This window comes from Phyllostomus hastatus, unplaced genomic scaffold (genome assembly GCF_019186645.2).
Source record: "Phyllostomus hastatus isolate PE091 unplaced genomic scaffold, TTU_PhHast_1.1 phas_contig_17, whole genome shotgun sequence".
Lineage (NCBI taxonomy): Eukaryota > Metazoa > Chordata > Mammalia > Chiroptera > Phyllostomidae > Phyllostomus > Phyllostomus hastatus.
In genome coordinates, this window is record NW_025333664.1 from 43,642,371 (window position 1) to 43,714,459 (window position 72,089).

The window sequence follows — 72,089 nt, forward strand, 5'->3', positions numbered from 1 at the left end:
TTTACATTTCATGAAATTTTAATATCAAACATTTTTCTACTGCATGAATTTTCCATAACAGCATTTAAACTGGCATACATTTATGTACTCCTTATTTTATAAACTATTAGTGATAAGCAGATATTTGTTACTACATAATGATTTATATTGCAATGATGGTAATTTTTGGTTTAAACTGGAGACAGCAATTTCATCCTTGTACCTTAAAAAACAAGTGATATGAATGTCAATAGAATATTAAATATTAGCTCTATGACATTAATAACAAGGTTTTAATTTTTTTCTACATTTAAAGGTCCCTGCTCATGAGTTCATTACTCACAGAATCCTTACTTAGTTTCATTGATTTATATGTCTGTTTTTATGCCAGTACCATGTTGTTTTTATTATTATGGCTTTGTAGTATAGTTTAATATTAGGTCAGGATATTATTCCCAGTGTTCTTTCTCAAGATTGCTATGGCTATTTAGGGTCTTTTTGGTTCCATATAAATTTTTGGAATATTTGTTCTAGATCTGTAAAATATGCCATTGATCTCTTGATAAGAATTATATTGAATCTGTAGAATGCTTTGGCTAGTATGGGCATTTTAATGATGTTAATTCTTTCTATTCATGAATATGATATATGCTTCCATTTATTTGTATCTTCTTCATTTTTTTATAATTTTCCAAGTACAGATTTTTCACATTCTTGGTTAAATCTTTCCTAGGTATTTTATTCTTTTTGAAGCAATTGTGAATGGGATGGTTTTCTTCAGAATCTTTATTTAGGAACATGAATTATTTTGCATGTTAGATGAACACAATCATTTGATTATTGTGCTAATTCCTTAAGTTAAGAAGGAGAGTTACTTCATTAGAACATGACATCCTATTGCCAGCAGCAGGAAATTTTTCATTAGAAACAAATCATTCTCCTGCCCTGAGAGTCAACAATGTTATGATAAAAAATAGGAAAAAGTGAAAATGAAAAAATGCCAGTGATATGAAGCAATGTCCCAATCCCATGGATTGGCCTGTTTTGTTTGTGTCACAGTTTTGCATGATGCCTGGGACATGATAGCTTCTTACTAGCACTAATATCATCACTTATCAAGTTATGATAGTGTTCTTTTTTCACCTGTAGAATGTGACAATATTTGCCAGACTGTGTAGCATGGAGTAAATACTCAATATAGGCTATTTTCTTTGACTTTTCATTTGATATGGAAATCCCCCTTCTAAATTTGCAAAATTGTAAACATTTTAAACAGAGTTTTATATATATATACAACAATATTTGCTTGATATACCCTAATATGTGGGTAGAAAAGAAGTGGTTAACAGGAAAAATTTGATTTTTATTAACTTTTTTAATAACTTAAAAACATAAGCACTTGCAACTTCAGTATCCATTAATGGAGGAATGAATAAATAAAATGTGGTATACATTGAATGTATACATATAATATATGCACACAAAGAAACATTATTCAACCTTAAAAATGAAGGAAGTTCTGACACATGCTACAACATATATGAATCTTGAAGACATTATGCTGAGTGAAAGAAGCCAGACAAAAAAAGATCAAGTACTGTCCTGGCTGGTATGGCTCAGTTGGTTGGAGTATCATCTTCTGCACCAAAAAGTCATGGGTTTGATTCCCAGTCAGGATCCACACCTAAGCTGTGAGTTCAGTTCCCAGTTAGGGCACCTATGGAAGGCACCAGATCAATATTTCTCTCCCTCATTGATGTTTCTCTCTATCCCTCACTATCTAGAATCAATAAATAAATTCTCAGGCAAAGATTAAAAATAATAATAAAATAAAATGTTTATAAAGGACAAATACTGTATAATTTCACTAGTATGAGGTACCTAGTATAGTTAAAGTCAGAGATAGAAAGTAGAATAGTGGTTGCCAGATGCTGGGGGAAGGGGAAAAGAGGAGTTGGGGACAGAGGTTCACTTTTGCAAGATGAAAAATTTCTGAAGATTCATTGCACAACAATGTGAGTTTATTAAACATTGCTGAATTGCGCACTTAAAAATGGTTATGATGATAAATTTTATGTTATCAGTATTTTACCACAGTTAAAATTTGTTAAACAGTGATTGGAAAGTTATGGAATCTTCCCAGGATGTTATTAAGATGATGGGAAGGGCCATCAAATGGAGCACAGTTGGAAGCAGGGATTAAACATAAAAAAACTCCATATTTTTAAAAAAGTAAAAAAAATACAAGAACTTACTGAGTACCCTCTATATTCTAGTCACTGAGGACACAGCACACTGTCAGGTGGGCAAGACAAACGTGAATGAACAGTCATTATGGAAGAACAATGGTAACTGCTCTAATCACAGTATCAAGGAAGAGCTTTGAAAATGAGGAGGCTGGAGTGAGGTAGATGGGGGTGAGGTAGGAGGGAGCAGATTCCACTGCCCCCTACACATGGGAGAAAAACCTAGCTGATCTACAGAGGAACAGAGCAAACAGTCAACAGTACCTCAGCATATATGAAAATAGGAAACCAAAAATTGTAGCAGACATTGAAACACCAGATGGTAAGGAGAATGCTTCAGGACAATAAGGTCCCAGGGGCCAGCATGGGAACCAGGGCAACTGCAGCCCTAGGCCCAGCACCCACTGGGTCTGCCACAGGGTTCTTGGAAGAGAGCTGAATCAACTGCTCCCTCCCCAGCCAAACAAAGTTTGAGCAGCAGCAGGAGAGACCTGACTGCTTGAAGTCACAGAGAGGGGAATAAGGGCTAAGTTGCAAAAATGCAGGGGCAGTGAGCACCCACAGAGTCTGTGGACACCAGCTGCAGAGAGGTGCAAGTTGGGCCTTGATGGGCCCTGACCCTGATAGTCCTCAGTCTGGCTGGAGAATTGGGCTGTGTGAGATGCCAGGCCATTGTAAGGAGTGGGAGGCTTGAGTGGAAGGAATTCCTCAAAAAGAAAAAGTGAAAGAAGAGACACTCTTTGGGGATTTCTTCAGCAGCAATTGCTCCGGCATCCTCCCCTCCCAGCCTCACAGCACTCCTGAGGTGGTGCAGAAAGCCCTGCACACCCCCATAGGCCTAGAAAGAGTGTACACCTGAACCAGTGGGACTGTAGACAGCCTGGCTGAGTGCACGCACCTGCAACCCGGGGAGAGTGCTCTCTGTAAAAGGCATGGATGCCACACCCAAGGACCAAGGGAGAGGCACCAGGCTAGCTCTAGGGAGAGTACAAGGCTAGCAATGGAGAGTGTGCACGAGGCTGACTGACTGCAGATGGGGAAAGGAGAAAAGCCATAACAATCACCTCTCAGCCAGCTGCAGCCAGCAGGACCAGAAAAAACAGTTTGGCCAGTTTAAAACCAGCAAGAGACTTTTTAAAAAAATATTATTTTAAATTTTTTTATTACTTTTATCTCTCAATTCCTTTTTCTTCTCTTTCCTTCTTTCTTGTTTTATTCCTTCTTCCTTTCTTTTCAATTTTATCTCTTCTTCTGATTTTCTTTTTCTTTTCAAATACCCACAAGTGAGACAAAAAAAAAACAAAACCTGGAACTGTGAAAAGACCAGAGTTGGACCCAAAGAGGGGGCATCCCAACAGCTGAGATAATGAGACAAATTTCACTTTGCTATAACAGAGAACCTGAAAGTTATTGCATTCTTGCATTATTATTTTTTCATTATTTTTACATCTTTTATTTTAATGATATTCTTGTACTCCTTTCTGTTTAGTCTTCTTTCCTTGGCTGGTTATATTGCATCATTTAACAGGTTTCCCTGTTCTCTTCTTTGCTTGGATGGTTATATGGTATCAATTGACAGGTTTCCCCTGTTCTCTCATAGTATTGTTAATGTGCTGTCCTTAACTTCACTTGTGTTCCATTACCATACTACTCAAGGTCCTATACTCCCTATTCTTGTTATCCAGGTCACATAGATTCTACCATATAATTGTTGCTCTAATATTACTTTAAATAATAGCTGTTCCATACAATTGCAAATACTACACAAGACTCCTCCTGGATCTTAGCCCACTTAATGGTTTATTGAACTCTATTACTGTAGTGGTTAACTCTATTCCCTCACATACTACACCTTTTGACTATCCTTTACTCTCACCTTACCTCAAAATCTGACTTTCCACAAGCTCACTAGTTTCTAGATCCAACTCAAAACCCTTCCCTCCCCCAAAAGAGTCTTATCTTCTTTCTATCCTTTCTAAAAATTGGCTAGTTGGGTGGAAGATCATGGTTAACAATATGCATAGCCAAAGGATCTCCTTTCTCTTCTCTATTGGCTGCTACTCTAAATATCATAGAACACTCTCTTGCTGTCAAACCATTTTGCCTTCCCCCTCCAACTGATCACAAAAAAAAAAGATTAGGTGGAAGCTGTGAACACCAGGATACCCACTGGAAGAGGAAACCCACCAACAAAAGAACAATCAACAGATAAAAACAGAAGCAAGTGAAGCAGGGAGTGGAAACCACACTAACCTCAATCCAGGACTGATCTGGAAATAGAACTAAATAGCGGAAAAATTACCAAGAACAAACAACTGAACAAGAGCAAGAGAGAATTGTCAAAACTTTGTACACATGGAAGAACCAGCTTCAACACCACCTGCCCTCACCAGCACAACAAAATACAAGAGGTGGTGGACAGAATGAACCTCAGTTAACCAGCTGGTGGGAAGGACCCACTAAATAAAGATCCAGAAACAATTGAAACCCAAAGACAAACACAGAGTCAACTTAAATGATAGCCCAAGACCAGTGAGCTTGGGAGACCAAGAAGACAGCACCACTGAATCTCACAGGTATCCTACAACAGAAGATCACACCATAAACTCAAGGAGCCAAAACAGACCAATGTAAGAATCTGAGGCTAACAAGAAGACCCTCAAAAACAATGTGAAGACAAAGAAACAATCCCCAAATGAAAGGAAAGGAGGAAGCCTCAGAAAGAATGCTAAATGAAATATAGGCAACTCAACTATCCGATACTGAGTTCAAAGTAATAGTTATCAGGAAGCTCAATGACCTCACAGTGAATTACCAAAAACTATAGGGAATCTACAATGAACTCACTGCAAACAATATCAACATGAAAAAGGAAATAGAAACTATAAGCAAGGTCCAAAAGGAAAAAAAGAATACAATTTTTGAACTGAAGAACACAGTTAGAAGGAATTAAAAGCAGGCTCAATGAAGCAGAAGATCTCATCAGTGAGCTGGAGGACAAGGTTGAAAAAAAAAAAAAAACACCCAGAAAGAGCAAGAAAAAAAAGAGGCTCAGAAAAAATAAAGAGGAATTAGAAGAAATACAAGACAATATAAAATGTAATAGTATCTGTATAATAGGGATACCAGAAGAAGAAGAAGAAAGAAGAAGAAAAAAGGAAGAAGAAGAAGAGGAGGAGGAGGAGGAGGAAGAAGAAGAAGAAAGAAGGAGGAGGAAGAAGAGGAGGAGGAAGAAGAAGAGGAGGAGGAAGAAGAAAAGGAGGAGGAGAGCAAAGTATATAAAACTTATTTGAAAAAGCAATAATGGAAAACTTCCCTAATTTGATGAGAGAAAAAGTCACACAAATCCAGGAAACACAGAGAGTCCTAATCAAGAGGAACCCAAAGAGGCCTACTTCAAGACACATCATAATTAAAATGGCAAAATTCAAAGACAAAGAGAGAATCTTAGTGGAAGCAAGAGAGAAACAAGAAGAAACATCAAAGGGAGCCCCAATAGGGTTAGCAGCTGACTTCTCAATGGAAAAGCTCCAAGTCAGAAGAGAATGGCAAGAAATATCCCAAGTAATGAGAGCCAGAGGCCTTCAACCAAGGCTACTTTATCCAGCAAGGTTCTCAATTAAGATAGAAGGCCAAATAAGGAGCATTCCACGCAAAAGAAGTCAAAATAACACACCTCCACTAAACCAGCTCTGCAAGAGATGCTAAAGAGACTGCTTTAAGGAAAGGAAGAAAAAGAGAGAGGAACATAGTATGAAAAGAGCAATAAATAAGTAACTATGAATAATAACCTTAAATGTAAATGGATTAAATGCTCCAATCAAAAGACATAAAATAGCTGAATGGGTAAGAAAGAATGACCTACATATATGCTGCCTACAAGAGACCCACCTTAGGACAAAAGACCTACACAGACTGAAAGTGAAGGTCTGGAAACAATTTTTCCAAGCAAATGGACAGGAAAAAAGAAAATCGTGGGTAGCAGTACTCATATGAGAAAAAATAGAGTTCAAAAAAAGCACAATAAAAAGAGACCCAGAAGGTCACTTCTTAATACTCAAGGGATGAATCCACCAAGAAGACATAAATATTGTAAATATATATATACCCAACATAGGAGCACCCAAATACATAAAGAAAATCTAAGAGGACTTCAAGAAAGATATTGACAGCAATACAATTACAGTGGGGGATTTTAACACCCCACTATCAAAAATGGACAGATCTTCCAAACAAAATATCAATATCAAAGATATTGTGACATTGAACAATACCCTTGATGAAATGGACTTTACTGATATATACAGAGCCCTCCATCCCAAAGAAGATAAATACACATTCTTTTCAAATGTACACGGAATATTTTCAAATATTGACCACATGATGGGACACAAAACAAGCCTCAACAAATTCAACAAAATTGAAATCATACCAAGCATTTTCTCGGATCACAAGGGACTGAAGCTAGAAACCAACCCGAAGGAAAAAAACCCCAAAATACTCAAACTCATGGAGATTAACTAGTATGCTATTAAACAATGAATGGGTCAAAATGATATTAGGGAAGAAATCAAAAGGTTTCTGGAAACAAATGAAAATGAACTCACAACAACCCAAAACTTATGGGACATAGCAAAGGCAGTCCTGAGAGGGAAGTTCATAGCGATACAGGCTCACCCCTAAAAGACACAAACATTTCAAACAAACAACCTAACCCTACGTCTACAAGACCTCGAGGAACAACAACAAAGAGCCCAGAGCAAGCAGAAGGGAGGAAATAACCAAGATCAGAGCAGAATTAAATGGCATAGAGACTAAAAGCACAATTCCAAGGATCAATGAATCCAAGAGCTGGTTCTTTGAAAAGATAAACAAAATCGACAAGCCTTTAAGCAGACTCATCGAGAAAAAAAGAGAGAAGACACAAATAAACACAATCAGAAATGAAAAAGGAGAGATTACAACAGATACCACAGAAATACAAAAGATTGTAAGAAATTACTATGAAAAACTGTATGCCAAGAAATTCGAAAACCTAGGTGAAATGGACAAATTTCTAAAAAAATATGCTCTTCCAAAACTCAATGAAAAAGAAGCAGAAAGCCTGAACAGACCAATAACAGCAAAAGAAATTGAAACAGTAATCAAAATACTCCCAACACACTAAAGCCCAGGACCAGATGGTTTCACAGGAGAATTCTACAAAGCATTTAAGGAAGAGCTAACCCCTATCCTTCACAGAGTATTCCAAAAAATCCAAAAAGATGGGAGATGCCCAAACTCTTTTTATGAGGCCAACATCATCCTAATTCCAAAACCAGATAAAGACACAGCAAAGAAAGAAAACTTTAGGTCAATATCACTGATGAATATTGACGCTAAAATCCTCAACAAAATACTGCCAAACCGCATCCAACAATACATTAAAAAGATCATACACCATGACCAAGAGGGATTCTTTCCAGGGATGCAAAGATGGTACAATATTCACAAATCAGTAAATGTAATACATCACATAAACAAAAGCAAAGACAAAAAAAAACACATGATCATATCAATAGATGCAGAAAAAGTATTTGATAAGGTACAGCACCCATTTATGATAAAAACACTCAGTAAAGTGGGAATAGAGGGAGCATTCATCAACATAATAAAGGCCATATATGAGAGGCCTACAGCCAACATCATACTCAATGGGCAAAAATTAAAATCTTCTCCACTAAGATCAGGAACAAGACAAGGCTGTCCACTTTCACAACTTCTATTCAGTATAGTACTGGAATATTTAGCCACAGCAATCAGACAAGAAAAAGAAATAAAAGGCATCCAAATTGGAAAGGAGGAAACAAAACTGTCACTGTTTGCAGATGACAGGATCGTGTACATAGAAAATCCTATAGACTCCACCAAAAAACTGCTTGACCTAGTAAATGAGTTTGGCAAAACAGCGGGATACACAGTCAATATCCAAAAATCAAAGGTATTTCTGTACACCAACAATAAAACAGCAGAAGTAGAAATTGAGGAAAAAATCCAATTTGAAACAGCAAAAAGAAAAATAAAATATCTAGGAATAAACCTAACCAAAGAGGTAAAAGACCTGTATTCAGAAAACTACATAACACTCAGGAAAGAAATCAAGGAAGACACAAACAAATGGAAACATATACGGTGTTCATGGATTGGAAGAATTAATATAATCAAAATATCCATATTGCCCAAAGCAATGTACACATTCAATGCAATTCCTATTAAAGTACCAATGGCTTATTTCACAGACATAGAACAAACACTTCAAAAATTTATACGGAATCATAAACAACCCCAAATAGCTACTGCAATTTTGAGAAAGAAGAGCAAAATAGGAGAGATCACAATACCTGATACCAAACTGTATTATAAGTCCTCTGTAATCAAAACAGCCTGGCACTGGCATAACAACAGGCACATGGGCCAATGGAACAGAACAGAGAGCCCAGAAATAAACCCAAGTCTCTATGGTGAATTAATATTTGACAAAGGAGGTAGCGACATAAAATGAAGGAAAAATAGCCTCTTCAAAAAATGGTGTTGGAAGAACTGCACAGATATGTGCAGAAAAATGAAATTTAAGCACCAACTTACACCTTACACAAAAATAAATTCAAAGTGAACAAAAGATTTAAATATAAGCCATAACACCATCAAAGTTCTAGAGGAGAACATAGACATGAAAATCTCAGATATTTAATACAGCATTTTTACTGTCATGTCCTCTAGAGCAAGGGGCATAAAGGAAAGAATAAACAAGTGGGATCTCATCAAAATAAAAAGCTTCTGCATGGCTAAAGAAAACACTATTAAAATAAAAAGAGAACAAACTCTATGGGAAAACATATTTGCCAATGATACCTGAGACAAAGTTTTAATCTCCAAAATATATAAAGAACTTACACAACTCCACTCTAAGAAGACAAACAACCCAATTAAAAAATGGGCAAAGGACTTGAACAGATTCTCCTCCAAGGAAGACATACAGAGGGTCCATAGACACATGAAAAGATGCTCAGTATCACTAGGTCTCAGAGAGATGCAAATGAAAACCACAATGAGTTACTACTTCACACTGGTCAGAAGGGCCATCATAAACAATGTATCAAAAAATAAGTGTTGGAGAGGTTGTGGAGAAAAGGGAACCCTAGTGCACTGTTGGTGTCATTGCAGACTGGTACAAACACTATGGAAAACAATATGAAATTTCCTCAGAAAACTAAAAATGGATCTGCCTTTTGACCCAGCAATGCCACTGCTAGGATTATATCCTAGGAACCCTGAAACACCAATCCAAAAGAACCTATGCACCCCAATGTTTATAGCAGCACAATTTACAATAGAGAAGTGTTGGAAGCAAGCTAGGTGCCCATCAGTAAATAAATGGACCAAAAACTATAGTACATTTACACAATGGAATTCTATGCAGCAGAAAGAAAGAAGGAGCTCCTCCCCTTTGTGATAGCATGGATGGAACTGGAAAGCATTATGCTATGTAAAATAAGTCAGGTGGTGAAAGACAAATACCATATGATCTCACCTTTAACAGAAACCTAAACAACAAAGCAAACAAACAAGTGAAATATAACCAAAGACACTAAAATAGAGAACAGGCTGACAGTGACCAGAGGGGAGAGAAAAGGGAATTCAGGGGAAAAGGGGAAGGGTTTACAGGTATAAATATAAAGGACACATGGACAAAAACTAGAGGGACATGGAAATGGAAGGGCTAGGGGGTGGGCTTGGATGGAAGTAAAGAAAACTGTACTTGATCAACACGTAAAACAAAACAAAACAAAAAGTAGATAAAATATTTCAAAAATAAGAATAAAATCAGGAGAGCTATTTGAAAATGCAAGGAGGATATCTATGAATACTAGTCAATAATCCCTTCCCACTCTGCATCACCCTAGCCTGAGTGACTTTGTCTTTGCCAATGCCACCATTTTTAGTGTGGAACTTACAGAAAGTCTGAGCCAGAAGAGAATTAAGAGAGTGTCAAAGCCTGCAGTGCAACCTTCTTCCCCTTATGGGTGAGAAGGTGGTGGACAGCTCACATGGCTCTTTATTCACTGTCCAGTGTAATTCCTTCTACTTTATTTCCAGCCCTTTCCCAGTTTTTCACACTTCTGCACAGATCAAGTATCCTTATCTTTCTCTCTGCCTGAAGGAGCTTATTTTTTAAAGTTTTCTAAATGGTCAGAGGGTTCATTAAATGAGAGATGGATGATTTAAATTGATTAGTTGAAACAGGTGACTCTCACAGGTTTGGGCATAAAAATTTCAAGGATGAAAAATCTGTAAGTGCGCTGGCTGGAGTAGCTCAGTGGATTGAGCATGGGCTGTGAACCAAAGTGTTGCAGGTTCGATTCCCAGCCAGGGTACATGCCTGGGTTGCAGGCCATGGCCCCCAGCAACCGCACATTGATGTTTCTTTCTCTCTCTCTTTCTCCTTCCCTTTGCTCTCTAAAAATAAGTAAATAAATAAAGTAAATAAAATCTCTTTAAAAAATCTATAAGCACCAACTATTTTTTCTATCATTTTCCAAATGATAAAAATTAGTTTGAATGGGAAAAAAGGCCATATGTTATTATTGACAGTCCCATAATCCTTGTTTTTGTATATTGGCCTGACTTCATAGATGCTCCTATGTCATCCTGAGTGAGGTCTTTTCCTGGCAATGGAACCCTTTTGGTCATCTTGGCATAGCAGACCTGAATCCATGGTTTAGCAGCTACTTCCAGCAGTTCTCAGCCAATGACTGACAGGAGCTGGTGGTAAATACCCCAACTACTTCACTCCTCAGTTGGATTAATCAGAAACATATATTCCATGCTATCCCAAGAAGTACCCAGTGGCATGAGGCTTCATTGGCTATGGTGGTATTTTGTATTTGAACACTCCCTGCATTGGTTATCTTTCCTCCCTCTCAACTCCCAGGGTTTCATGGAGCCATCTGCCAAATGAATGACTTACCTGGAATTCTCATCTTAGGACATTCTCTCCTCCATCATACTCTGACACCCTTACGAATTATTTTCATAATGCTTATAAATTTCTCTTGTTTAAAACAAAATCATACAAAAAATGGAAGCCACATATAGAAACAATGGAAGCAGACCATCTCGATCTTGACCTTTCCAGATGTTTTCATTCAAATAGCCAGTCAAAGTTCCAGTGTTTCCTTATTAGAACATGTTTACTCAACCTAGATATAGACATAGAAATTTCTGCCAACTCAGTATGCATGACAATTTCAGGTCTGTAGACACTCCATAGCTTCACTGCTTTATAAATTTTCACAGGAAAATCAATGTCTACCTGTATATTTGTGTGTTTTGTTTGTTTGTTTGTTTGTTTTGAGGTCAGGTGGGCTATCTGCATTTATTAACTCAGTCTGGCTTGCATTTATGTTGAAGATAAGGAGAAATCAGGATGCTATTCACAATGCTTTCTGTTTTTTGCTTTTGTTTTTTGTTTTTGTTTTTTTTTTTGCTTTTCCTATTTTTTAATATTTCCACAACTCGAGGAAAACAGAGAAGAGAGACAACGGAGAGGAAAAATGCCACTTACATTTTTAAAAGCAGATATAATTACCTTTACAAGGAAGCTATTATGTAAAAAGAATAATATGATTTGTCTTGTTTAAAAAGAGTGAAGCATCCCTGACTCTTTTTCAAATAACAACAATGGAATGGAAGAGAAGAGAAAAGACATAGAGTTGAACTGTACACTCAAAATGAAGTGATCAGTTCCCATGATGTCAGATTATAAAGCAGTCTCCAAGATGGAGCTACTAGTGCCACTAGGAAAAAACTGCTGCTCCCTTATTCCAGAGTGGGCAATAGGAATAGAAAGGGTCAAATCCTTCAGATTTAGATTCAATAAATACATGTTGAATATACCCCTCTGATCTAGATATTCTGTGAATATAAAGAGAACAACAATATTTTTATTCAAGAATTACAAAATTTGGTAGGGAAAATAAATCAAATATATGCAAAAATAAATGCAAATAATAGAACATTTAAAAATAAATATATATATTTAATTGCATATATGTGTGTGTACATAAGCAAGGTAGCAAGATTATATATATATATATGTGTGTGTGTGTGTGTGTATGTATATATGTATATATATTATCATATATATATATGATAGCAGAGTTGAGAAGTTTAATCCAACTGGAGATTAGGAAAGTTTTTCTAGACAGTCTGTCTTGGGATAGATTTTGGAGGATGAAAGGAATTGGCAAAGTGAAGAAGGTTGGGAAGGGCATTTTCAGCTGAGGGAGCAGCATGTATCAAAGAGCAGTGCAATGCAGGTGCTACATCAAGACTGCTGAAAAACAACAATGACAGCATCCAAGCCCTACCTTCAAATCTAAAAATGATGGCATAAATAGTGTTTTAGAAAATTTGTAATAGTGCTGGGAAATAAGAGGTAAAATCTTGGGGGAATGGTGGGGAGAAAATGCAGACAACTATAATTGAACAACAATAAAGCAATTTAAAAAATAAAATAAAAAATAAGACGTAAAATCTCAGTGAAACTGAAATGTTAAGGAATCTTAATAAGATGGAATAGCAATAAAATCAGTTTAAAAGGCAGAAAGGGTCTTTTGTAAGACAGGGACCAGATCTTTTTTTAGGATTCCAACCTCTGAGGAAGCTGACAGAAGTGATCAAAGAAGTTCAGGGTCACCCAAAGTGGTGAGACTAAGAGCAGCCCTACCCCTAGAGGTCTGACTTGTGTTGCACAGAAGCCAGCACTCAGAACTGGAAACAGTGAGAGCAGAGGCCCAGCTCAAGATGTGGGTAAAGCCTGTGGAATTGCTGATGCACATGAAGAGCCCAATACACTCAGCCTCATGGAAGCTCTGGCCCACATTCCAGTCAGTAGAATGTTCCACCCACCCTTCTCCAACAGTGGAAGCAGATGGGACAGTTAGGCTTATTCAAACATGGGCTAATAAGGAATAGCACATATGAGAAAAACATACAACTAAGAGTCGTCTAACATTTATGCTTAAGTAATGGTGTAAATGTAAAGACTCCATGAAGAAAACTTCCAGGAAAATGTGTTGACTCAAAACTTTTTACTGCCTAAAATTTTTCCGCATGGTATAAAAGGGAGCGGTTAAGGAAAGAGACTTAGTGGGGATCCAGAGATTAGTATTAGTCATGGTGTAGACTCCACATAGATTTGTCAGAATTTGTAGACTAGATGAGTTGCCAAGAGTAAGTTGTCTTATCTTTGGTGAAAAAAATTTCAAACATATGTGCAAATGAATGTATTAAGATAGGATGGAATAGGATTGGTTCTGACAAAGATGAAGGTGTAGGTAGAAACCCTTCACTTCCTCAGACAACCAAAAGGAGGATGACAACCAATCTAAAATCAATAAACAACCAGAAGTGTCAGAAAATCAAACTGCATGGAACTCTGACAACCAAGTAATTAAAAAAAGAGTCAACCAGCCCAAACAGACTGGTATGACCCAGACAGAGAGAAACCACAGTGAGGTGGCAGACTGCATGGGTAGATCTGGCTGAACAAGAAAAGTGGGACTCAAAGCTGACTGTGGACTATGGTGTGGGTTGCCACAGTGGGAGAAACTCCCAGTCTCACACAAGGGATCCTTAGAAAGTGGGCCAGAGCAGAGCAAGCCAGCTTCATTGTTTCCTCTCTGGCCCGTCTCTGGCCTTGTTGCAGCATCCACTGCAACAAGGAGGGTTGCCTTGGCCTGGTGAAACCTAAGGCCCCACACCCTTACAACTAACAGGGCCCCAAGACAAAGAAACAGAGCCAAAATGAAAGAACAGAGCAAAACTTCAGAAGGAGAGCTAAGCAATGAGGAGATAGCCAACCTATTTGATGGTGAATTTAAAGCCCTGCTAATCAAAATATTCACAGAACAGATTGAATTCAGTCGAAAAATGAAAAAACAAATAAAAGATATCCAAAATGAAATAAAGCAAAATATTCAGAGAACCAACAGTGACAGGAAGGAAATCATGACTCAAATTAACAATTTGGAACCAAATAAATAATCATGCACCTGGAACAGAATGAAGAAACAAGAATTCAAAAAACAATGAAGTGAAACTTTTGAACATCTTGGAGAACTTGGAATGTTCTAATATCTGAATTATAGGGGTGCCAGAAGGAGAAGAACAACAGCAAGAAATTAAAAACTGATTCAAACAAATAATGAAGGAACACTTCCCCAATCTGGCAAAGGAAATAGATTTCCAGGAAGTCTGGGAAGCCCAGAGAGTCCCAAAGAAGTTGGACCCAAAGAAGAACACACCAAGACACATCATCATTGAGTTACCCACTATTAAAGATAAAGAGAGAATCTTGAAAGCAGCAAGAGAAAAGGAGACAGTTACCTACAAAAGATTTCCCATTAGACTATCAACTGATTTCTCAAAAGAAACCTTGCAGGCAAGAAGGAGTTGGAAAGAAGTATTTCAAGTCATGAAAGGCAAGGACCTACATCCAAGAATACTCTGTCCAGCAAAGCTATCATTTAAAAAGGAAGGGCAGATAAAGTGCTTCCCAGATAAGGCCAAGTTAAAGGAGTTCATCTTCACCAAGTCCTTATTATACAAAATGTTAAAGGGAATTATCTGAGAAAAAGGAGATGATCAAAAATATGAACAGTAAAATGACAACAAACTCAAAACTATCAACAAATGAACCTTAAAAAAGGAAAAACAACAAAAACAAAAACTAAGCAAACAACTAGAACAGGAACAGAATTAGAGAAATGGACATTATATAGAGAGTCTTCAGTGAGGAGGGGAAATGGAGGAATGGGGGTAAAAGTTACAGGGAAGAAGAAGCATAATTGTTAGGCATAAAATAGATGGGAAGAGGTAAAAAATGCTATAGGAAAGAGAGAACTCAGAGAATTTATAAGTACAATCCATGGACATGAAGTAAATGGGGGAATGCTGGAGGGTTGTGGGGTACAGGGTGGAGGGGGGTAAAAGGGGAAATTTGGAAAAATCTAATAGTATAATCAATAAAATATAATTTAAAAATGAAAAAAATAAACATATAAAAAAGATAGGATGTAATGTTCTCAATGGTGTTATGAATAAAAATGACTTGCCTCTGGTCTTACCATGAGTATATGCACCTAGGGTCCTGGCTGATATGGCTCAATGGGTTGAGTACTGGCCTGTGGATCAAAAGGTTGCCAGTTCAATTCCCGGTCAGGGCGCATGCCTGGGTTGCAGGTCAGGTTGGGGATGTTGTGAGAGGCAACTGATAGATCAATGTTTATCACTCACATAAATATTTCTTCCCCTTTCTTTCCTCTTCCTTTTCCCTCTCTCTAAACATAAATAAATACAATGTAAAAAAAAAGAGTTTTGTGTTGTGGGACATGACATGGCACACTTTTCATTTTCAGAATCATTGTTTCAGTCTTATTTTTCAGAAGCAAGACACAAAATTCAGCATAGAAAATCCGTAACTGAAAGCTGGTTCACATCCAAGAAGCAAGATTAAAATTATGGAACAAGAGAAAAGATAATTTCTGTGACACCAAGTGGGCTGTTACAGAAAAGAGCCAAACAGAAACCTTTGAAATGAGAATCCAGTTCTTTGACAGAGTGTATAAGCTAAATCAAGGAATAAATGTGTGTGCGCACACACACACACATATACAAATTAATGAGTTAAAGGCAGAATTGAAAAAACAGATGTTGTGGAAGGCACAAGGTAGGCAAAGATATAGTTAAGAAGTTTTTTCAGAACTAAAAAGACAAAAAAAGTTTTTGTTTCATGAACTTAAAACACAAGGAGAAAGTGGAGAAACACCTATACTGTGGGTGAAACTGGTAGACACTAAAAATTGAGAATAATTTGTAAAATTTTCTAGAAATAATAATGAATTAGCTGTAGAAAGAGCAAGAAAATGATAATGTAGGCTGTAATTCAAGAACTGGGCAGGGAATCAAAAGATCTGAGAGAAAGAGAAAAAAATTAGAAAAAAAAAAACCTGTGTACTGTATAAAAACTTAATCCAGAACTAAAATCCTACAGTAGCTCTGTCCCATAGAAATATAATGGAAATATAATGTGGGCCATATGTGGAATTTTAAATTCTCTAGTTAGCTACATTAAAAAAAAATGTTGCCTTGCCATTGTGGCTCAATTGGTTGGAGCTTTATCTGTAAACCAACCAAAAGGTCATGAGTTTGAGTCCCACTCATGGCACATGCCTAGACTGCAGTTCGGTTCCAGGTCAGGGCACGTTCACAGGAAGTGTTGGAGAAACAACTTATCAATGTTTCTCACACTGATCTCTCTTTCTCTCTGTCTCTGTCTCTGTCTCTGTCTTTCTCTCTCTGTCTCTCTTCCTCTCTCTCCAAAATCAATGAGCATGTTCTCAGGTGAAGATAATAATAATAAAGGAAAATTTTAACAATACATTTTATTTAAACCAATATATCTAAAATAGTTCCTTTTGAACATGTAACCAATATTAAACTATATCGATGAGATATTTAATAACTTTGTCTAAGTCTTTGAAATATCGCATACATTTTACATTTATAGCACTTCTTTATTTAGATCAGGCATATTTCAAGTGCTCACTAACCACATTTTGCCAGTGGCTACTATACTTGTGAACAGTTCTAGATTACTTCACCACGGTTCCAGGCATGGGAAGGAGGAGGAAATAAATGAAGTCTTGTTTGGGAAGGGAAACTAACTCTAGACATTAATAAAAATAAAATTGTAATGCATTTAACAATAGAAATGTTTATTAAAATAATGACTAAAGGATAAAACTAAAATGTATAATTTCTAAAATGTTGCAAAAATTCTAAAACAAAGAAGAGTTGACCAATCCAGTAAGAGCCTTCATGTACCACAGCGAGCATTGTGAAAAAGAAATTTAAAAGTTAGATGATGTAAATATGTCCAAGTAAATCAGTAATCACAGCTAATGTGAAGGGATAGGATTCACTTGTTAAAAGACAACAGATTTTCAGATTGGATTTAAAAAAAAAAACAAATACCTGGCTATGTTCTGTTTAGGACAAACACATACGTTTGAAATAAAACAAAGAGAAATGTTGAAAACAAACAGTACAAGACATTCAAAACAAATGCTAACAAAAAAGCAGATATAGTTAATGCACCTAAAATAAAATTCACACAAAAAACTTAAAAATAGCAATATCATATTAATAAAATATATTATTTATGAAAATTTGTGGGTTCAAATAATATAAAACAAAAATTATGAAAAATAAAAGGAATTTATAATTCTAAAAATATAAGTAAGATTTTAACACATTCTTGGAATTTAACATAACAAATTCACAAATAATAAAGAAGATTTGAATAATAAAGTTAATATATTTGATCTCAAAACTGTATTAATGTTTCTCACACAAAGGCAGAAAATGCACATTTTTTCTTAAATATTATAAATTATGAAAGTCACTAAACATGCAAAATTGCAATGTACCAGGCCCACTAGGTCTACCCATCCTTCAGATGTTTGTCTCTCTCTCTCTGTGCTCTGTGAGGTGGATCTTCATGGACCAGCGTTCCCTGCTTTCCAGTTTCTGGATGCATCTGCCCATGAGGAGACCCAGTATCAGACCACTGGGAAAAGAGGGGGATGGCAGAGTCTTTCCCTCACATCTAACTGGCAGCTCCTGCCAAGCTACCTTCCCACAGAGCTCTCCACTTCTGGACTTGAACACAGCCCTTCCTCTTTCCCCTTCAAACTTAAGAGTGTTGTCATCACTTTCTTGAGTAACCCTGATTAATGCCATCAGCATTTTGCAGTTCTTGATTCATCAGCTCCCCACACCAACACATATCTCTTTTATTGGGGTAAAGAGGCTACTTTAAGGAAAGCCCCATATATTTTCACTTCTAAATACTTAATATGAATCTCAAAAAGGGAATTCTTTTGACATAACCACTACCATACCATATGATCCTTAATAAGATAAAAATAAATATTTTAAATAATATAATATTTTTAATTATATTGTATTCATTATTCTATTACAGTTGTCCTGATTTCCCCCCTTTGCCCCCCTGCACCCAATGCACCCTACTCCCTCAGGCAATCAATTCCCCTACCATTGTTCATGTCCATGGGTCATGCTTATAAGTTCTTTGACTACTACATTTCCTATACTGTACTTTACAGCACCATGGTTATTCTGTATCTACCTAATTATACTTCTTAATCCCCTCACCTCTTCACCCATTCTCACCCTCCCTGCTGCCATCTGACAACCTTCCTGTAACTAACTTCTCTTTTGATTTTAAGAATCTCTATCTTTAAACTTTGGCCTTTTAATAATGATGTGTCTTGGAGTGGGCCTCTTTGCATCCATCATAATTAGGACTCTCTGTCCTCCCCCAACTTTCATGTCTATTTCCTACCCCAAATTAGGGAAGTTTTCTTTGACTATTTTTTTCAGATAGGCTTTCAATTTCTTGCTCATTCTCTTCTCCTTCTGGCACCCCGTGAGGCAAATGTTGGACCTCTTAAAGTTGACCCAGAGGCTGCTTACACTTTCCTCATTTTTTTAAATTCTTTTTTCATCTTGTTGTTCTGCATGGTTGTGTTTCCTATCCTATGTTCCAAATCATTGATTTATTTGATTCTTGGCTTCATCCATTCTATTGTTTCCTTGTAAATTGTTCTTGATTTCAATTAGTGCATCCTTTGTTTCTCACCAGACCTTTTTTAGGCTGCTGAGGTCCTCTCTAAGTTCCTTGAGTAACCTTATGAACAATGTTTTAAACTCTGCATCTGATAGATTGCTTCTCTCCATCTCATTTAGCTTTTTTTCTGGAGTTTTGATTTTTTCTTTCATTTGGGCCATGTTTCTTTGTCTCCTCATTTTGGCAGCCTCCTTGTGTTTGTTTCTGTGTATTAGGTAGAGCTGCTTTGATTCTGTGTCTTGGTAATGCTGCCTAATGTAGTATCTGTCCTTCAGGGCCCAGTGTCACAGACTTACCTATCACCAAAGCTGGGTACTTGAGGTGAACTTTTGTGTGGTCTGAGTACAGCCTCCTCCTATAATTGAGGCTTGGTTGCTGTTTTCAGATCAATGGGAGGGATTTACCCAGGCCAGACAGGTGCAAGGACTGGCTGGGACCACTGACCACCAAACTCTGCCATCTGTGGAGGATCAGCTGTGAAGAGGCAGGGTGGTGGTTCTCTGATGTGATCTGTAACTGTCCATTGAATGCACAGGGCCTGGGGTTTCCTGGATGATGCAGGCCAAGGTCAGGCCTTACCTATCTTTTTCCCAGGGCACCCTGCCTGAGCTATAAAACAATCTGAGATGGCTGCTACTCAGGCTGGGCTTGTAGATTCCCAGGTGAAGTCAAGCTGGGACTCTAAATTAGCTAGCCTATCAGCTCTGTGTAGGGAAAGACTTGGCAAAGGGACAATGGCCTCTGCTCACCCTGATGCCAGACACTTCAGTCTCTCCCTGTATACCACTGGTGCCCTTTAAGTTGCCACCCCAGTGCTGGAGCTCAGAAGGAGTGAGCCTGAGCAGGTGAGTCCATGTGTGGGTTCCCTTAGAGGAACTTTTAGGGCTCTAGTGTCCCTCTTCACTGACTCAATTCCACTGGTTTTCACAGCAAGAAGTCATGGGGACTTATCTTCCTGGCACTGAAATCCTGGGCCAGAGGCCCTGGTGTTGGTCTGGGACTCTTCACTCTTGAAATATCCCTCCAGAATTTTTACCAACGTGTGTGTGGGGCCAACTTTTATGAGTCGTTGTATCTCCTACCACTCTGGATGGATGTGGTTTCATCAATTCCATAGTCAGACCTCCATTTAACTCAATTTCTGACATTCCTAAGTGATGGTTATTCTATACCTTAGTTGTAATTTTGATGTGGGTGTGTGAAGAGGTGAGCCATGTCTGCCTATGTCACCATCTTTACCAGAAGCTCAAAAAAAATGTTTTAATAACATAGAATATCTAGACCACTTTCAAGTTTCTATAATTATCCAAATATGTTATCCCACAGTCTGTTTGTTTGTTTGTTTGAATTAGGATTTTCTTAAGTTTATTAATTGTGAGACTTCTGGCCAAGAGGGAGACATAGGTACTTACACTGTGCCTCTTCACACAACCAAAAGAAGGACAACAACAAAATTAAAAATAAAACATAACCAGAACTGCCAGGAACTTGAACTATATGGAAGTACAACAACAACAGTGAGGGGAAGGAAACCAGGACTCAAATCAACCATTTGAAGCAGAAGAAAGAAAGAAATATTCAACAAGTACAGAACAAAGAAACAAGAATTCAAAAAATGAAAAGAGGCTTACTAACCTCTTAGAACAATTTTAAACATTCAAACATCTGAATAATAGGGGTGCCAGAAGAAGAACAAGAGCAAGAAATCAAAATTGTATTTGAACAAATAATGAAGGAACACTTCCCCAATCTGGCAAAGGAAATATATTTCCAAGAAGTCCAGTAAGCTCAGAGAGTCCCAAAGAGTTTTGACCCAAGGAAGTACACTTCAAGGCACATCATCATTAAGTTACCCAAGGTTAAAGGCAAAGAGAGAATCTTGAAAGCAGCAAGAGAAAAAGATACAGTTACATACAAAGGATTTCCCATTAGACTATCAACTGATTTCTCAAAAGAAACCTTGCAGGCAAGAAGGGGTTGGAAAGAAGTATTTGAAGTCATGAAAGGCAAGGACCTACATCCAAGAATAGTCTATCCAGCAAAGCTATCATTTAGAATGGAAGGGTGGTTAAAGTGCTTCCCAGATAAGGCCAAGTTAAAGGAGTTCATCTTCACCAAGTCCTTATTATATGAAATGTTAAAAGAGGCTTATCTAAGAAAAAGAAGATGATCAAAAATATGAACAGTAAAATGACAACAAACTCAAAACTATCAACAACTGAACCTAAAAAACAAAACAAAATAAAACAAAATAAGCAAACAAGTAGAACAGGAACAGAATCACAGAAATGGACATCACCTGATGGAGGGTTATCAGTGAGGAAGGAGAGGGGGGTAATAGGGGAAAAGGTGCAGAAAAGAAGAAGCATAAATGATAGGTACAAAATAGACAGGGGAAGGTTTAGTATAGTATAGGAAATGAGGAAGCAAAATAAGTTATATATATGACCCATGGATATGAACTAATGGAGGGGGATGCTGGTGGGAGAGGGGTATAGGGCAGGGGGGGATAAAGGGAAAATGGCACAACTGTAATAGCATAATCAATAAAATATATTTAAAAATAAATATATAAAAATTTGTTAATGGTGTGTATTTGCTATGTCTCTTTATCTCTATTCATATCTGAAATCATCCCCTTTTTTCCCTATGGCATTTTCTTTTTGAAGCGATTAGGCCTACAGAGTGTCACATTCTGAATTACCTGAATGTGCCCTCTTGGTGTCCTTTATCCTGATATCCCAACCCCCACATAGCCCATTAACTGGGGAGATTGAATGCAAGGACCTCATTAAATATGTTATTTTTGGAATTACACCATCCAAAAACTTATATAATATTCACTATGGTACTTTCATAGATTCTAAGGTTGATCTGTGTGTTCAAGTGAAAGTTTACATTTGGAAGTATAGGAGGCTTTTGTAGATGTTATATTTTATGTCTTTTTAAGAAAGAAAATGGATACATTTTACCACATCAACATTTGAAAATTGGTAATGACACACATCTCCCTTAATAAGATTAAGACAAATGACATACTGGGATAAAATATTTTCAAAATATAGAACAAACTAATTATCTGAGCCATAAATAACTACAAAGAAATAATAAAATTTAACTAATGACAAGCAATGAAAAAAAAAGAAAAACAAGTAATAGCAATGTAAGCAAAAGTTTACAACAGAAGAGTCAAAGAAAAGTACAAAAAATTGTTAATAAAAGTATGAAAGGGTGCAATTTCAGTAACAGTCAGGGAGGAAATTAAAATTTGAAGATATTTTACCTTATTTTATTGGTAAATTTTAATAGTTTGATAATAACATTCACTCATTTATCTAAAAATATTTTTATGTTCCAAACTTATGCTAGGTCTAATTCTAGGTGTAGTTGAGAACAAAGTAGGTGTTCTATTTTTGAGAAATGTTCATTACTGAGCAGATAGTAGTCAATAAATAAGTAAACAAATACAAGAACAACTTAATATCAGACAATGACATCTTTACAAATAAACAACATTACTTAGTAGCCCCAGAATGAGGATTAGATGAACTATAAAGAAAAGGCCTCACAGGATGAAAGATGTTGCTGACCATATGATGGGGATGGTGTTAGGGTGGGCACGGTGTGAGAAAAACTTTTCAGAGTAAAGAGCTGAGCAAAGATCCAAAGACCAGAACAAATCCTCCATTTTGAAGGAGTAAGAGGACTGTGTATCCAGAGCACTGTGGATGGTGCAATATGTGCTATACTAAATCGTGTTAGAATTTACATAATATACCCACTTATCAATAAAAGGGTAGAAGTGAATTTCAACAGTAGAATGGGTCAAGACCAAATAAGAATCAACAGCCATTTTAAGAAAGTTAGATTTGATGAAAAACACTTTAAGAATCTGTGACAGATGATACATGTGATCTAATTAAAAAATTCATTCTGGGATTATGTGAAAAAGATATTGAAGGTAGAATAATGGAAGTAGGGAGACCAGTTAGGAACTGAAGAGGAGTGAATGGGCACGGGTCAAATTTTGGAGGTAGATCCTCAGAGAGTCTTGGCAATTGGATGAATAAATGAGAGAAAAGGGGGAACCAAAGATGTCTTCAGGTTTTGGTTTGAGTGGCTGGTTGAATGGTGGTCTCATTGACTAAAATAAGGAAAAAGTTGTGGGGAGGAAGTAGAGCTCCTTGGAGTGATTTAAATATGACTGTTGGCTGATGAAGCTACTAAAATCATCAGTGGGGGAGGCAAATAATCAGATTGCCATTCTTGAAGAATGACCTGATGAAGAATGAGCTTGGAGATAAGTGTAGGGGTTCTTAAAACACTCCATGGGACTCAATAGTGAGACTTAAAGCTAAAAGCATGGGAAGGGTGAAGAGGAGAGTTCAGTTTTTGGAGAAATGAATACATGTAGGGTGAGGCACACTGCTGAATCAGAAGGTAAAAGAGGCTTCCTTTACCTTTACCTAAGGAGGGAAAAAGAGCCCATCCTCAGCACTGGCTTAAAGACACATAGGTGAGTCTCAGTCAGCTAAGCTCAGGCTTTTGTTACTAATGTTGAAAGAATAACATTTATAAAGAATATATATTGGGGTTGTTCAACACCTAAGTATCCAAACAATACTACTGAATTTAATAGAGGTCTATGTTTATTTCCATTCATTTTTAGCATTACTAAAAGAATATTTTTAGTGGACTGATGTGCTTTCTTTTTATTTTATTTTATTATTTTATTTTATTTTATTAATTGTTCAATTAATAAACACAGTTTCCTGTGTTTTACTCCCACCCCAGCCCACCCCCCCAGCCCTCCCCACTTCCCCCCATTTCCACCCCACCACTAGTTTTTGTCCATGTGTCCTTTATACTTGTTCCTGTAAACCCTTCCCTTTTCCCCTGAAATTCCCTCCCCAAATTTCTATCTGGACAACTATTTAATTTTCTTTTGTTCTAATAAGTGGATGAATGAAACTCAGATTAAATGTCATTTCCCTCTAGTAATTATTTATTACATGTTTCTGAAATATATTTCAAAAATCATACTTCTACAATGTCGAATATCAACTTTAAAAAGTATTAATTCAACAGATCCAATTAAATTTCCCATCTAAGAAAATTGAAGTGATTTTATAATGTGTCTCAGTATTGACTTTTGTTCTTCAATCTTTGAGTGTTTCAGTAGTAAGGCAAGGAAATACCCAACAGGGATTAAAATCCCAGTGTTGTGACCATTACACATTGTGAGCTGTGTAATGGTGAAGATGGACATGGAAGTAGTAAGCACCAGTTAATCAGCCTTATAATGCCTCTCATTTGTCATATCTCAGCTGGAGAAATTTCAGTTTTAGTATCTATCAATAATGAATATTCTTTTCCTCATTGTACAATTATGCAATGCTCTGTTTTCACTCTAATTTGTATTCTGACTAGACTAAATATGAGATGTCACAACTCTTAGTGACATACTACATCACTCAGAGTGTCACATAGTCCTCAGATCAAGAGTTAACTATATAGTAAAATATTGCTAGTGTGGTTTTCTTTTATAACCAGAAAAGATGTTTGAAAGGTATAATATCATTTATTGAACTTACATTCCTACTTTCTACATCTCCTGGGTATGAGATAATTTATATAGCAGTATTTCTCCATGTGTTATTCTAAGATCAGATATACCAGAATGACCTGGATTGTTTATTTGTTTTCTATAAAACTTTCCACCTCCTAAAATAAGCTGCCAGTCTTTTGTTTCTCTGATACTTAGAAGTATAGTTTACAGCATTTCTTAAACTTGTTTTGTTTGCTCTAACCCAGAATCTCATGAGACTAGTACATATTTTTTCTCTAGTAACTTACGCATCCTTTGCATTCTGTGAAGCACACAAAATGAATGTGTATAGATAAAGAATAGCCATATCTTTAGTAAGCATGACTGACCCAAAGAAAAGTTCATAATTTTACTTATTTTGCTTTCTAAATCATAAGAACTGATCATTTTTTAGAGAAAGGAAATAAGTGTACATGAACACTCCAGTGGTCAAAGCTGCCTGTCTGTCACAGTATTAAAGTATTAGAAAGGGAAAGTTAACAGGGATAAACATATTAATAATAAATTATCCAGAATAATGACATTTTTTAGTAATCTCATCTAACTCTCACTTTAAAGGTGATGGAACTGAGGCTAAGAGCAAACAAAATTAACAAGTGACATTCCTGGGAATGGAGCCTAAGTGTCTTAATTTCTAGCCCAATGTTCTTCCCATGCAATGACTCTTCCTCCTTCATACTTTGAGTAATACTGGTGCTGGTTCAACAAGAAAGGCTTTGATATCAAGATAAAGCAGTGAACCTGACTTCAAAGACAGCCTCAAGGCCAGAGGAATGGAATGAATGAAAGAAATAAGGATGTAACTGAGGCAGGTAGCTTGATTTGTGTATATTGAAGACACTGCTGCTGCTTCCCTAGCCACATAAGCTCATAGCAGTTCAGTGAAAAGCCCTGCACTCCCAACTGCCAATCCCTGAATTCCTTTGCTTGAGGACTTCGGTTGCTGGGGTCAGCTCTTTCTAAAGGTGTTACTGGCTGAAGTAGCTAAGGAATTAACATTCCTGGGAGCATTCCAAGACCAAACACAGAGAGGGAATGGATAAACACCATAGCTCTCCGGTCCTTGGTTGGGGTTGACTCTGAGATAGGTTTCAAGGAGATTCTGAGAAGTCCCCAGAAGGATTAATCTCCTCTGCCCATATTGGTGACTGGATTGATAACTCACTCTTTACAAACTGCCTTCCAGTCTCACTTTCCCCATTCCCTGAGTGGTGTTTCCTGAGACTATCCCCTAAATAAACTATTTGCACTTGAACCCTTGATTTTTATCAGATTCTTGGGGAATGCAAGTCAGACAATAGGCCTTGACCCACATGTCTCCTTAAATTTGTACTGAATAAGGTTAGTAGCAAGGGCTGGGTTCCATGAAAGCTGGATTTCTTGTGGAGTGCTCTCTGGCTCATGAGTTTCATGAGTTTTCTGAGTTCCAATTGGATAAGTGTGATTCACTTCTGCATTTCTTCCAACTTGGCACATCCACTGCCAGGAGCAGAGAGCATAGGGGTAAACGTGACATTTTCCTCATGCAGGAAGTTCATTAAATTTGGTAAAAATCTTTGCCTTTAAGTGCCAGTTGGTGATTTATTGTCTCCTTCTGTTTATATTTTTGAGAGTGTAGGTGCCAACCTCTGAAATCCAACCCAAAACCCCAAGCAAAGTCCTGTTGATAAATCAACAAAAGCCCTGTTTGCACAATGCAAGCCAAATGTAAATCCCTTATCCTTAAGGGTGAGTCTAATGATCATTTTTCAATGTTATGAAAGGGGCCATGTCAAAACATCTTACTAATTCTCACTTTGGCCTCTAAAAAACATCCTCTCACTGCCTTCCTTCAAAGAAAATCCACAGATAAATAAAACCTCTAAAGGAACACCAAGGCAGTAAACACATCTAAGGGGAAAGAAGTATTGCTTGATGATGCAATCGTCAAGCATATTCCCCTCTTACCTCTATGTTTGAGCAGCACAGTGCTTCAGTGCATGCTTCTTCACCTGTTAAGGGACTTTAACATGGTTTTTACACAGAATCTTTGAGAAACCTACACATAGTGACTAAGACACTACTAACTTCTACTTGCTATTAGCTGAGAATTGGGCATGCTACTGAATTTATCTGGCCCTTTATTTTCTTATTTTTTGATTGCTAAAAGAATTAAATTACTTGTTTGTTCATTTATCCAAGAGATACTTATTGAGCATCTACTCTGGAATGTAAGTGTTTCTCTCACTTGTTTATATGAAGACAGCTGAAAAATACACATTCATTGTCATATGGAGCTATAGTTGCAATTTTAGAATTTCTTATATGCCAGGGGCTCCAAAATTGGGCTAAGCTTGGGAAGATAAAGGTGACCAAACCATTATGGCCAATGGAAATAAGGTGACTGTAAATGAAGCAGTGAAAACAGAGACTCAGAGTAAAAATAAAGCTGATAATGTTGGAATATGCCAAATCATGCCAGACCTGAAAGCCTGGGATAATCTTTATAGAAAGACATTTTGGAAACAATTAAAGGATATTAAAAAGTCATGATAATAAATTTGGGGGTAAGAAAAGAATGGATGAGAGAAGAAATAATAACATGAGGAACCTGGATCAGTGTGACACAGGATAGGATTCAACAAATATAAGTTTTTGCCACTCTGCTTTACCTACTTCCCCTCAGATGCAAGTGTTATCATTCTGCCCTTAACCACTTTGTCTAAGGCAATATTACCTGGTAACTATTAAGCTGTCACCCAATTCTGTGATCCAATTATCTACTGGGGGAAAAGATCATTTATTTTTTGGCAAGAGGAAATTGGGAGTTAAATTTTATGAGCTAACATAGAAAAGGCTTATGTTTGACAAGAATCATCATAAAATTGTTACGCATTTCATATAAATCCACATAGTGAAACACAAAAGACATTATGAGATTTAGACATCATATTATATGATCAAAGACAGATCAATGGTTGAGCAAGTGTGAAAAACATGCATTCATAAATATAAGGTGTGTGTCTTTGAAAAGTACTTGGAAAATTATTAAATCTATTTTTCATAAATTGAGTAAGTATTCAAAATAATAAGGGCAGTTAATTGGGTATAGATATTGTTCATTAAAATTGATATTTAGGTAAAATATACTTTTTAATTATAAGACAACTGGGAAAATATATGCATATATATATATATATATATATATATATATATATATATATATATATATATCCATATATACAAAGGCATCTAAACAATTGAATGTGACTTAACAAAGATATTTTTGTTGAATATATATCATTAAAATATACAAAAGATGTAAAGAGACAAACACAGAGGCTCACAAGGTAGCTGGCCAACCAGGCGGTCCCACATTCAAATGCAGATAAACCAGGCAAAACTTGGGAGCAAGACAGACCATGCAACCCAGGTTCCCAGCACAGGGAAACAAAACCTCAAAACACCTACTGAAAATGCCTGTGGAGGTTGGGGTGCCGGGAGAAACTCCCAGTCTCACAGGAGAGTTCATTGGAGAGACCCACAGGGTCCCAGAATGTATACAAACTCACCTACATGGGAACAAGCCCTGAAGAGTCCAATTTGCTTGGTGGGAAGCAAGGGAAGTGCCTGAATCTGGCAGAGAGCAGAACAAGAACCATTGTTCCCTCAGACCTCTGCCCCACAAACAGCATCACAACCCAGGGACTGGGTTTCCCTGCCCTGGTGAACACCTAAGGCTCCCCTCCCCTTACTATATAACAGGTATGTCAAAACAAAACAAAAAAAAAATCCCAAATGAAAGAACAGATCCAAGCTCCAGAAAAAACACGACTAAGCAACGAAGAGATAGCAAACCTACCACATGCACAATTCAAAACATTAGTGACCAGGATGCTCACAGAATTGGTTGAGTAGGGTCACAAACTAGATGAAAAAATAAAAGCTATACTAGGTAAAATAAATGAAAATGTACAGGGAACCAATAGTGATGGGAAGGAAACTGGGACTCAAATTAATGGAGTGGACCAGAAGGAATAAAGAAACATCCAATCAGAAAAGAAGGAAGAAACAAGAATTAAAAAAAAATGAGGAGAGGCTCAGGAAACTCCAGACATCTTTAAACATTTCAACATCTGAATTACAGGGGTACCAGAAGGAGAAGAGGAAGAGCAACAAGTGGAAAAGTTATTTAAACAAATAATAAAGGAGAACTTTTCCATTCTGGCAAAGGAAATAGACTTCCAGGAAGTCCAGGAAGCCCAGAGAGTCCCAAAGAAGGTGGTCCCAAGGAGGAACAGACCAAGGCACATCATAATTACCTTAGCCAAGATTAAAGATAAGGAGAGAATCTTAAAAGCAGAAAGGCAAAAGAAGAGAGTTACCTACAAAAGAGTGCCTATAAGAGTGTCAACTGATTTCTCAAAAGATATGTTACAGGCAAGAAGGGGCTGGAAAGAAGTATTCCAAGTCATGAAAGGCAAGGACCTACATCCAAGATTGCTCTATCCAGCAAAGCTTTCATTTATCATGGAAGGGCAGATAAAGTGCTTCCCAGGTAAGGTCAAGTTAAAGGAGTTCATCATCACCAAGCCCTTATTATATGAAATGTTAAAGGGACTTATCTAAGAAAAAGAAGATAAAAAACATGTTTAGGAAAAAGACAGCAAACCCACAATTATTAACACATTGTTTGTGGGTAGTTTTTATCACATGCTCTACTACCAGTCAATGTAAAATGTATAAATAAGTTTCCTGAATACAATGTGTTAATAACCACACCAAAAACAAACAAACAAAAAAACAAAAACAAAAATGAACCAGGCAAACAACTAGAACAGGAACAAAACCACAGAAATGGCGATCACATGGAGACTTATCAACAGCGGAGTCAGAGGAGGAGAGGGGGGAAAGGTACAGACGTTAACTAGCATAGATGGTAGGTAAAAAATAGACAGGGGGAGGTTACGAATAGTATGGGAAATGTAGAAGCTAAAGAACTTATAAGGGTGACACATGGACATGAACTAAAGGGGGAGAATGTGGGTGGGAGGGGGTGTGCAGGGTGGAAGGGAGTGAAAGGGGGAAATGGGATAACTGTAATAGCATAATCAATGAAATATATTTTAAAAATTTCAAACAACAAAAAAAAATTAACAAAGTAAAAAAAAAAAAAGGAGGGTATCAGTAGCCAAAATATGTTCACCAAAAACAAGTGCTGAGGGACTTCCAGTCAAGATGGAGGCAAAAGTAGACATGCTTTGCCTCCTTGTGCAACCACAGAAATAATTACAACCAGATCTCAAAACAAATAATGCCCAGAACCATCAGAAAATTGAGCTGTATTGAAGTGCAACATTCATCCAGATGGGTAGGAGGGGCAGAATCATGGGATGGGTGTGAGGCAGTGTGGCACAGAAAGGTGGTAGTGGCAGTGGCAGAGCAGATGGTCCCACATTCAAGTATGGTGGATAAAAATTGGGAGGAATACCTTGGGAGAAAGGAATCCTAGACCCAGGCCTGACCTCAAAGCCCAGGGTTCCAATACTAGGAAGATAAATTCCCATTACCTCTGGATGTAAAAACTAGTGGGGGTGGAGATGGTGTAATAAACTGCCGGATGTTCACCACTTAAATGGCCCTCATGGACTTAGAACATACACAAACCCACCTAATCTGGGTTTCACCACTAGGGCAGCCACTCACACACAAGAAAAAAGGACTGGAAGTAGGGTGAGTACCAGGCAAAACTCCAGAATCCAGGAAGCAGCATTGTCCTCTCTCTAAGCCCTGGAGATTGCCAAATTCAGGAAACAAAAATACATGGTCCAAATGGAGGAACAGAACAAAATTCCAGGAAAAAAAAAAAAAAACCTAAATGAAATGGGGATAGTCAATCTATCAGATACAGAGTTCAAAACACTGGTGATCAAGATGCTCAAAGAACTCATTGAGCACAGCAATAAACAAACAAACAAACAAACAAATAAAGAAATATTACACTGAGTGAAATAAATAAAAATCTACAGGGAACTAATAGTGGAGAGAATGAATTCAAGAATCAAATCAATGATTTGGAGCACAAGAAAGGAAAAAAAACATTTAATAAGAACATCAAGAGAAAAAAATAATTCAGACAAAGAAGGATAGGATTAGGAACATCTGGGATTACTCTGACTGCACCAACCTCCAAATCATAAGGGTGCCAGAAGAAGAAGAGAAAGAGCAAGAAATTGAAAACTTATTTGAAAAAATAGTGGGGGAAAAAACTTCCCTAATTTGGTGGAGGAAATACACATATAAGTCCAGGGAGCACAGAGTCTCAAATAAGTTGGACCGAAGGAGGACCATACCAAGATATGCCATAATTAAAATGCCAAATGTTAACGATAAAGAGAGAATCTTGAAAGCAGCAACAGGAAAGCAGGGAGTTACTACAAAGGAATTCCCATAAGACTGTCAGCTGATTTCTCAAAAGAAACTTTGCAGGTTAAAAGGGACTGGCAAGAAGTGTTCAAAGTGTTGAAAAGCAAGGACCTACAGCTTAGGTTATTATATTCAGTAAAGCTATAGTTTAAAATGGAAGGGCAGGTAAAATGCTTCCCAGGCAAAGTAAAGCTAAAGAAGTTTACCATCACCAAGCCATTATTACATGAAATGTTAAAAGGTCTTGTTTAAGAAAAAGAAGATCAAAATCATGAACACCATAAAGGCAACAAATTCACAGCTATCGCCAGCTGAATTTTTTTAAAAAGCTAAGCAAACAATCTGAACAAGAACAGAATCATAGGTGTGGAAATCATTTGAAGGGTATCAGCTTGGAGGGGGAAGGGAAAGAATGCAGGTAAAGGTACGGGGATTAAGAAGCATAATTGGTGGGAACAAAATAGACAGGGGGAGGAACAGTATAGGAAATGGATAAAACAAAGAACTTACTTACACAACCCATGGACTTGAAGTAAGGGGGGATTGCTGGAAGGAAATGGGGTACTGGGCAGAGGTGACACAGGGGAGAAAATTGGGACAATAAAGTATACTTTAAAATTCTGAAAATATACTTTTGCTTCTGAAAAGCAAACTAAAAAATATCCTTCTCCATTGCTGTTGATTCTCAATGCATTACCAAAGAGAGAGATCAAGATCACACAATAGAGCCAGTTGGGTTTACTGACTGTAGACATGGACAATAATCTATTAGAAGAATATTGTGCCTAGTACTGCTGAATGGAAAGGTTCACTGTAGATGGAAAATGAAGATGAACTCCGCACTGCATTCAATCATATTTCAGGCACTCCATCTAGTTTGGATTCAGATTTTTATTCTGGGTTTCATTTGAGTGTTAGTGGACAAATATACTTGTAAATTCTTCATGCTAATTAAATAATTAGAGTTGCTAACCTGTGAAATGTGAGACAAATGTCATTTCCTCTCATTACTCTTACTAATATTCAATGCTATCTTTTCTAACAGATGAACAATATTACTATCATTTTTTGGAGATGAAGAGAAAGCTTTAGTGACTTGTAAAAAAGCAATTGTGTTTGGAATTAGCTGTGAAAATCATCATGGTGTCCTAGACTGATAAGTCAATAGAATAAAGTCAAAGTTTTATGATGAACATTGAGGAAATAATCCATCCTTTTGCACAAGTTTTAGCTTGTCCAGAAAATTGGTCAGTTTTGCTTTAACATGAACACTGGACCCTACATTCTTATCCCTCATGCTCCATTCCAACATGGCCCCAGGGAGCTGTGCAAGGCAGAGCCCCTACATCATCTGTACTATATGTACACTTGGTCAGGCTGTGTAAACTTTGACATGTTGGTGTCAATCTTTCTCATATTTGCAGATAGCTTTATCAGAGTGTGATTAGTTTCCAGAACAAATTTGAGCAAAAGAAAACATTACCTACAGTATGTAAGCCAACAGACCAGCTAGTTTTCAGATTTGTCTATTTACATGGGCACTGGATGTTTTGCTAAGGCTCTCTAAAACTGATGGTAATTGAACAGTGCCAGTGTGTTAGCGGAAGCTGATGAGTTGTAAAGGTTTTATAAACAAGCAGGGTGGATTTGGCCATAGCCTTTCTAGTAATGTTTGTTAATCTCCCTGAGCAAGTGTGCACCTAACACAATGCAAATACTCCAGAATTTGTAGGTGTCAATAGTGTAACTTTTACTGTTTGTAAAATCATTCTTTGATATCATCAGTAAGTTTACCAAATGTCTCATGGACAAATATAATAAAACCTTAAGTAAGTGCTTGCAGAGAAATAGGGGAAAATGTGTTTTATTTTTCCCCACTGCATGTTTGTTAAAGGATCACCATAGAGTGATAAAGTGGTGACTGTGTCTGTGTTTATATTTCTGTTTGGCTTCTGGAAAAAGCTAGTTATTTATATTCCACTCTAAGAAGAAGTATCTATTTAAAATTATTAGATGACTTAGTTTATATATTTTGTTGAAAGAAACTGTAGAACTTCCAGGGAACATCTTTATTGTTCTGAAATTATCAGCATCTAAGACAAAATTTCTTCAAGATTTATATTAAGTAGAATTCATGGTGTGAATTTATGCAGTAATAGCTGTGTTCAGGTATAGAAATGTCCTTGCATACACTTGTTTGTGGGTGTGGTTATGCTTTTAAATGATGTTGAATATTGTCTGATGAGGTCTCCTGTTATTTCTGAGCACCCTTGGGAACCACTAGAGGGCCTATCTATTTGCAAGTGTTTTCTGGGCAAGGAGGAAAATTCCTCCTGATTATCAGAGAAAAATCTTTGAAACACCCCGCCTTTTTTTTTTTTTTTTGGTAAAGAACTTTACTGACCACACCCTGAAACCACTACCTCTCCATTGTTGATATCTGTGAAAACTATAAATCTGTAGGGCCCTGAGGTGCATCAAATAAGGCCACAGCTTTCAGGCTTAACAACCAGTTCCTCTGGCCACAGTACTGATGGATGGCAGAGGAAATAAAGCTGCAGTGACATTTTAAATAGGAATTTGTGAACCACAGATATGAGAATGACTGGTGCAGCATGACAGTACATAAAATCAATACAAATAACCCAACCCTTAATACCTTGATCCAGGGAAGAGTCTAGCTTTATCAGACACTGGGAGGGGAGCAGCCCAAGGCCACCTGCTCTAGGCATGTTATTGACTTGCTTGCAGAGGCATTAAGCCAATGACAATTAGGAGGCTATTTTTTTTATTTTTGAGGCATTTCTCTCCCCAGGATTTCCTTGGGAAATAGGTACAAGAGTAAAAAACATCTTGGAAAAGCAATCTTACAGTGACATTGGCCATGCCATATTGTCACTGCAAAAATAAATATTTATGTTTATCTGTCCACTTTCTATAAGTTGTCTCTGTTTTTGAATCTGTTAAAATAATCTGAAGACACACACTGCCTACCTCTGTGTGGTTTCTAAAGGCTGGGCAAGAGTCTTTTGCTTCATGAGCTGATAATTCCACTCTCATTATTCATTGCAGGATAGATGTCATTTTTTCTTCTTTGTAGCGTAAAACTCTTATGAGTGCAACAAAGTTTGATCTGCTAGCCATACAAATCAATGGGAGCTAAGACCCAGCTTTATAGAAGGGTTGTATGCTGTTGATTATGTGGTAATATTAAATTTTCTGTTTTTGCATAATTACACTTAAAGGAATGGACTAAAAAGAGCCCTGTGCCCAAGTCTTTTGGAAAAAAATGTACTTCTGAGGAACATTTTTTTTCTATTTCTTGTTCTACTTCTTGTTATGTTGTGGCAAAGGGTAACTTCATTTTCAAACGTATGAAAATTCAGCGTTAACAATCTTTTAGAGTTTATTGGTATATGATAAATATGAAAGAGAGTATAATTGTTTCAAGCATGCCTGTTTAGTCATTTTTCATGTGTGCAGCCCTTGTTATGTTCTATTTGGAAGGAATTAAAAAAAAACCCAATAAGCAATAGACATATGTGTGTCTGTATACTACTCCTAATATCAGGGTGGAAATCTGATATTTTCAAGAAGAACCAAGTAGCCTCATTTATAATAAGCAGACTTGGCTTACTAAAATAGGGCAATCTTTAAATAGCAGGAGTCTACATCTCTCACAAAATAGAAAAAATAAAACTAAAAATTTATTTTCTTACTCATATTATTTAATGCTTAGAAGGAAGGCAAATAACTGGCTTTTCTAGGCCTGTGTGAGTAGGAGGTAAAATGATAAATTCTTCTTCTCTTATCAATTATTTACTTGTTTAAAAAAAGTAACCCTCCTATTTTTAATTATGTGGGATGTGGGATGTCGGATGTCTGGGCACAAGATGCATCTGTCTACAACACTCTCTCAGTGAACTCTGAGGAAGACAAATGGTGACCATACTTAAGGATGGTCTAGTGTTAGGTTTTAGTGCATCCCAAACACAGTCTGAACTGTAGTTTCTCCCCTGCTCCCCTCTGTCACAGACAATTCTGGTACAAATGTCCTAAAACTGAAAGCTCTCAAGAGACAGAGCCAATGGATTCTGCAATCTGCTGGTCCTATGCAAAATTGTGTATGAACCTGGAGCCCTGCAAAATGAAACACCATGTGGAATGTCATTTGTTAACTTGTGTACCGAATAACTCTGTTTATTTGTAGGTCCTTAGTAGAAGGGTGCCTAATGTTGACTTCTTGAGGCTAAAATTGTTTGAATTTTCTGTTCCAACTCTAAGCTACTTTAGAGAGGGCTCATTTTTTTCTATGCTTTTTGTACATCCATTACCTTTTTTTCTGGTATTAATGAAGTCTTTTATGTTTTTTTGTTAAAAAATACATTTAATTGATTATGTTATTACAGTTATCTCAATTTCCCCCCTTTGCTTTCCTCCACCCAAAACACCCATTCCCTCCTCAATCCCCTTACTTAATTCATGTCCATGACATACACATTCTTTGGCTACTGTATTTCCTATATGTTCTTAACAACTCCCTATCTATTATGTGCCTGACAATTTGTACTTCTTAATCCCTGCATCGTTTCCCGCATCCTCCCTCTTTCCCTCCTGATAACCCTCCAAATGATCTTGATTCTGCTTCCATTCAGCTTGTTTTCTTAGCTTGTTTTTTAGATTTGATTGTTGATAGCTGTGAATGCATTGCCATTTTAATGTTCATAGTTTTGATATTCTTTTAAAAAATAAGTCCCTTTAACATTTCATATAATAATGGTTTGGTGATGGTGGACTCCTTTAACTTTACCTTGTCTGGAAAGTACTTTATCTGCCCTTCCTTTCCAAATGATAGCTTTGCTGGACAGAATAATCTAGGTTGTAAGTCCTTGCCCTTCTTTGAATACTTCTTTCTAGTGCCTTCTAGCCTTCAAAGTTTCTTTTGAGAAATCAGCTGACAGTCGTATGGGAACTCCTTTGTAGGTAACTATCTACTATTCTCATGCTGCTTTCAAGATTCTCTCTTCATCTTTAACCTTTGGCATTTTAATTATGATTTGTCTTTATCTTGACCTCTTTGGATCCAACTTGTTTGGGACTCTCTGAGCTTCCTGGACTTATATGTGTATTTTCTTCATCAAATTAGGAAAGTTTTCTTTCATTACTTTTTCAGATATGTTTTCAACTTATTGCTCTTTCTCTTCTCCTTCTGGCACCCCTATGATTTGGATGCTGGTGCATTTGAAGTTACTCTAGACGCTTCTTACCTTATCCTTATTGTTTTTTTTTTTATTATTCCTTTTTTTCTTGCTGTTCTGATTTAATTTTTTTCTTCTGTATGTTCCAAATCATTGGTTTGATTCTTGGCTTAATCCACTCCACTGTTAGTTCCCTGTAAAATTTTATTTCACTTAGTGTAACCTTCATTTATGCCTGGGTCTCTTTTATTCTATTGAATTATCCAATGAGTTCCTTGAGCATCTTGATAACCAGTGTTGAATTCTGCATCTGAGATTGCTTATCTCCATTTCATTTGTTCTTTTTCTGCACTTCTGTTCTTTCATTTGGGTCATATTTCTTTGTCTCCTCATTTTGGCAACTTCCCTGTGTTTGTATCTAGGTATTAGGTAGACCTACTTTGACTCCCTGTGTTAGTAGTATGACCTATTGTAGAAAACCAAACCTGTAAGTTAGATGTGGCAGAGCATTAGGTAATTGCCACGGCAGGGCAACCCATGTGAACCAGGTTGATGGAGTCTCCAATATAGTGACATCTCTCCGTGGCTCTGTGTGGGGGAGGGTTCAGAAAAGGGACAATGCCACTGCCTGGCCTCTAGAGTTCTGTCCAGCAGAAGCTGTCCTTCAGCTCTCGCCTTCATGCCAGACACTTCAGTTTCTCCCTGTATGCCACTGGTACCCTTCCAGCTGCTGCCCCAGTACTAGAGCCCAGAGGGAGTGAGTCTCTGGGCCATGGCAGGCTCCCCACAGACAACCCTAGTGGGAGGTGAGGGGAAAAGTTCACAGCTAGCAGAGCTGTTGCATTTTCCAGTGGGCAGGAAGCTGTGTGCAGTGAGGAGCTCACTGGGCCAGCAAGATCTGAATGGTTGGTAAGAGTATTGTTACCAGATCTCTTAGAGGAAAAAGGAGCAGGCCTGTGGGTGGGCCAAACTTGACCCATTTAAATAAGAATCTAAAGTTTCAATGCTTACCAAAAGCAAGCCAGGCCTCCAGGCCCTTTTCAGGGCTGTGGATCTCAGTCTGCATCAAGGACCTTTTCTTGGGATTAAATGAAACAAACCTGCTAAACAAACACAGGCACACACACACACACACACACACACACAAATAATTGGGAATTACTTGGCATCAATCATTGCTGCCCCAGTGCTTCACACCCTGACAGTTTACTTTGGGGAGGGAACCTGAGCAGTTGGAAACAAAAGAGGGTGAAAAAGAAAAGAAAGTGGCAACAGAAAAGCAAATTATTACATTGCAAGCTCAGGAAGAAAATTAAATCAAGGGAAACAGTTATCAACAGAAAGATAAATCCAAAATTAGACAAGAGGTTTTTGTGGTGGAATAAACTGTTTCATTGTACTGATCCCTTTCTGCGGCAAATATTGCCTTAAACATTTCATTTATTCATTTATACATTCATTCACACCTTCACTTATCTACTCATTCATTCAAAAATGTATTCCATGTGCTAGAGATTCAATGGTGAACAAGGCAAAACCCCTGCTAAAGGAAGGAGACAGAGAAGAAACAAGTGAATATGTTAGTAAATCATTTTGAGAGTGATATAAGCTACGAAGAAAATAAATCCACTAAAGGGTCAAAGGCTCTTTGAGGTCAACCAGTCAGAGGAGGCCTGTTTGAGCAAGAGGCCCTAGAACTGAGACCTGCAAGTAAGTGCTATCTTGGAATGATCCTGGGCAGTATGTTCCAAAGGAAAAACAACAGTTGCATAAGACTGTGAGGAGCCTCCATCTGGTGCAATTTGAGGGGCAAACAGGATGTTCAGTGGAATGATCTGCACATGGAGTACTACCAATGAAAATACAGTGAGTGGGAGCACCTAGTGGTCAGGAATGCAAACCTTTCATCAGAAACTAGATTATTGTTTTACTATAGAGCCAAAGACAGCTGTTTTTTGGCTTCTAAAAATCTCAAGTTTTTCATATATATAATTTGTTCAATTACAGTTGACCCCATTTTCCCCCATTACTCTCCCTCCCTTGCTCCCTCACCCTACCCATTTCCACCTCCCACATTCAATCCTCTTCCCTACCCCATTGTCTTTGTCCATGTGTTCTTTATATATTCCTTGACAACCCTTCTCCTTCTTTTCCCCATTATCCCTCTCCTTCCTCCCCTCTAGTTACATCAGTTTGGTTTTTTTTTTCCATGTCTCTGGCTCTATCTTGCTCATTTGTTTGTTTTGTTGATTATGTCCCAATCATAGGTGAGATCATATGGTATTTTTCTTTCACTGCCTCCTGGCTTATTTCATTTAGCATAATGCTCTCTCCAGTTCCACCCATGCTGTCACAAAAGATAGGAGTTTCCTCTTTCTTTCTTGCATAGTATTCCATTGTGTAAATGTGCCAAAGATTTTTGATCCACTCATTTACTGATGGGCACTTAGGCTGTTTCCAGCAAGTGGCTATTGTAAATTATGAACATTGGGGTTCATAGGTTCTTTGAATTAGTGTCTCAGGATTCTTAGGGTATATAATCCCAGTAGTGCATTTGCCAGGTGAAAAGGTAGTTCCATTTTTAGTTTTTTGAGGAAATTTTGTATTATTTTCCACAGTGGCTGCACCAGTCTGCATTCCTATAATAGTGTACTAGGGTTCCCTTTTCTCCACAACCACACCAGCACTTGTTGTTTGTCGATTTGTTTATGATAGTCACTCTGACAGGTGTGACATTATCTTCACAAACCCAGAGGCAGATGCAAGTCCACTAACAAGAAGATGCTAAAGAATTACTAGACTAAGTTCTTTCCTGAAAGCAATCACAGAGCTTTCTCCATGGACCTAGGAGAGCTGTCAGCGGGAAAATTATCTTCAGAAAGACTATAGGACAGTTCTCCACTCTCCAATTCAGGTTTTACCTAACTTTGCTGTTGTCATTATAGGTAACCATATGAGTTCCTTAATCCCATGGCCCCTGGGCTTCTTCCTATACCAAGAATGGTTTGTGGTATGTGTCTCTTGAGTCCCTCCAGGTGATTCCCAGGTATCCTGGGCTGGCAAGTAGACATTTCTGCCTGTGGTCCCTTGACATCTTCCAGTTCCAACAACCTGCAGTGCTTAGATTTCTGAAGATTATGCCAAGGACTGAGTTCCAGAAAATTTTTTGTGTAGATACCCCACCTTTGTGTCCTCATGTGAGATGACTCTGAGACCCTCAGCAGGATAGAATCCCAGTTATTAACAGTTATCATGCATGAGAATGATAAACCTTCTTTTGCCTCCTTCCCTTCCCTGTTTCACTTCCTCCTCTCCCTCTTGGGGCTCTTAGCATCACCTCCCAAGTAAATGCTTTGTCCTTATATTGTTTCAGAGTCTGCTTTTAGAGAAACTGGATATCAGGTATTCCTAAAGTACTAACTAACATTCATTCTTTATGACTCTGAAACTTAGAAGTTATGTCTTCCTGGAATCTTTCCTTGATCTCCTACCTCCCCTTTCCAGAACAGACATGTCTTGCTCAGGAATCTTTCCAACTGGTTTGCTCAACACATAGAAATGCTCAATGCTGTCCTTTAACAAATTAAACTGGTAAATCTCTAGATAACTAGCAAATGGAAGAAGTGAGACCTGAGACCACCCCCAGGTCTCCTGCAGAAGCTTGTCTCCATCTCCAGCTGCTCTGGCCTCACCTTCTAACTGGGATCCTACCTCTAGAGAATATATTGATTAGTGCTCTCTGAGGATAGTCCTATTGACAATTTGGCTCTTCTTAGAAGAGCACAGCAAAGCAAACTTTCAGATTTAGCTGTTTTGCCCATATTGCTCAATATTAGATGTTTTACCTGTAAATACCTTTTTGGAGGGGATGTTAAATACCACTAATAGGGATCATTTTCCACACAACACTAGACACATGGACCAAAGCACACAATTGACAGTGAACTCCAACTTTTAATCATTAAGTCTTGTGTTTCAGTATTTGACTTTGTCCATGATGAAGATATTCCCACCCCACTCCTCACCCCCAGGGACTTCTACTGGCAAAGAGGCCTCCCCAAATTTAAATTATCCAAGCAATGCAGCACTAAGTCACATTTCTACAGTCTAAAGAACAACAGTACTTAAAATCGATCTTCATTGTTTGAACTTGAAATTATTTCAACTGCAAACAAAGCAGATTAATTTTTTGGCTTGAACCAAAGTAAATGAACTTATGTTCATCATATTGTAAGGTAAATGTATCTCTTGAAAATATTTACTAGTTCAATGTTAGCAAAGAGTTGATAAGGCATTTAGGGATTCATTAGTTATTTTCAGAAGAAATCTCTACCAAAACGTCCACCTACTGAGTAGTGCAAGCATGTTTCCCAGGAACTAAAACCATACAAACACATATCTTTTTCCTGCAAATAAATCAGAACAAGAAAAAAGTTTCTGCAATAAAAATTTGAGGTGTATGCCCTGGGTGGAGCTCAGTGGATTGAGCGCGGACTGCGAACCAAAGTGTCGCAGGTTCAATTCCCAGCCAGGGCACATGCCTGGGTTGCAGGCCACGGCCCCCAGCAACTGCACATTGATGTTTCTCTCTCTCTCTTTCTCCCTCCCTTCCGTCTCTAAAAATAAATAAATAAATCTTTTAAAAAAATTTGAGGTGGGATCTTTGGAAAATGAAAGATGCTCTGATGGCCATATTTCTCAAGACTATTGAAAAAGTACTGGTACTGTTAGGCATCTGCTAAATGTTGAAGGGAATTCATAACACTCTAGGTGGGGTAAAAATAACTGGAAAAGTCATTTTTCAAATCCTCCCAGTGAACAGTGGGACTCTACACCGAGCTTCCCATTTAAATGAAGAGGTGAGACCAAGACAACAGGTGACGAGTGTACTCAGGTTTGCTTCTTTTCTGTGAAATAGGGATGCATGAAATGAGACACCAGTATTCTGAGACAGACTGAATGGGCTGTTAATTTTTTTCTTTAACTTCATCATGCTACTTCAGACAATAGTGGAGTTGGTGGCTGAACTCACAACACTGGTGAGTACACATATCTACACTGAAGGTTGGGAAACAATAGTCCAAAGACAGGAGGGAGAAAAACTGTAAAGGAAGGGAATGGAAATATAGTAGTAGTCCCCATTGTGTGACACAGGGTCCAAGCAAAAGCTGTAGACTCTTGCAAATGAAAATTCTGGGCAGGTACTCAGAGAATAGCTGTTTTGCATACAAAGATAGCTCATATTAAAGCCACTGTGTCTACTGTACAATTACATTTACTTTTAATGTATTCTGGACATTATTCACATGCTTTATTATGGCCCAGCAAACATTTTATTTTACATAACAAGGAGCTGATTCTTCATTCTGTTCCTACCAAGCATCAGTACTCTTTCAGAATTAGGAAAACTGGCATGGTTACTGAGTCCAAGTCTGAAAGACTTTTCCCTGGCAGTTTATAAGAAGGCTAACAAAACTTAGGCTCTTTCCCATCTGATTTCATGTGTCATTTTAGTCAATAAAGCACTGAACCAAACTCAAGTTTGGAATGGCAGAGGGAGAGATTGAACAGAGCAGTGGTTCTTCTTAATGTTACAAGGGCTTCTTCTTGTTACATAGTACCAGACTTACTAGCCCCTCTCACTTAAAACTAACCACAATGGAATAAGCCCTCCTTTATTTAATAAGTAAACTTCATAATTATAAAATTATGACAAGTTTTCTGGATATCACATGGAAACTAACCTCAGAGAAACTATCACTTGTTAGGCTTTAGTATGGCATTTTTTTAAAAGTATCCACAGTTATACATAAACATTATTAAAATACCTCTGACTTTCACAGCAACAACGCAATAATATAACTTCAGCACAATACTTAACCCCAAATAATATAACACAACAGATTGAGTGCACAAGCAGATATAAGAATCCAGCTGTTTTTATTAATACAGCCATTAAGGAGCTCTACAAAAAAAGTGGAAAATGCCATTCTTCTCCCCTAAATGTTTTTGTTTGGAAATATATAGTATTTTTAATGTTACCCATGTTAACATTTCCTGGACAAATTATAGTTATTTCAAGATAAATTAATACATAATTGTATTACTTATATTTTCTCAGTTTGAAGTTCTAATATGCTAAATATCACCATCAGTAGATGTAGCCCACATAAATAAAAGCTTTGGGGAGACTTCAAAAATTTTAAGACTGCAAAAAGGATCAAAGACCAAAGAGTTTGAGAACTACTGATATCTAAATTGTCACCCAACTTAGCTTTATAGTGAAAGGTAGAGCCTTCGGTCTACCAAGTTTTGTCAGTTTCAACCAGAGAAAAGTCAAAATCTTGAAGGAACCTTTGAGGATTTTACACTCCAGTCTTTTAGCTGAGCTCCAAGCTTAAACTTTTGACAGAAAGCTCTTTCATGGGTTCAAACCTGTACAGTGAAGCAAAGACTTAATCTTACTAATCCTTCTCCCAATCAGTCCCTCCCCTTTTAAGGAAAAGACTTCTATTATTAGGTGACTGTATAAGGGAGGGGCAGGCCTATGTCAGGTCCCAAGAGCATGCTTCCTGTGTGGTCTGGGTCCTCACACAGGATTTCTCTAACACCTCATATAGATAAGGACTGCCCAAAGGAACAGATGCAAAATAATTCACAGTCCCCAGTCCTACTTTGCAGGAACTAATGAAGAAATAAAATCATGGCAGATTTTGCCTCTTAGATACTACCTGCATTTCTTTGTATTCCTTGAGGAAGGTGAGTTGGATCCGGAGGATATGGTAGCAGGATGCTCTAAGCACCCCACTGTGATTCCTTACAGGGTAAAATACTCCTGTTTGCTTACCTACAAGTACTAGAGTGATCACACCATTTATTTTCTCACCAATTCTCAAATTATTAAGAGATTAGTGCTCTAGATGTATCTTTAATTTCCTCAAATTGCTGCTGCTGTTTCCTGAAGCAAGCAAAAATTTCATGTACACTGTTTTCTATAACTAATGTGGACAAAGGGTAGAGGTACTTGAAAGGTCTCCAACTGCAGGAGAGATGCTCAAATTTAGAAATTCCAGAGCAGTTAAAAATTATAAGCTGAAAATACAGCCTTATCAACAGTGGAGATGACAGCTTGGCTATTGGAGTTGATCAGCTTTGCCAAGACTAAGTACTCTATTCCTTACTCTTGGTAATGCCAAGAGCCTACATCCTTTAGAAGGTCTCACTTCAAAATCATCACCTGGAGAATGGTCAAAAGGGACTATACCAGATTGGGAGCCAAACCTGGTAACTTAGGCTTGTGTCCGGACTGGGAATGAGACCCACATTACTCAAAAGTGCTCCAACCAACTTAGCCACAGCAGTCAGGGCCTTTGTAGCCTATTGTGTATCAGGTGAAAAAACATCTTGAACCCTGGCTGGTGTTGCTTAGTGGATTGAGTGCTGTCCTGTGAAACAAAAGGTTGCTGGTTCAATTCCCAGTCAGGGCACATGCCTAAGTTGCAGGCCAAGTCCCCAGTTGGGGGCATGCAAGAGGCAATTGATGTATCTCTCTCACATCACTGCCTCTCTCCCTCCCTTCCTCCCTTCTCCTCTCTCTGAAAATAAATCCATAAAATATTAAAAAAAAACATCTTGAGAGTAATTTGCTGCTTTGATTCTCAACTGAAGTCTGCATACTACTATCTACATGATCTTTTCTTATATTTCAGGTTTGCAAATTATAAAACATTTAAGTTATAAGTAAAATGATACAGATATTTTGCTTATTTTAAGGGAAAATAACAAAACTAAAAAAATGCATTTCTAGGAACAAATATAAAGGACAACATGGACAAAAACTTCAGAGGTGGAAATGGGAGGGAAGTGGGGAGGGATGGGTGGGTGGGCTGGGATGGGAGTAAAGGACAGAAAACTATACTTGAACAATGATTAAAATAAAATTTAAAAAAAGGCATTTCTATTTCACATACCACAATGCTTCATCAATCATACCCTTTTTCTTTTCAAAATTAGACATACGTTCATTTATTCATTCAACAAAATTCAAAGCATCTTCTAAGTAACGGGATTTAAAAATATGAAATATTTCAAAATGCAAGTAATGGGAAATATGGCAGAAAAAATCACAATCAATTAATAAATATAAATTAATGTTATGTGAGGTAGCTATTTTTAATGCACTACCTTTTACAGATAATTTGTAAATGAGATTCAGTAACTTTCCCAATATCACACTTAATATTTTCAATAATGAAAAAATATATAAATACTTCTCCCCCACTGGCAATCCCCAACTAGATACAGTATTTCATAAATATTACTTTCTTTCCCTTTTTTTTCTGAATTCAGATCCTAGTCATTTTTCTCCAATTTCTATTTCATTCTCTCCTTGGATGTCACATGGAATTGAGATTTTTTTAATGAAATAGCCCTGCAGACAACTGTAATTGAACAACAATAAGAATAATTATTTTAAAATAAAATAAAATAAAATAAAATAAAATAAAATAAAATAAAATAGACCTGCTGACTCAGTCGCAGAGAATAATGATGAACAGTTCTGGATCCAAGTGAGTGCAGCTGACAGATAACTCCCAGCTCTTGGGACTGTACTTAAGGGATACACCTGCCTAAAGTGGTTAAGGAGAGATCTATTTCTGTACAGGGAATTGCCATAAATCACAAAAAGATAAAAACATTTAAAAACAAGAGTAGACAACAATTTTTGAGTAATTACATCTACTTTTGGAAAACAAGAAATTTCTGTGTCAGTCCTTGTCTTTCAGACATTATTCTCTTGTTTGGTTAAGCTATATAAACACCAGGAATCTGATGTAAGAAAGACTTTTCTTTTTATACATTATACATAAATGTCTTTAATATTCCAAGTTAGGAATTTATCAGTTGAGTGTTAATGGGTAAATTTGGCAAAATTCTGAAATGTTTTTTCTCCAACAAAAATAAATAGAGAAGGAGGATGCAGAGAAGGGTCAGAAGCTCATACCAGAGCAACCCCCCCACCGCACACACACACAAAAGTGTTTTCCTGACACAAGAGAGTAGTTGAGAGTCCAGCCAACCTTCAACCAGCTGATCTTTTGGGCCTGGGTGAATGTACCTTGGGTCAGGCAGGAGCGAAGGAACTCCAGTTGAATTGACCAGTTGAAAATTAAGGTTCTTTCCTGGAATTTCAACAGCAACAACCAACCAAACAAACCTGCCACATCACAGGTAAGCCTCACAGCTGTATCCTCGCCTCTCACTCTGGTTATCCTTTCTTTTTTACCCTTTCTATAATACCTTGATTTAGGCCATATCATAACTTGGACTGTAAGCCAACTTTCCTCTCATTCATGGGCTCTAGAGAACAAGCACAGAGTGCTTCATGAGCTGGATGGAAAACAGAGAGCGTGTAGAAGAGAAGACCACTGCTTCTGGTTTCAGTTCATTCCCTCTTTATCTTTCCTCCTCCCAGTCCCTATCCTACACCTGTAATTCCACCTCCATGAAAAGATTTCACACACACCACATACATCTAATATGTACTCACATAATGTACACCAAAAACATACACATCCCATACAGCATACACACATATACATATAACACACATGACATATGCATACTGCCTACTGTATATCTATCATACATGTTCTACCACCACCATCACTATAATATCTTATGTATATGCACATATACCACCCTACACATACGCATACCTCACACTCTCCCACATGCATACACTCATACCACCCTATGTATATAAACCTCATAACTCCCCACATATACCACACATACATAATGCATATACTATACATCCCATTTAACACACATCACATATACCACAGGTACTACCACCACACATCACTATCACAACCTGTGCACACACACATTCACATACACATACCAACATACCATACACCAAGAGACACCCACATATACACACCTCATACATCACAACACACCTCCACCTCAGACACCTTCACACAAAATACACATCACTCACAACACACATACATATATGCATGCCCACCACCCCCACACACTCACACCTCCAGGTTCCTCCTGAGTGTCCTGAGTTTTTTAGTGTTAGTTCTATCGATGGTGACCACACATGGCTTTATGTTATAGTTATTTCTATTTCCTCCCAACTTTTCCTTATTTGGTGCTTAAGAAGTTTCTATATCTGGTTAATTTTTGTTTCCCACAAAAACTGCTGTCAAATGTACAGTGGCCTCAGTGAACATTGGGTGAATTAAACTTAACACAATAAAATTATAGTTAATTTAACAGGTGGAGGACATAGAATAAATAAATGCACAGTAGGGATTTCACAGGCCACTAGGGAAGGAGAACTGGGCATTTTCCTATTATGGCAAAGACTCATTATCTAACTGACTGCACACCAACTATGACATAGATCTCAACTTGTAGGAAACAAATATCTGTGCTGGGTCCAGCTACTCAAAGGTCCACTTTGATGAGAGCATTAAAGGACTTGGAAAGGGAATTCAGTCATAGGTGGGAGGCTGTTGCTGCTGAGGACTAGACAAACTAGGCCAAGGGCTTAAATTTCAATTGGAAATCATGGAGGCCACTACAGATCTTGGAGCCAAGGTACAATATAATTGAGACTGCCCTTTAATAATGGACCATTAGGTATATTTATGTGGAAAAACCTTTACATTTTGCAAATCAGCCAGGTATGCATTGTCTGCCTCATCAGCAATTCCACACACAGCTTGATGTGCTCACAAATTCACAATTCAGAATTAATTGGTTTGTAGTCCATTCATTTAGGTCATATCACCCAGACACTCCATTTCATGTGCTGAAAAGAAATTAAGTCAATTTTCCCCCAACAGACCCTCGGCTTTCATCTCACAAGCTTGGCGAGCAGTCCCCTGCATATTGAGGACGAAGACAACCTTTAAAGGCATTCTCATTATTTCTCAGGGAGATGTCATTAAGTACTGTAAACATGTCCTGAATGAGTCCATGTCAAAAGACTGCAAGGTGTTTATAGAATAAACACCTATAGCACCAAGGTGAGATAAAACAGTGGAGGGGGAGAAAAAAAGTCAAAGTGAGACTTAAAAAGATGTCTTTGTGATCAAAAAGTTGAGCTAAAGTTGTGAACTATAAGGTAAACTTGCCCCCCTAGGAGCTTTGACCACATACAGGAAAGCAGGGAAGAAACCCATCTGGTCTAAGGGTCCACTCTCCCAATTCCCCGACTTCTTGCAAACATCACTAACCCATCACACACATATTACTCTGTGAATTTACAACTGGCAGGCATCACTAATTGATAACACTCATTTTGCCCTCTGATTCATATCTGGCAGATACTGCTAATCAATCACATCCATCTTGCCAGCTGAATTCATCTCAGACCTCAGAATTCTTGGCAATAAAGCAGTTTAGTAAGGCAATTTAAATTGCAATTGAAATTGACTGATGTTTCTATTTGTGAAGAGCTTGTGTATCCTTCTTTGGAGTCCATGATACTGCACTATTACAATAAGGGTGATTGGCCAAGATGAAATGAGCACACTATCTTAGTTGAACATTGCCTTATTTGTTATTTTACTATGCATTCCTGTTTACATTCAAGTTAAGGAGATAAGACACTCAGAGGTCTGCATTGGTTTGAATTCATAAGAGTTGACACTATGAGTACACATAGGCCCCAGGACAATGTCTGGATAAAAGGTGCACAGAATTAAGGAGGAACAGTGTGTTCATTTTTAAGGAAGAATAGCGGCATCAAGCCTGTCTTTTGGGATTCTGCCTTCATCTCCCAGAAACCCTTGATCCACCTCATGCAGACAGCATAAGGACCTGGGGATTTATATTCCCCAGGGCAAGCCTTAGCCATGGATTGGCAGTGTTAAATCACAGCCACTTTGTCTTGGGGTGGGAAAACTCTGAGGCACATGTTAGGCTCCAGTGTCCCCAAAGGTCATGCCAAAGGTGCCTTCTCCACAACTTTTAGATCACACAGTTGCTTGTATTTCCCCTCCTGTCCTGCTTCTCCCATTTCCTCACCATCACTAGGAATACTTTCTTAATGCATTGTCACTTGTACAATGGATTTTCATCTTGGTCACAGAAAGAACTGTAGATAATAAGCTCTTACAGGCATAATGCAGACTTCATCTGTGTTTCTTCACAGGTTCACCAGACTTGCTCATGGGACTCTACTTACCTCTTCTCCCATGGTATGCCTGGCTAGGTCTATACCCTGGAGAGCAAGGGGCTGGAACAGCTGGGGCAGAGCTGATGGACTGTACAATTATCCTCCCTTTGTGAGGACACATCATTTGCCTAACTATCAAGGAGCTCCATGCAGAGTTTGTATCTGAGAGCCCTAAGAAAAATGTCAACACATCAGCTGACACAAAACCACTAAATACTATTCAAAATATTTCCAGGAGTAAGCATAAGTAGAATTTATAGAGAATCACCTGTCTCTGGTAGGAATTTTTGGAAAAAGTTTTAGGTTTATAAAAATATTGTCTGACAAACTAAAATATTAAAATGAATATAACTTTAAAAATTACAGTAGACTTTTTTGTAATCTGCTTCATTTAACTTAAATTCTAATCACAGAGTTTGTGAAGCTATTAAGTAATTTACAAAATAGTTTTAATTATTTTATTTATAGTATTTCACTGATGCAATAATTTGTTCTGGTTTTAAGTAAAGGGAGAACTTTTACACTAAGATCAGTATTAGCTCCTTCAAATCAGTAATCTGAGGGCACTGTTGTATTCAAAATAGGCCAATTGTAAATTTTACCCTAGGGCCTATGATACTTCTTCAAAAGACCCCAAATTGTGGGTTTCTTCATTTGTTTAGAACAATGTTAAAGTCAATCAGAAAACATAGATGAGAGAAATAAGTAAAAGCATCAACAATCAAAATTACAATGTGACAAGGAGGCAGCAGAATCTGATGTTCTTAAGCTGGTACTGGGAGGGAATCATTGTTTCCTGGGAGGACCACACACCAGAGTAAATGAACATTCAGTAAAACACTAGCACTGAAAGGTTGTCATCTACTTAGATTTATACTTGCATTTTGTTGTATTTATTTATTAAACGGTCTCATTCACAGGATATAATTTTCATTTCTTTCCTACACTGGACCTCTGTTCCAACCGTGGTCTTAGTCTGCAATACCCTATTCAAGACTTCTCAGAGCCCTCTGCCTGAATCAGTCTTCCACTTGCCCATCTACAGAGAATGCAGTTCCCCTAATGCTCTTGTTAAAAAAAAAAACAAAGACAACACTAAAATAAACTACTTTTTCATCTATGTTAGCCCCATAGTGTTGCACAGTGTTTTTCTCAGAGTTGAAAGTTGAAACTCTGAGCTGAAAAGACCTACTCCCATATTTTCATATGACAGAAACTAGAGGTTATACAACTTGTCCTTCCCTGCCAGGCAGCACTCTGATGCTAAACCATGGCACCTGAACACATGTCATGTAGCATTCACCCCAGACTCTTGCTTTTTTAAAACTGCAGTGCATGTATAGTAATCATGTGTTCTGAAGCCAGCAGTTTTTAGTCTTTCTTGAAGTTTTCTGTTTTGTTTTCCATCTGGAGCATAGCTGTCTATATCAGAGCTGAGATTCTTCACCAGGAGTCTATCATCTGGGAAATTCTAAAATTGAATGGGCTTTTTTTTCTTTTCAAGAAGTATGTGTAACTTTCAGTAGATTCTGAAAGGGGTCTGTATGCATTTTCTAATGCTACTGTAACAAATTAGAAGATTAAAACACAACTTTCTTTTCTGACATTTTTCTAAGTTAAAGGTCCAGCATTGGTCTCATGGGGGCTAACATCATGATGTGGTAGAGTTGTTCTCCATTCCAGCTTCCAGAGACAGTCTGTGTTTCTTGGCTCATGGTGCTATTCATCTATCTTCAAAGCCAGCAAGGGAGGGGTGAGAGTGGGGTGAGTCCTTCCTCTATATCCATCTTTTGTAGTTAAATCTTTCTCTGAACGCTTCTTTTCTCCCTCCTTCCATCTGTAAGGATCCTTGTGATCTCATTGGGTTTCCAGAATGCTTTCCTAAAAAAGACCAAAAAGTGTGTAATAAATATTATATGTACTCATTCCTCAATATGCCATCAATGTATTATTTATCAAGTATTTATTGAGTATTTATGCTATGACAATGTGCTTAGATGGTAAGATACAATTACAAACAAAAGAGGTATAAGGTAACAACTATCCTGATTTACCCAAAACAGGGGTTTCCTGAGATGCAGGATTTTCAGTGTTAAATCTGGGACAGTCTAGGTTTAAACTAGGACCGTTGGTCACTCTGGTTGTGGTCTCTGCTGTGAGGAGCTTACAACCCAGTGAGGGATATGAACAAAATGTAGTCAAATGGACTTCATAGGTTGTCATATGTACTTCAAAGGGAAGAGAAAGGGGCTCAGACAGACATGTAGAGAATGAGTGGTACACCTTCCTCTGTCAGCACCCCTTTGGGATAATATTGACTGAGTTCTAAATGCATGTCAGACACTGAGTGTCACACACATGATCTTGTTTAAACCACAGAACTCTATGAAGGAAAAACAATCATTGCCAGAAGTTTGCAGAGGAGGAAATAGAGAAAGAGAAACAACTAGCCTAATATCACACAACTCCTGTCTTAGAAAGAGACATAAGGGATCATGAGCAAGCAGTTTATTAAGGAAATGCTCCCAGAAGAAGATTGTAAGAGAGTTTAGGAAGCAGAGTAAGAAAGGAAAAAGAAGACAGCAAGGATGAGATTTGAGGAAAAGTTCCAGAGAGGACACCTTCATCCTAATTTGTCAGGGGAACTCCAGTGTATAAGTCAACCCTCAGTTTCCCCTGACAGGAGATGGAATTTGTTCTCCTACACATTTAGTTGGATGGCTATGGGCCACAGAGGCTATATAAAACTCCAGGCATTTATGTCTCTGTTGAATGGGCAAAATGCTTACTGCTCAAAAACTAGCTGCTAAAGAATAGTCACAGTTGTGGGCTGTAGAAGTAGAGACCCTGAGGCTGAAAGAAAGAAGGCATCCTAGGTGGTCTTATAGAGTATGAGCAGCTTTCACATAAGCTAGTAAGAGGTAAGGTAGACTGTAAACCCAACCTAGCAAATTCCAAAGTAAGGTAGCTAATATTCTCTTCCATTCCATTTATGTTCATATCCTTACATGTTGTCTTAAAACCTATTATAATTTTTTTCCAGAATTTTTCTTTTGCAAAAAGGCTTTCTATCCACCAGGACTATTGACACAAATATTAAAATTCAATGTGTGTTGCCATTCAGAATCAACAACCAGTGAGTATTATGGTTTGTAGGTACATTATTCTTATTTCCTTCTGACACTTCATTTGCTAACAACAAGACTAATTAGCATGTCACTAAGGAGATTATAAAAAATAAATACTGAATTTATTCTTTGAATATACTGAAAATACTGAAATAATGGATCTCAGTGATGTTTCAAATGGCTTTTAGGCACTGTAATTCATCTTAGAATTTTCATACACATACAGATTGTAGTTACGTCAATGTCTTCGTGTAAATGGGAGAGTAGGAGGCAGTATTATGTCTTTTCAGAATTATCATAGGAGTGGTAACTCCTAATTTCAAGCATCAGAAGGCTCTCTTCTTCACAAAAAAAAAATGTGATATTTTAGTGTCACCTTGGCTCTTTACTATCTGAAATAACAGATCCTTTATGGATTCCAGATGGAAAGTGCAAAGTTAATGACCCCTGTGGACCACCACCTCTATGCTTTCCTCGAACTACAGAGATGTATTTTGCTGATAATGTCATTTACTTAAATGAAATCAACATATATAAATGGTGATAGACTGCTATTTTCTGAATTTTGTTCTAGACATTTCAAAAAAGAAAAAAAAAACTTAATTTAGTCACCCAAAAGTCCCAAAGAAAAAGTGGGTCATCCATATGGTGATTAAGAATCACCAACCTCTTTTTTTTTAGATTTTATTTATTTAGTTTTAGAGAGGGAAGGGAGGGAGATAGATAGAGAGAGAAACATCAATGTGCGGTTGCTGGGGGTTATGGCCTGCAACCCAGGCATGTACCCTGGCTGGGAATCGAACCTGCGACTCTTTGATTTGCAGCCCGCACTCAACTCACTGAGCTACGCCAGCCAGGCGAGAATCACCAACCTCTTTTGTAATTGTATTTATGTATGTTCTATGTATGTTTGAAATAAGCCATTCTCAAGCCCAGAGATTACTGTTCAAACCTGTCAAACACTTATGTATTTGTATTACTTAGGACTAAGTTTGGTTGCAATAAATAGAGATCCACAGTGGGTGACTGAAACAAGAAAGAAGTTTATTTCTCTGAGACATAAAAATCCCTATTCTGTTTTAGAAATGTCTTGCAGCTCACCAATCAGCTATCTCTAATCTATGGCCCTGGTCTTCAAGCTCCAAGATGGCAAGCTATATTTTATTTTCAGGCAGGAAGCTAGATCATCTGTTTTTAAATGGAAGCAAGAAGTCCTATAATACTTCTGCTTGTATCTTATTGGCCTGACCTAGGTCACATGGCCAAACCTAGGAAAGGCTGGGAAATGCAGTCTTTTACATGAAAAGCCAAACACCCTGATAAAAACTGAGGATATATTACTGTTACAAGGAGTGAAGGGATCTCAGAGAATAAAAACAACGTCCGCCACAAGTATTTACATTAATTTGTAAAGCTGTCATAAGGCTAATTCCTGTTTCTTTTACCTCTTGCCTTGCTTATTCCTGGATGAGAATTAAATCTGAGGTTAACTCATTGTAATGTTGAACAGTCCTTTTGAACATGTGAATTCAATCTGTGGCAAAAATAGGCCTCTCTAGCAGGACTGGATTCTGTAATGAATAATTTCATTGCTCAGGCAAAAAGCTTCCTCATATCCAATGGTTTATCCATGTGAAGTCATAAAAGCCCTGCTTTCTCCTGCCACACTGGGTCAGTGCTGAAGAGTCAACCCACCTTCAGAACTCCCATAGATTATCTGAGGCTTCCTTGGGTCTACATCACAGTTAGGCTCCCTTCCTCAGCCCACCCTGCTTCATCACCAAGCCTACCCCTTCAAAAACATTTCCTAATAAACCTGTGCACCTCATTCTCCATGTCAGTAGCTTCTTTCTGGGACAGGAATGAATCAAACCAGCTGAAATCCATATTAGATCGCTCTCCAGTCCTATTTCTCATACTTCAGCTCCCTTTGTAGTGAGGTTCTTGGCCTACCCTGCCAGTCAGTAAACATCTCTCTACTTCTGACAGAACTCTCCTCCCCCATCCTAGGAATTCTTCCAGATACTCCAGAAACCCTCTTTGTGGGAGCAGATACTCAATGGTTCATTATAATCTTTAAAAAGAACGTGCTATAACAAGGAGAGTGAGAATCTGGCTACCTGACTTCCATTTCTGTTCTGCCATATCTAGGCAGTGTGATGCTGGCTGACTCAATGTTCTCCTCTTCAACATGAGGATAACGACCTCTGCTTCACAAGGTTATTGAATTAAATAAGCTAATTTACACCACCAAGTTTTCAATACTTTCCTGCCCATTTCTTGTATACCCCAGGCTAATGGAGAATTTACTTGCCCAAAAGGTAAAGGAAATATTTTGACTTTCTAATTGAGCCCTGAAAAGTTCAGAGTATTTTCAAAAGAAATATTCAAAACAGCCTCACTGCATTGAGACCTCTTATTTTTCTGTTGGTGGCCAGCTTTTTCCTCTAGTTCATGGCCACTCTACAACAATGTATATCTGTCATAATTTAGTTTTAGACCTTGTGTGGCTACTCCAGTTGTTGCCAAATGCTGGGTTATTCCTCCACCCTTTATTACCTCTAGTACCAGGAGTTCTCAGCTCAGAAAAACATGGAGATTTAATATGTTCATTCCAAGAACATCACCCAAACTACTGATGTAAAATCTGTTCAACTGGGAAAACAGAATAGAAGGTTAAAGCAGTAAGTCCTAAAGTAGGGTTCCTCCACCAGGGGCATTAATATCAGCTGAAACTTGTTACAGATGTAAATTCTGGGTCCTGGGCCTGGACTTACTGACTCAGGAACTCTGAGAGGCAGACTCTACAATTTATATTTTAACCAGCCCCTCAAGAGGAATCCTGTAAATTTTGAGAGTTCACTGATAGAAGGGAAACAAGAGGGCTTTCCTTGAGCGTCTTGTACTAACATTAAATTCCCCCCAGTCACATGCAAATGGGTGTTTGGGGGTTTACCTTAACAGAAACATGTTTTCTAATATTGGTCCTATGGCTTTGAAAAAAGAGAGATATTTTTGTGAAAATTTTAGAATAAATATTCCACATGGCAAATCTTTTCCTAACTGTCCTCAGCATTCCAGAAAGAAAGAAAAGGAAAAAAAGGTTGTTAAAATTTTAAGCCACATAACCTGAAAATTACTCTGGCTGCAGGCAATTAAGGGTTAGCTGACCTGCCTTTATTTGCTTTCTGCTTCAGACAAGCATTTATCACTGGGAGTATTGATTAACACCATATAACTTCCCTCCTCACACTTTCACAAAGGAAATAGGCTCCCTTGGGTATTCAAACTTTTGGGGGGCCCAAGAGATGCCAAGTGCTCCTACAGCTATGAAGCTCTGTGAGCTTCAAGAAAGTATAGGATGCCCTCTGCCAAGGAGAGCCCAGTCAGTACTCCAGAGTTGATTTATTAGTGGTGCTTTTCCAGTGGGAGCCAGTCAGGGAGCAAAATGGTTGTGGCCCAGTGAGATGTGGAGTCCACAGTAGGATGCATAGGACTTTAGAAAGTGACATTGCTGAAGTGCAGAATACCTGCTAAAAATGTCTAAATTACTCATGACCTGGAAAGTAAACTACAAATAAACCTTGTATTTCATGAATTTTTTTTGGCTTTGTTTTTTACTTTTGCTAATGATTGGAATGCAGGGCTAGAGATAATTATAGATTCACATGCAACTGTAAGAAATTATAAAAAGATTCCAAGCTCTCTTTAGCCAATGGTAACACCTTGTAAAATTACTGTACAATACCACAACAAGGATACTAACATTTATATAGTCCAGATATAAAACATTCCCATCACCACAAGGATTCTTCATGTTGTCCATTTATAGCAAAACCCATGTCTTTCCCATCTTGCCCTCTTTCTAACCCCTGGCAAGAAATGACAAATTTGTTCTCCCTTTCTATAATTTTGTAATTTCAAGAATATTTTATAAATGGAATCACATATTATGAAATCTTAAGAAAGTGAATTTTAACCTTCAATGTAATTCTCTGAAGCTCATCCAGATTATTGCATGTTTCAATATTTTCCTCCTTTTTATTGCTGAGTAGTGTTTCAATGCATGGTGTACCACATTTTGTTTAACAATTCACTCATTAAGGACATTGATATTGTTTCAGGTTTGGATGTTTTGAATAAAGCTGCCATAAATATCTGTGCATAAATTTTTGTGTGAATATAAGTTTTCATTTTTCTAGAATAAATGTCCAAGAGTGTAATTGCTGGGTCATACGGTAGTAGCATGTTTTGTTTTTAAAGAAATTGCTAAATTGTTTTCCAGAGTGACTGTTGCATTTTATATTTCCACCAGAAATTTAAAAATGATTCTGTTTCTCTGCATATTGGCCAGCATTTGGCATTGTCACTATTCCTCACTGTGGTTTAAATCTGCATTTCTCTAATGACTAATGATTTCCCTAATTCTAAATTTATTTTCATGTGCTTATTTGCAATCTGTATATCCTCTTTCATAAACTGACTCTTCATGCATGTTTTTAAATAAGATTGTTTTTTACTGTTGAGTTTTGAAAGTTCTTTACATGTTTTATATAATAGTCTTTGGATGAGTGGTTGCAATTATTTCTGCCAATCTGTAGTTTGTTGTCTCATCCTCCTAATGGGACCTTTCACCAAAAGTAAAGTTTTTATTATTATTATTATTATTTTGAAGAAGTCCTACTTGTTTATTCTTTCCTTTATGCCCCTTGCTCCAGGGGACATATCAGTGAAAATATTGCTGGGTGGAATATCTGAGATTTTCCTGCCTATGTTCTTCTCTAGGACTTTTATGGTGTCATGATTTATATTTAAATCTTTCATCCCTTGAGTTTATTTTTATTTATGGTGTAAGTTGGTGGTCGAGTTTCATTTTTTAGCTGTCCAGATGTCTCAACACCATTTGTTAGAGGCTATTTTTACTCCATTTTACGCTTCTTCCCTCTTTTGCCAAATATTATTTGACCATATGATCTCACCAATAAGTGGAACCTAATCAACAAAACAAACAAGCAAAATATAACCAGAGACATTGAAATAAAGAACAAGCTGACAGTAACCAGAGAGGAGGGAAGTGGGAGATAACTGGAGTAAGAAGGAAAAGAGTTGTCAAAAAATATGTATAAAGGACTCATGGACAAAGTCAAAGGGGGAAGCATTGAGAGTGGGAGCTAGGGGTGGGGAGTGTGGTGGCAGGAAAATGGAGATGACTGTACATAAACAACAATAAAAAAACAATTTAAAAATAGAGAAAAATATTTTTTTTAATTTTGACATTGTCCAATTTATAAATTTTTCTTTAATGGATCAAACTTTTTGTGTCAAATCTAAGAAGCCTTTGCCTCACCCTGATCTGTGTGGCTCAGTTCATTGAGTGTTATCCTGCAAAGCTAAAGGTTGCCAGTTTGATTCCCAATCAGGGCACATGCCTGGGTTGCATGTTTGTCCCTGGCTGGTGAATGCACCAGAGGCAACTGATTGATATCTCACATTGATGTTTCTCTCCCTCTCTCTAAAAATAAATAAATAAAATCTCTTTTAAATATGAAGTCTTGCCTCATCCTATATCCCTAAAATTTTATCTTGTTTTCTTCTAAAATTTTTATAGTTTATATTGACATGTAAGCCCACCCACAATCCACTTTTGAGTAAATTTTTGTGTAAGGTTCATATTTTGCCTATGGGTGTTCACTTGCTTCAGTAATGTTTGTTGTAAAAGCCATCTTTTCTTAAATTACTTTTGTAACTTCATCAAAAATCTTGTGGACATATTTGTGTGAATCTATGTTTAGGTTCTCTGTTCTTTTCCATTAGCCTATATGTTTATCCCTCTGCCATTCCCACACAGTATTGATTACTATAGCTGCAAATAAGTCTTTAAATCCAATAAAATGATTCATCCACTTTATTTTGCTTCTTCTAAATTGTTTAAACTATTTCAGTCCCTTAGCCTTTCCATATAAATTTTAGAATAATCTTGTTTATATCTGCAAAATATTTTGCTAAAAAATGTATTTAATCTGTATGTGAATTTGTGGAGAATTGACATCTTTATCATGCTAGACCTTCCAATCCATGAATACAGCATATATTCTCAATTTATTTAGACCTTCATTGGTTTCTTTCATTACCATATTTATCAGCAACAAGTTCTGTATATGTTTTATTAGATTTATACCTAAGCATTTCTCTTTTTTAATAATTTTAAATGATATATTTTAATTTTGCTCCCCATGTGTTCATTACTAGTATATAAAAATAAAAATTAATTTTGTTGTGCTTATCTTGTGTCCAGCAAACTTGTTTTGGGAAAATTTTTGTAGATTCCTTGGGCTTTGCAATGTAGATAATTTTATGACCTGTGATCAGAGGCCATTATATTTATTTATTTTTTATCTATACACATTTTATTTGCTTTTCTTCTCTTATTACACATGCTAAAAGTTTTACCACTATGCTGAATAAAAGCAAAGTAGAGAAAATGAACATTTTTATCTAATTCCAGTATTAGGCAAAAGCATTCAGCATTTAACCATTAAGTACAATGTTAGATGTAGATTTCTGTAAATGGTCTTTATCAAGTTGAGGATGTATACTACTATTCTTATTTTCCTGAGAGTTTTAATCAATATGCATATTGAACTTTGTCCAGTATATTTTCTGTGTAGATTGATATAATCATGTGATTTTTCTTTTGTAGCCTATTAATATGGTGAATTACATTGATAGATTTAAAAACCTTGACCCAGCAGTGCATCTCTGGAATAAACCCCATTTGATCATGGTATATAATTATTATTTTTCTTTTTTTAATATATTTTATTGATTATGCTATTACAGTTGTCCTATTTTGCACCCTTTATTCCCCTCTGCCCTGCACACTCCCTCCCACCCATGTTCCCCCCTTTAATTATATCCATGGGTCATATATATAAGTTCTTTGGCTTCTGCATTTACTATATTATTCTTAACCTCCCCGTCTGTTTTCTACCTACCATTTATTCTACTTATTCTCTGTGCCTTTTTCCCCTTTCTCCCCCTCCCACTCCCATGCTGATAGCCCTCCATGTGGTCTCCATTTGTTATCCTGTTCCTGTTCTACTTGTTTGCTTAGTTTGTCTTTGTTTTTATTTTTGTTTTAGGTGTGATTGTTAATAGCTATGAGTTTGTTGTCATTTTACTGTTCATATTTTTTATCTTCCTTTTCTTAGATAAGCCCCTTTAACATTTCATGTAATAACGGCTTGGTGATGATGAACTCCTTTAACTTGACCTTACCTGGGAAGCACTTTATCTACCCTTGCATTCTAAATTATAGCTTTGCTGGATAGAGTAGTCTTGAAAGTAGGTCCTTGACTTTCATGACTTGGAATACTTCTTTCCAGCCCCTTCTTGCCTATAAGGTTTCTTTTGAGAAATCAGCTGACAGTCTTATGGGAACTCCTTTGGAGGTAACTATCTCCTTTTATCTTGCTGCTTTTAAGATTCTCTCCTTATCTTTAATCTTGGGTAATGTAATTATGATGTACCTTGGTGTGTTCTTCCTTGGGTCCAACTTCCTTAGGACTCTCTGGGCTTCCTGGACTTCCTGGAAATCTATTTGCTTTGCCAGATAGGAGAAGTTTGCTTTCATTATTTTTTCAAATAAATTTTCAATGTCTTGCTTTTCCTTTTCTCCTTCTGGTACCCCTATGATTTGGATGCTGGAACATTTAAAGATGTCCTGGAGGTTCCTAAGCCTCTCCTCATTTTTTGGAATTCTTATTTCTTCATTCTTTACTGGTTGAAGACCAGTAAAGAAATTTCTTTCTTCTTTCTGGTCCACACTGTTGATTTGAATCCCAGTTTCCTTCCCATCACTATTGGTTCCCTGTACATTTTCCTTTATTTCACTTAGCTTAGCCTTCATTTTTTCATCTAATTTGTGACCCTACTCAACCAATTCTGTGAACATCTTGATGACCAGTGTTTTGAATTGTGCATCTGATAGGTTGGCTATCTGTTCATTGCTTAGTTGTAATTTTTCTGGAGCTTTGATTTATTCTTTCATTTGTGCCATTTTTTTTTCTTGTCTTGGCATGCCTGTTACATAGTAAGGGGCAGAGCCTTAGGTCTTCACCAGGGCAGAGCAACCCATATCCCTGGGTTGTGATGCTGTATGTGGCAAAGGGGTCTGAGAGGGAACAATGGCACTTACTCTGCTCTCTGATGGATTTCAGTCACTTCCCCCACTACCCACAAGAAAATTAGGCCCTTCTGGTGCTGATTCCTGGGTGGGTGGGCTTGTGTACATTCTAGGACCCTGTGGGCCTCTCCAAAAAACTTTCCCTTGAGGCTGAGAGTTTCTCCCAGTTCTGCCTCAGCTCCCACAGATGTTTTCAATCAGAGGTTTAAGGATTTATTTCTCCCATCTGGAACACTGGGTTGCATGGTCTATCTTGCTCCCCAGTTATTCCTCCTGGTTTATGTGCACACAAATGTGGGACCACCCACTCCACCATCCACCACCTCACCAGGTCTGCCAGTTGCCACTTTTCTGGGAGTCCTCTCTGCCTAGCTGCCTGTCTCTGCCCCTCCTATGGGTCTGGATGAATATTTCTTCTTTAACTTCTTGATTGTTTGTTTTTCATACAGTTTGATTTTTCTATCACTTCTGGTTGCTTTTTTGTTTTAAAATTGTTGTTGTCCTTCTGTTTGTCTTTCTTTATGCTAGGAGGCACAGTGTGTCTACCTACACCTCCATCATGGCTGGAAGTCTGGTATACAATTATTTTTATATGTTACTCTATTTGATATTTTGTTAAAGATTTTTTGCCTATATTCATAAGGGATATTGTTCTGTAGTTTTCTTTTTGAAATTTGAAATGTTAATATCAGGGTATTACTAGCCTCATGAAATGAATTAGGAAGTGTTTTCTCTCTTTTATGTTTTGGAAGAGTTTGTATATAGAATTACTATTAATTCTTCTTTGCATATATATTTAATAGCACTCTCCAGTGAAACCAGGTGAGACTAAAGATGTCTTTGCAGAGAATTATTAAATTACAAATTTAATTTTCTTCATATATATGGCTACTCAAATTATCTATTCATATTAAGTGAAATTTGGTAGTTTGTATTTTTAAAGAAATTATTCCATTTTATTTGTCAAATTTATGTATGTTGATTGTAGTTATTTATTTTTATTTCAAGGTTTTATTTATTTATTATTTTTAAATTTAACTTTATTTTTATTGTTGACACTATTACAGATGACTTTTTAAATTTAATCTTTATTGTATTTTTCCATTACCATTTAGTCCTCTTATATTATCCTCCCTTCAGCAGTTGCCACACTGTTGTCCATGTCCATGAGTCTTTTTTCCTTTTTGCTCAATCCCTCCATCCTCTAACCTCTCCCCTAGTTGTCATCCTGATCTCCATCTGTGAGCCTGTGAGTCTTTCCTTATTTGTTCAATTTGCTCATTAGTTTCTAAATATAAGTGAAATCATAAGGTATTTGTCTTTCTCTGATTGGCTTATTTCACTTAGTAAAATGTTCTCCGGGTCCATCCACACTGTTGAAAATTGTAAACATAACTTCTTATTTTATGGCTGAGTAGTATTACACTGTGTAAATATCCCATAGTTGTTTTATCCATTCATCTGCTGATGTACACTTGAGCTGCTTCCAAATCTTGGTAATTGTAAATAATGCTGCAGTGAACAAAGGGGTGCTTATGTTCTTTTGAATTAGTGTTTTGAGTTCCTTTGGATATATTCCCAGAAGCAGGATCACTGGGTCTAAATGTAGGTGCATTTTTAATTTTGTGAGGTATGTCCACACTGCTTTCCATAGTGGCTTAACCAATCTGCATTCCCACCAACAGTGCAAAAGAGTTCCACTTTCTCCACATCATCATCAGCACTTGCTGTTTGTTGACTTATTGATGATAGCCATTCTGACGGGTGTGAGATGGTATCTCATTATGGTTTTAATTTGCATTTTGCTGATAATTAGTGATGTTGAGCATCTTTTCATATGTCTATTGGCCATCTGTATGTCCTCCTTGGAGAAGTGTCTATTCAGGTCCTTTGACTATTTTATTTTAAAGACTTTTATTTATTTATTTTTAGAGAAAGTGGAAGGATAGGAGAAAGAAAAGGAGAGGGACATCAATGTGTGGTTGCCTCTCATGTGCCCCCTACTGGGGACCTGACCTGCTACCCAGATATGTACTCTGACTGGGAATTGAACCAGTGACCCTTTGGTTCACAGGCTGGCACTCAATCCACTGAGCCACACCAGCCAAGCTTCAAGAGGTTTTTTCCTAGTGCAGGCCTTTTCTGAGTACAAGTCTTTTACATCCTTCATTAGACTCATTTCTAGGTATTTTATTCTTTTTGAAGCAATTGTGAATGGGATTGTTTTCTTAATTTCCACTTCTGTTAGTTTGTTGTTGGCTTTTAAAAATGCAACTGATTTCTGGATATTAATTTTGTATCCTGCTACTTTACTAAATTCATTTATCAGTCCTATTAGTTTCTTGGTGAGATCTTTTGTGTTCTCTATGCACAGTATCATGTCATTACAAATAAATGCAGGGTTTTTTTCTTCCTTTCCAAATTGGATACCTTTATTTTATTCTTCTTATCTGGTTTCTGTGGCTTGGAGTTCCAGTACTATGTTGAATAAGAGAGGTGAAAGTAAACATCCCTGTCTTGGTCCTAATCTTAAGGAGAATGCTTATAGTTTGTGCCCATTGAGTATGATGCTAGCAGTGGGTTTGTCATATATGGATTTTATTATGTTTAGGTATATTCCCTCTATTTCCACTTTGCTGAGAGATTTTATCATAAATGAGTACTGTATTTTATCAAATGCTTTTTCTGTATCGATATTATCATGTGATTTTTATCCTTCATTTTGTTTATGTGGTGAATCACATCTATTGATTTACAAATGTTGTGCAAACCTTGCATTACCAGAAAAATCCCACTTGATCATGGCACATGATATTTTTTATGTATTGTTCTATCCAGTTTGCTAATATCTTGTTGAGGATTTTAGAATCGTATGTTCATCAGGGATATTTGAGTATGATTTTCTTTCTTTGTGGTGTCTTTATCTGGTTTTGGAAATAGGATAATGGTGGCCTCATAAAATGAGTTTGGGAACCTTCTCTCCTCCTGAATCTTATTAAATAATTTGAGAAGAAGAGGTGTTAGTGCTTCTTGCTAAGTTTGGTAAAGTTCACCTCTGAAGCCATCTGGTTCATGGCCTTTTGTTTTTTCTGAGTTTTTTTTATTATTATTACTGCTTCAATTTCACTAGGTTTAATTTGTCTATTCAGATTATCTGATTCTTGCTGATTTAGATATGGAAGATTGTATGTTTCTAGGAATTTATCCATTTCATTCTGGTTATCCAGTTTGTTGGCATATAGTTGTTCATAATATTTTCTTATAATCCTTTGGATTTCTTTGGGGTCACTTTTCATTTCTCCTCTCACTTCTGATTTAATTATCTTGGTCCTTTCTCTTTTTTTTCTTGATGGGCCTGGTGAAAGATTTGTTAATCTTGCTCAGGGATTCATTGATCTTTTGTAATGTGTTTTAGACTCTATTTCATTTTTTTCTGCCTTGATCTTTATTATTTCCTTCCTTATATTCACATTGGGATTTTTTGCTGTTTCTTTTCAAGTTCCTAAGTGTAAAGTTAGATTATTTATTTGAGCTTTCTTTGCCTCATTTTGTGTTTTTAAGATAGGCCTGCAATGCTATGAATTCCCCTCTTAGGATTCCTTTTCAGTGTACCACAGATTTTAGATTGTTGTGTCCTCCTTTTCACTTGTTTCAAGGTATCCTTCAATTTCTTCCTTGATCTTGTTATTGACTCATTCATTGTTTAATAGCACGTTATTTAGCTTCCATGTCTTTGTATGCTTTTCTTTTTTTAAGTATATTTTATTGATTATGCTATTACAGTTTTCCCAATTTTTCTCCCTTTATCCCCCCTCCACCCTGGACCTCCCAACCCTCCAGCATTCTCCTCAACTTAGTTCATGTCCATGGGTTATACATATAAGTTCTTTGAGTTCTCTGTTACCCATACTAATTTTGACCTTTCTCTGTCTATTTAATTACAATTATACTTCTTCTTTCTTTAACCCCCATTCCTCCCTTCCCCCTCCCCACTGACAACCCTCCATGTAATTTCCATTTCTCTGATTCTGATCCTGTTCTAGATGTTTGCTTAGTTTTTGTTTACATCGTTTCCTTTTTTTATTTTTTTAGGTTCATTTGTTGATAGTTTTGAGTTTGTTGTCATTTTACTGTTCATATTTTTGATATTCTTTTTCTTAGATAAGCCCCTTTAACATTTCATATAATAATGGCTTGGTGATGATAACTCCTTTAACTTGACCTTATCTGGGAAGCACTGTATCTGCCCTTCCATTCTAAATGAAAACTTTGCTGGATAGAGTAATCTTGGATGTAGGTCCTTAACTTTCATGACTTGGAATACTTCTTTCCAGTCCCTTCTTGCCTATACGGTTTCTTTTGAGAAATCAGCTGACAGTCTTATGGGCACTCATTTGTAGGTAACTCCATTCCTCTTGCTGCTTTTAAGATTCTCTCTTTGTCTTTAATCTTGGGTGTCTTAATTATGATATGCCTTGGTGTTTTCTTCCTTGGGTCCAACTTCCTTGGGACTCTTGGGCCTTCCTGGAGTTCCTGAAAGTCTATTTCCTTTGCCAGATAGGAGAAGTTTTCCTTCATTATTTCTTCAAATAAGTTTTCAATTTTTTGCTGTTGTTCTTCTCCTTCTGGCACACCTATAATTCAGATATTGGAACATTCTGAGTTGTCCAAGACGTTCAAAAGTTTTTCTTCATTTTTTGTTGAATTCTTGTTTCTTCATTCTGTTCCAGTTGCATGATTATTTCTTTCTTTTGTTCCAAATTGTTGATTTGAGTCATGATTTCCTTCCTGTCACTGTTGGTTCTCTGAATATTTTGCTTTATTTCATTTTGGGTATCTTTCACTTGTTCTTTTATTTTTTGACCAGGTTCAATAAGTTCTGTGAGCATTTTGATTGCCAGGGCTTTAAATTCACCATCAAATAGGTTGGCTATCTCCTTATTGCATAGCTCTTTTTCTGAGATTTTACTCTGTTCTTTCATTTTGGCCCTAGTTCTTTGTTCAGGGCCCCTGTTGAGTTGTAAGAGGGTGGGGCCTTAGATATTCACCCCCGCAGGGCAACCTCCTTGCTGTGCTGTGGCCCTGCTTGTGGGGAATGAGCCAGAGAGGGAACAATACAGCTCCTGTACTTGACTTTAGCCCATTTTTCAACAAACTCTTGTGTGAGACTGGGAGTTTCTTCCACCGTGGCAACCACCATAGTTCACAGCCAGCTTTGAGTCTCAGTTTCCTCTTAAATCAGCTCCTCCCATGCATCCTGCCACCTCACCACAGCCAGCCCTGCCAGCATGGTCTGCTGCCTTGTGGAGGCTTCTCTCAGTCAGCCAACTTACTGGTCTGGTTGTTCTGTTTGTTTCTTTTTTTTCCTAATTACTTTATTTTTGCTCAGTTACAGTTGTCTCAATTTTCCTCCCACCACACCCCCCCAACCTCAACCAAATCCATCTTCCTCCCTTGCTTCCACTGCCCCCCTTTGTTTTTTCTATGTGTCTTTTATAGTAGTTCCTGAAAACCCTTCCCCCATTGTCCCCTCTACCCTCCCCTCTGGTTATTGTTAGATTGTTCTTAATTTCAATGCCCCTGGTTATGCTTTGCTTTCTTTTTGTTTTTGTTGATTATGTTCCAGTAAAATGTGAGATCATATGGTATTTGTCCCTCACTGTCTAGTTTCACTGTTTGACTCTTTAATTCCATGGTTGTTGGAGTTCCATGCAGTTTGATTTTTTAGCACTTTTGGTTGTTTATTGGTTTTAGATTGGTTGTTATCCTTCTTTTGGTTGTTCAAGGAAGTGAGGGGTTTTGACCTACACCTCCATCTTGGCCAGACTCATATCTCTTTGCATGTTTTTCAGTGTTCTTGTGGTTGATTACTAGTTTCATAGCATTGTGGTCAGAGAAGATGCTTGATATGATTTCAGTCTTCTTAAATTTATTGAGACTTGTTTGTGTCCTAACATGTGATCTGTCCTAGAAAACATTCCATGTGCATCTAAAAGTATGTATATTCTGCTTTGGGGTGAAATGTTCCAAAGATATCAATTAAATACACTTGACCTAGTGTGTCATTTAAAGCCACTGTCTCCTTTTTTACTTTCTCTCTTAAGATCTATGCACTAAATCAATGGGGTGTTAAAATCCCTATGACTTATTTTTGTCAAGCTCTCCCTTTATATCCATTAGGATTTGCTTTACATATTTAGATGCTCCTGTGTTGGGTGTGTAATGTTTACTAAGGTTATATTCTATTCTTGAATTGCTCCCTTTATCCTTATGCAGTAGCCTTCTTTGTCTCTTACTATAGCCTTCATTTTTGTCTATTTTTTTTGGATACAATTACCACTACCCCAGCTTTTTTCCCTTCCCATTTGTGTTAAATATCATTTTCATCCCTTTACTTTTAGTCTGTATGTATCTTTCAATCTGAGATGGGTCTCTTGGAGGCAGCATATATATGGGTATTTTTTTTCTTATCATTTCAGCTACTTTGTCATTTGGTTGGAGCATTTAAGCCATTTACATTTAAGATGATTATTGACAGATACATATGTAATGCCCTTGTATTGTTAGACTGTTTTCCTTCGTTTTTTTTTTCTTTCTCCTTTTCTTCTTCTTAAAGCAAGTCCTTTAACATTTGCTTCAGTACTAGTTTGGTGTTAACAAACTCCTTTAGCCTTATCTTGTCTGGAAATCTCCTTATTTCTTCTTCAATTTTAAATCATAGCAATACTGGGTAAAGCAGCCTTGGTTATAGGTCTTTGCTTTTCATCACTTTGAATATTTCATGCCACCCCCTTCTGGCCTGAAATATTTATGTTGAGTAATCACATGCCATTCTAATTGGTGCTCCCTTGTAGGTAACCACCTGCTTTCCTCTTGTGGTAGTTTTCTCCTTTTGTCTTTTAGGATTCTCTCCTTGTCCTTAAGCCTTGTCATTTTAGTTACTATGTTTCTCAGTATAGGCTTCTTTGGGTCCAAATTGTGTGGGATTCTTTGAGCTTCCTAGATTTGTGTGTCTTTTTTTTCACCAGACTAGGTAAATAGTCAGTCATTATTTCTTCAAATACATTCTTGATCCCTTGCATACCTTCTTCTCCTTCTGGTTTTCTCATGATGCAGATGTTGTTATACTTCATGTTGTCTAAAATGTTTCTTAAGCTCTCTTCTTTTTTAAATACTTTTTTTCTTTTTGCTGCTTTGTCTGGGTGTTTTTTTTTCCCACTTTGTCTTTCAAATTATTGATTTGATCCCCGGCTTCATCTAACCTATTGTTTATTCCTTCAAGTGTATTATTTACTTCAGATAGTGCATTCTTTATTTCTGAGTGACCTTTTTATGGTTCCTATGTCTTTTTCTCATGCTATTGAGTATCCTCATAATCATTACTCTAAACTTTCTATCTCATAAATTGCTTGCCTCCATTTCATCTAGTTATTCTTCTGAAGAATAATCTTGTTCTTTTATTTGGAGTCTGTTCTTTTGTCTTCCCATTTTGGCTGCTTCTTTGTACTTCCCTGCCTTAGCCGTGAAACTAATCAATCACCACATGGCTCTGTTATTAATCTAATCAAGCTGTGATCAGCAGCCTGACTTAAACTGCACAGGGCAGGGCCGAGGAATTCCTGTGGGCAAGGCTGTTGCTTCCCCTCAGGCTGATGCCATTTGGAGGGGAGGGTTCTGCCTGAGAAAGATGGCTCCTGTAGTATGGGGAATGACTCAGCACAGTGATCCAGGTGGCTGTTCCTTCAGTCGTCTCCTCAGAGCCACCAACCCCAGACTTTCCTGAAGTATCTCTATTCTACTCTGCCCTCCCTCTGCCAGAGCCCAAGGTAAATGGCTGCAAACAAAATTTTGTGTGTTGGCTCTTAAAGAGGCTCTCTGCATCTCCAGACATCTCTCCCTGGTACACAGAAACTCTGTTGCTTTTCCTGGCTGGATATTATCTAGGTTCCTCTCCAACTCTGGTACTGTATGCTGGGGAGCCCAGGTTGGGGTTTAGATACCACACTTTTCATAGGAGATCCCCTGGCCACTGAAATTTCCCTCTGGAACTTCAGCTGCCACCCACTGAAGCCCAGCCAGCCCTCTTACACCTCCTCCACACTTCCTATCAGTCTTGTTGTGGTAAGGTATTTTCTTCTGTCTGTCCTTGGTTATAAGGCTTCTCTCTGGCCAGTGTGCAGTTGGTTATTCAGGATGATTTCTCTACAATTTAGTTGTAATTCCAGATGGGTCCTGAGCGGTGGCGGTGGTTAGTGTAGCTTTTACCTAGTCCTCTGCCATCTTGTATTGTAGTTATTTCTTTATTATCCATCCTTTTACTGTTTATATGGCCTATAGCAGTGGTTCCCAACCTTTTTGTCACCAGGGACCAGTTTTGTGGAAGAAAGTATTTTCACAGATGGGGAGGGGAGGGTGGGGAGACAGGAGGTGGACCACAGGCTGTAAGGTGAGCAAAGTTTGCTTGCCTACCAGCTGCTCATCTCCTGCTATGCAGTCATGTTCCTAACAGGTCATGGAATGATACCAATTTGAGGCCCAGGTGTCCGGGACCCGTTCTATAGTGCTATCACCTGTTTCATTCTTGATATTAGTAATTTAAGACACTCCTTTTTTTGTCAGTCTCACTAGAAATTTATTGGTTTTATTGATCTTTTCAAGGAACCCACTCTTTTTTTTATTGATTTTTCCTTATTTCTTTTTGTTTTAAATCCCATTGATTTATTATTTTTATCAGTTTCTTCCATCTGTTTGCTTTGGACTTATTTTTTCTTCTTTTTCTGTTTTTTTTTTTTATGGTGGGGGGCTTATATTATTGATTTGACACCAACTCTTTGAAAATATGCATGTTTAATGCTATAAACTTTCCTCTCAGCACTCTTTTAACTCTCTACCACAAATGGTTTATTGAGGTCATTTTTGTTTCTTACTAGAGGCTTACTATTTACTCCTGTATTATTTAACAGTGTGTTGTTTAGTTTCCAAGTGTTTGGAATCTTTTTTGTTATTTTCTGTTACTGACTTTAATTTTTATTCCATTATGGCCAAAACCACACTTTGTATGATGTCAATTCTTACAGAGATTTTTATATTTGTTGTATGACCCAGAGATGGACAAAATTGGTTTATGTTCCATTACCAGTTGAAAATAATGTACATACTACCATTGTTGGATAGAGCATTCTATAGATGTTAAAGGGATCCTATGGATTGATAACGCTCTTCAGTTCTCTTATTGGTCACTCTAGCTGAAAGTTTATCTATTCTGTTGATGTTTTCTTAGAAACAATTTTGGATTTTGTTTCTTTTTGCTATTGTTTATCTATTCTCTATTTCATTTATCCTCTCTATAATTATAGTTTTTTTCCTTCATTCATATTGCTTTAGAGTTAGATTGTTATTCTTTAGATTATTGATTTGAGATCTTTCTTCATTTTAAGTGTAAACAAACACTAACAATTTTTAATTTTTTTGACCAAATCATTTAAAATTTGAAGTAAAAAGATTTTTTGTACAAATAGCTTTCAACCTGTGACCTGAAATCTTATACCTCCCTTATAGCACTCTTTTCTCTAATTATGGAAAACAATCACTTATTTTAATTGCTGAAGCAATCATTGAATAATGTCTGTACTTTTTCCTAAGTAGTTATATAGTTTATCATAATTTGAATTGAAAGAAAGTTCCATTTCTGTTATATGCCACTGAGCTCTGTCTTCTCAATATGGCTGCTCTCAAAATGGTGAAATCTCTAGTGAAGTACTAGGTGAAGGTGTCATCTTACTTAGTCTTGGTTTTCCACTCTCTTCCACACTCCACATATTTCTCTTGTCCTTTTCTTTCCAGTACTGACAAGATATCTGTTAGTTATTTGTTAATTTAAAACTTTGTTGATTTATAAATTCACTGGCCCATTCACTGAACAAACTTACAATGTTTCTACTGCAAGCAGGTACTGGTATGTGAACACAAATAAAATAACCTAAAATTTACCCTTGAGAAGCTCATTGTCCATGAGTATCCACTGGTCAGAAACAAATCCCAGGAGCATCTTGCCATTGATGTGTTACTTATTCCTTCACCACAGGTACTATATTTGACTCAAGTTAGCCTGGACTATAGGGAATAATAATAAAAGAAAGTCTCTTACTTTTAAGAAACTAACCAGAATACATCTCTTTAAGTTGTTGTAGAATCCTTCAGAAGAGTCACTTTGAAAGACTAAGCTCTTCTACTGGTGTTCAAATGGTTTAGGAACTTGTAGCATACCTTGCCAATGCCTTTTCCACATCCACATCCCTTGACTCACTCCAGGGGTCTCATGACAAAGGATCCAAACATGCATGAGGTTTTCACCCTCTCTTTGCCCAAAGGAATTCTTCAGTACAGGAGTGTGTTTAGGTGCATGTGGAGCAGGTTGAAATCTCTCAGTTGCTAACATTATAAAAATTGCTACTAATCAAACAAATCAGGGAGTTAGTGGATCAATATCCAGTTTCTCATCTTTGGTAGTATGATTCTGAAACATATTCTATAGTTTCCCAGAAGCTTTCTAGTTGATTTTAACTCTAATCGCCCATACTTTATGTTTTAAAATAACATCTATGTATACATACATATTTAAACATGCATATATTATTAACTAGAAAAATATCCCAGTGAATAAATAGTTGGAGATTGAGGCATAGAAGGGAGAGGGAGATTATTTATCATTTTTTGGAACTAGATTGCCTGGATTTTGATCCAAGTCCTGAAACTGTCTGTGTAACCTTAGGCAAGTTATGTAACCTCTCAGTAAATTAGGGATAATGACAGCAGATATCTTACGGTTTATTTGTGAAGATCATACTAGTAAATATATAAAAAATGCTTAAAACAGTGTCTGGCACATAGTAAGCATCATTTAAAGGATAGGTGTTATTATTTATATATATTTTGTTTCTTTTTGTTATTTTGAAATCTGTGCCATATGTATGTATTGAATTAAAAAAAAAAACTTGAGGGGGAGGGAAGATGGCGGCTTTACTCTAGGCAGCATTTTTCCCAGCTTCTGAGAAGAGGGGGGAAACTCGCGGATTGGTGGAGAGACAGAGCAAGTGGGCTGGGTTGCCGAATCACTTTTGAAAGCAGGATATCAGAAATTATTGCACTCACTGGAAAACCAGATGCTAAGCAGTCTGATACAGGGCAAAAGGGGCCCAGGGATCAGCGGGGGGTCTAGGGGTGTGCAGACCCCAGGCCCGCCAGTGCTCCGGGCTCTGCCCCAGGGCTCCCAGGAGAGGGAAGCCGCTGCTCCCTCCCTCCCCCAAATATGGGGGTGAGAAACTCCAGGGGAGAACGAGTTGCTAGAAGGAACAGATTGGCCAGTTGGACTGAGAAAAAATCGCCCAGGGAATATGAACAGCCGCCCAGAGACCAAGGAGAAGTGAGAGTCTCTAGCCGACAGGACCAGGGGCATCCCTAGGCCAGTGGAAGTGCAGATCGGTGGAGAGCACGAGCCGGGCCGAGCTCGGCTGGCGCCCCATAGGGAGGCCAGAATCGCGCACGGAGATCCCGGAATCTCGCCTTGCGATCCCGGGAGGGATGGTGCTGGGTGCGTAACTGCAGTGGTGGTTCAGAGATTTCCAGCCAGCCCGACCAAGGGAGCCGGAAAGGCACCAACACCTGGTCTTGCCCCGTAGGGAGGCTGGAATCGAGTGGTGCGATCCAAGAATCTCGCGCTGCGATAAGCAGGAGGGACGTGGTGCTGGGTGCGTAACTGCAGTGGTGGTTCTGAGATTTCCAGCCAGCATGACCAGGGGAGTCGGGAAAGGCATCAACATCCAGTCCTGTGCAGTACGGCAGGAACACGGAGCTGGAAATGGCTGGGCTCGCGCATCATCATCAGGAAGACTGACTCTCGCGCGCCAGTGCATGCGGGGGCACCCAGGGTACCTGACGGACTTGCTGAGATTGGGTTGTGACAGAAAGAAGCATTTCAAAAGCCCCTCAGCCAGCTGAAGCCAGCAAGAGCAGAAAAACTGGTCTAGCCAGTTAGAAACCAACAAGAGGTTTTTTTTAGGTTGTTTGTTTGGTTCTTTTTTTTTTTTTGGTTTCTTTGGATGTTGTTGGTTGATTGATATTATCTTGTGTTTTATGTGACTTTTTTTCAATTCTCATTATTTTTATCTCGCAATCCCTTATGTTTCTCTTCCTTTCAAGCTAATATTATTCTTTCCACTCCTAATTTATCTCTCCTGCACTACATCTTCTGCTTTTTTTTCCTTTTTTTTTTAATCTTGCAAGTTACTGTAAATTTGTATTATATTTTTCTCACTTTTCTGACATTTTTTATTTTAATAATATTTTGGTATTCTTTTTCTTTCTGTATAATCTTCTTTGCTTG